The sequence below is a fragment of the Macrobrachium rosenbergii genome, chromosome 56 (assembly GCF_040412425.1).
Source record: "Macrobrachium rosenbergii isolate ZJJX-2024 chromosome 56, ASM4041242v1, whole genome shotgun sequence".
NCBI lineage: Eukaryota > Metazoa > Arthropoda > Malacostraca > Decapoda > Palaemonidae > Macrobrachium > Macrobrachium rosenbergii.
The window spans coordinates 305,820-377,908 of record NC_089796.1 but is presented as its reverse complement, the minus strand read 5'-3'; the positions used below and the strand labels follow the sequence as shown (position 1 = coordinate 377,908).

The window sequence follows — 72,089 nt, the reverse complement described above, 5'->3', positions numbered from 1 at the left end:
AAATAAACCAAAGAGAGAGAGAGAGAGAGAGAGAGAGAGAGAGAGAGAGAGAGAGAGAGAGAGAGAGAGAGAGAGAGAGAGAGACCTTCGGAAGCCTACAAAGACGACAGGGTGACATGCAGTATATCATTCTTCACAGCTGCCGTTTTAGATTTAAAATTCAAAAGACATTGGGGAACAAACATCTCCTTTTGCAGCACTGTAGTACTTATAAGAGAGCCAAGGAAAGAAATCACAAAAACACGAGAGAGAAAGAGAAAAAGATTAAGATACCTATTCATATGATTTCATATTGTTTTTAAGATCAGCCAGAATCAGTAACATCTTACAACAGTCTGGTTGCATTAATCAAAGAAGGACGACTCAAGAATCCAACTTGCAATGCTATTCATCAGGGGCAAGTTGAGGGGAGGTCAACGCGGCATAAAAATCAAACTTGCATTTAATTAAAAATGAAAAATTTAAAGATAAAATTGTAAGCAACAATTTACACAATTCAAAATGGGATTCAAAATTGCATTACTAATTCAATGTTACACTGATTTAGTTTAAAAACTTCAATAAAAATCAAACTTGCATTCAATTAAAAATACAAAATTTAAAGACAAAACTGTAAGCAACAATTTATAGAATTCAAAATGGGATTCAAAATTGCATTACTAATTCACTGTTACACTGTTTTACTTAAAAAACTTGAGCAAAATTTTCAAATCCATTTTTTAAAAACCTGACAGTTAACTTTAATAATTAACTAAACAAACAGTAATAGTCAAATTAATTATATATATAACTTCATGAAACTTATTTCTCAAACAAGGGGACACGAAAGGTAAAAAACAAATTGGAATTGGCATTACTGAAAGTCTTGCAACTGACAATATAAAATCCATCCCAGACTCATTCACAATGCAGAAATCTTATACGTACAGCATTTGCAACAATCAGTGAAATAAATCAAGGCAGAATGGTGTAACTTGACTATCAGTGTCAAGGTGTATCCAGGAAGAAGCCCCTGGAAGCCTCCCTCAGGAAGCCTTCACAAAAAGTGAAAAAATGACGATGCATAAGCAGCTCCCTTTATTAGCATGATGACATAACGTATGAAGCCAGAAAATACACTCAGTATGGGAGTTTGGGACAATGCAAGCAATGTCATTGACACAAGGAATGAAGGCCCTGGTCGTGAGTGATATACTGTATATTATTACTGCATGACTATAATTATAATTACGTATTATCATTATTATTACTGGGGAAACACATCCACAGTTATGTATCTGTACAAATACATTTCAGAAATGTAGCTAAACAAGAGAGCTTTCAAGAATCTGTACAAATTTTCAAAAGCTCTCTGTTTAGCTTTGTTTTGAAATATATTTGTATGGGTACATAACTATGGATTTGTTTCTCCATTCTAAGACTCATGATACTATGAGAATTTCTTAATTATTATTATTATTCAATATATGGTGAACAACCACATTAAAGAGTACGCAAGATAAGCTCCTTAAAAATTCGAGCATTTTAAAATGTATATTGTCAAAATCACACCAAAATTAGGCTTTTCAGAAACTCCTGTTTCCTCCTTTAAAGAGAATGGAATAAAGACAAGGCAATGTATGAAGTACTATTTATATATGGCAGACAAACTGTCTCATAGCATGTGTGACACCCTGACTCCTTCTTGGATTAGTAGACTTCCCCCCTTAAGGATTATCATCGGTGGCAGGAACAATTTTTTGTTGAGAGTGCACAGAGGCATGGGTCACTGCACAAAGTCTCTCGAGACAGACTTTCCAAAATGACGCACATTACCGCATCTCTTCCCCAAGCCCTGACAATCAATGGTTCGACGGGATGTCTACTTAGCCTAGGGGACGACATATGTGTGAGATGGTCTGCCCGGCATTTAAATAACACCCAATGCATTAGTTGTTTGAATTACCACCTCTTTTCAGAAGGGCTCTGGATTTTCCATACAGCTTGAGAGGTCTGCTGTAATTTTTACCAACACAACTTAACGGAAGACGACTCAGTGAGCATGCGAAAGCGGACGCAGCTGCAAGAACACACAACCATAGAATGGAATAGAATATACAATTTTGGCTGACAGCTAAGCACTGGGACCTAAGATGTCATTCAACACTGAAAGGAAAATTGAGAGTAAAAGGTTACAAAAGTGTAACAAGGAAAACCTTGCAGTTGAACCATGAAACAATTATTAGAAGAGGGTGGAAAGTATGATGGAATAATAAATGAATGAAGTTAGAGTAACAGGAATGAAAGGGGTTGCAGCTAAGGGCCAAACTGCCACAGCAAAGAACCCTAAGTAATGCCTACAGTGCACCGTGTGAGGTGCACTGACAGCACTATCCCCTATGGGGACACACAACCCAAGGCCTACCTGTTGGGATTTTGTTTTTTTTAGACAATTCACTAACAATAAAAGCACACAAAGAACAAGTACTCCATATGTGAATGTATAGGTTCAGCCTCATGTCGAAACAAACTTATCTTTTTCTCTAACACTACTACAGTACAGGCAGTTCCCTATTATCGGTGGGGGTTCCGTTCTGAGGGTGTGATGATAACCAAAAATCGGCGATTTTTGGGGCTTATCGGCACCGAAAAGCACCAATTTTCGGTTAGCGGCACCTCTGTCAGGTATGTATTGGTGCCAATAATTGGGTATTGGCGCCGATAAGCGGAAACTGGCAATTTTCAGCGCTGAAAATTGCAGATTTTCGTCGCTAGACAAGCGCCATAAAACCAGATCGCCGTTAACGGAGCCCACCGTTAACCAGGGACTGCCTGCATTACTATTATTATGAAAGGATTTGTTTTAGAGAGGTGACCTAAACTGAAAAGCTAAGGTGGGAAAAGACCATGGTACAAAAAGACTGGTAAAAACTACTACCCAGTGAGTATCATTATAACTGTTATTATTTCCGATCAAGAACATGACAGTATGGTCAATTCAACAGACGATTATCATCACTATTATTGTGGTAAGGCTTCATTAACCCAGAATATATTTTTCAGAATGAAGCTTCGTTACCCCAGAATATATTTTTCAGAATGAAGCTTCATTACCCCAGAATATATTTTTCAGAATGAAGCTTCGTTACCCCAGAATATATTTTTCAGAATGAAGATTCATTACCCCAGAATGTATTTTTCCAAATGAAAATTGTTGCAAAACATACTTAAATTTTGGAATGTCTTCAGAATATCAAACAGAATACGTCCAATAAATCTCTGATACTTTACCACTTCATACTTGGGGTTTTCAAGATTTTTTTTTTTGTTTTGCAAATCATGTGTCACATTTTATCTCAAGAACACGGCTTCCGTGGCACTCGGTATATTATTTCCAATCAAAAAGTGTTAAATGTATGTCTTAACTACACAAACATGAAAATTCACAGAGAGAGAGAGAGAGAGAGAGAGAGAGAGAGAGAGAGAGAGAGAGAGAGAGAGAGAGTGTACAGCTCTCCACTAAAAAGCTAGACATGAACAGACATTCACGAAAACCACAGGCAGTCCCCGGTTATCGGCAGCATCGGTTATCAGCGATCCGGTTTTACGGCACTGTCTAGCAACGACGATAACCAGATTTTAGACACTGATTCCCGGTTATCATCGCTGATAACCGATTATTGGCGCTGATAACTGATTATCGGCGCTGATCACCAGTTATCAGCGGTGCTGATCACAGGTTATCGGCACCGATAACCAGGAATCAGTGCTATTATTGCCGATTTTCGGTTAGCGGCGATTTTCGGTTATCATCACGCTGTCAGGAACGGAACCCCGCCGATAACCGGGGACTGCCTGTAGAGCCTAATTTTTCATATTATAGTCATTGTTACTTTTGCTAAAAGTTGATCACTTCTCTGAATACCAGAAGGAACATATTCAGAGCAAGGTGACTGAAGGAGACATGTTTTAATAGCTCAGAAGACTCCCTCCCTACTCTGACAGTTAAGATATGGTACTTCTAAACTTTATGAAGAACTCCTCGAACTCAAGGGTTCTTGTGCTTCATTCCTTTAGTACTTAAAACCCAGCAGACAGTAATTTGTGCCTTAAAGGCAACACAAGACAGATTTTTTTTCCCCATAGGAGAGCTAATGAATAGGTAAGAATCTCATTGATTGCATGTCCATACACGTATTATGCGATAGCTTTGGAATTTCCATGGTTTCATGCCAATTCTATATAAAAATTAATAATGCTGGCAGACAAAGAAATAAAACATCACGCATAGAAACTTCTTACAAGGACCCAACTTCCTCTCAGCCATGGCATCTTGACATCTCACCTAATATAATGATCTATATACCATTTACAATATGGGATGGCTACTGTTCCAGCTACTACTGGTTTATGCACTGTAGCAGCTGTTTTCGATCTAGTCTACCCATTGTCTACCTTATTACAGTCTCTTCAAATACTATTGTACTGGGGAAAAGCACAATTTCACTTAATATATAAGTTTTCCAAAGGTAATGTATTAAGACTAAATCCTGACAGCTCTGACAGGTTTCCATCCACATTCTATGCAGTCAATTCCAGTGATCAGAAGGTAATCCAACCACAGCATCATCCCAAGTGACTCACGATCAGAGCACCATAATGTCCCAAACTAATGACCTCAAAGGATAGTATAGCCATGACATTGATATGTTAACACCCTTTCAAGCCTCCCTTCCCTCTTTGTTGAATGATCACAAAGGTTTGGTGGCTGCTGAAGCCAAAATCTAAATATTGACATATGAACAGCTACCTATCTGGGATACAAGGCTCAGAGATTTATGGGTTACAACGACACAATCTCAGTGTGATAGTTCCTGGTTTGGTATTAAGGGATGGACAATAATTTTAACAATTGTATGTAAAACACGAATATTAATATAAGCTGGAGACTTCAGAAAACCACTACACTATCTGGGTGCCTTTTCTCTACCAAGTAAAACTGTGTCTACGCCTATTCATCCTTCTGCTCGTACATAACTTGAAATCAATACGTATGGTTCTTGAAAACTTATTACCTACAAAACTATCAGCAATCATTATCCGAGAAAGACACAATTCTTTGGATAAAGTGAAAGGAGAGCCTATGGCTGAAGACCAATGTTGGTAAGATTCTTATAAGTCAAACCATGGTGGCAGTAGGCCTGGTTCCAAAACTGTGGTCATAAAAATATATAATCTCAAATTGGGAAAATCACATAAAATTTAAAAACAAAAAAGTGAAAAATATCAGAAAGGAGGAAGATTTATTCGAGTATTTTGGAAACATGAGGCCCGAAACAGTTAAAGGAATTTCACTGTCATTATCTCACACATTTGTCATAAAAAAAGTAAATCTCAAAATGACAAATTCACAGAATAAAATCTAAGGTGGAAAAAGTGATATAAAAAAAGAGGAGAATGTATCCTCACTTAGGCCTATACCAGAAACATGATAACCGAAAGAGTTTAAAGGAACCTTGCTATCAATATTTTATACATTTTCACCAACCATCATTATTCAATACCAGAGACTCCCGTTCATAGCTCATTTTCTATGCACCACCATTCTCCTCCACAGAAAATGAGGCAGAAACCAAAAGATAATGGTTAACTTATTTAATCTCTCCTGATAAAGCACGTGTCGACTACTTATAATTAAGCTTGTTCCTTCAAACCCATGGGTTAAAAAGAACATCGAGTCCAGCTCCTAGACTGCCATAAGGCCCCCCTCCCCATTACTGTACAATGAATTGTGAGCTACAGCTTTTTGGATTAGATTTGTATCTAAAATACTCCTAAACAGAACACAGTGTAAGGGATTTTCATACAAAATGAATGCAATGTTTTCTTGAGTTGCTGGGTAAAAAAAAAATCACAGTCAAGCTCCTGGACTGCCATACGGCCGTCCCGCCCCCATTACAATGAACTGCGAGCTACAGTTTCTGGTATGATATTTGTATATAAAAATACATCTAAACAGAAGAAAGTCCCAAGTATTTCCTACATAGAGCAATGTTATTTTTTTCCTTGTGTTCCTAGGACGATTAGGAAAATAATCACACGTCTGGGTTTCAATGACGTTTTGCAGACGGGAGACTGACATTACGACAGAATAAAGAATACAGTATGACAAAATACAGAATACAAGATGAAAGAATATAGAATACAGTAAGAGAGTACAGTCTTGGCTGTGACGAGAAGGAAGAAGGTGAAATAAAAAGAGTACAAATACAGCTGTACTCATGAATTTGAAGAAAGGGCAAGGATTGATAGCAATGTTGGAAAGTAGAGGGATTATTGATCATACATTTCAAGAAGACCAATTTAAATAAGTGACAGCATAAGAAATATTTCATTAGGTTTCATTAAAAGTTATACTGAAAAATTAACATGAACAAACAATGAGGAAAATAAACTGAGAGACTCCTCAAGTGTTTAATAAAGAAGACGAAAATGATGACGATGACTCCACAAAAACTAGTTTTAAAAATATTATAACACTGTATTTCATAAATTTTCAAAGTTATTTTACCTTACTTTTAATTTCAGTTTAATTCTTCCACAATACTTTTTTCCCCAAAAAACTTGATAACTGAATAAAAGTGCAACATGTCCTTAATCAGCTCTATACTATGCATATGAAAGGAATGATAGGCCTAAGCAGGGTTAACAAAGAGTGCCAATTATCACCAAAAGACAGGGATTACAAAAAGAGGAAAATAACTTAAATGACAGAGGTAGGAACTGATGTGACACGATATAAGGTACCTAGAGGGAGATGCAGGGGGGTTCTGGAGAGTGAGCTCAATAGTCTGATGCGTCCCAACATGAAGGCGATATGTGTACAGGGAAACCGTGTCTTCTGGAATGGCTGGAGAGGTATTGTTATTGCCAGCAATGTTGTTGTTACTGGCGTGGGGCATGACGAGCGGACGTCTCAAGTTTGGGGGGAGAGTCCTCGTTCGCTTCATCTTGAAACTCATTTTCATGTAGTCGTAAGAGATTACTTTAAACTCACAGAATGTCTAGAATGTCCAAAATGATAGATAATGCAGCCCGCTATGTTTGTAAATAGACGGAAGTATTCACCCTTTCCAAGCGCCAAACAGAAACGTCCAAAATGCTATCCCTGTGATGCAGACTGAATTGGAACATTGTATTATGTTGACGCACAGAATGATGAAACCACCTTAGTGCACAGGTTCTTCGCGACTAAGCGTGCCTGCCTCTGACAGTCCCCACACGGGTGGCGGCTCGTGGGGGTAAGCACGTGTGTTGGCAATGGGTTGTTGACGGAGAAGAAAAGCCCTCAGTGACACTGGGTAGAGTCCAGGAACAGTTTAAAGACAAAAGATTTCAAGATTTCTGAAATCCACTCAAAATTTGTAAGGTCTCAGTTTAAAAAATAATAACGCAATATGAGTTGCTGGATTTTAAGGAATGTACGACACAGAATATCAGAGCAAAGTACCAGCATACAAAACAAGAGGAAGTTACCTAACAAAAGAATCATAAAATAGACATCAAAGGAAAATGTATTCAGATTAAAATCAATTGAAGAAGTTGTGACGCAGCTCAAACCTACAAAATGGCCCTTTTACTGATTGCTGCAGATTTAACTCATCAGATCTGATTAAAATAACTAAAGATTACCCCAAAAAGAAGTATGAAAAGAACAAAGTGGCAACACCCTAACCACAGACTGAATAATCCCTTAACCTAATAAGAGGGGCTCAGAGCAAGTGAAAATGCGGCAACGTGGCGGGAAGCCCCACAAGACAATTACCTTGAGGTAGTTCCAGTTCCCACAATAGGTTAATGTATCACTCTACACCTCTGCCTTAAAACTCAGCCACATTGTCCTAACACAACCCTCTTATGCAATGCACTGTGAAGATAAAGCTCTTGTTTCAAAGTTCCCTATAATGTATTAGATGCTTCAGGTCAAGTTTGATGACAATTTCTGACTTGTTAACCACTGAATTTTGTTGCATGTTATTCCTAAAGTAATCGTATTCTTTTCCAAATAAATACAAGTTACTAACAACCATGGAATTCACACAGTGTCAAGAATGATGCAACTCTACAAAAACAATGTTTACATATATGGTGATACTTGGAAACCTTCCCACAAATATAACATTTTCTGTGTAACTGACATATCTAATTCTCTTATATTTCTCTGTGTAAATTGATGGGATTTGTGTTACTACAAATCAAAACTTATTTGTGTAAACAACATTCATTTCTTTAACGCAAACTAATCAGTGGTTTTTGTCTTGAAACAAAACATATGAAATCACTGTTCTATAAAAAAAATCCACAGTTTTTTTACTTTCACAACTGACACATATGATGAGGGAAGGAGTTGATTGATTTTGAGTTTCATTAACCATTTCTTGTCTTAAAAAATAGTTTTAAAAGATACACTAAACTGCATAATGAAAAAACAAACTTTACCAGTATTGTTGCAAAAATGTTTATTGATAAGGTATCAGTAACAAAATTGGTTAATAGACACAACAATTATTACAACATTTTAAGGCTTTAAAACTGCGAAATGGCCCTAACTTTATTACCATCCAGTTTTTGTGAAACATCAATGCAACAAATTTAGCCAACCCAGGTAGAGTCTAACATACGAGTGTATGAAGTGAAAAACAAACTGACTGAAGTGCTAGTTTCTCCATGTGTTCCCTGTTGCCATAACCATAAAAAGATAAATAATATACTAACTATGACAGAAAGCAAATTAACAGTTTTTTGCTTTGCATGCTGAAAACCAATGAATAACTCGGGTCCTTACCTTTCCATATGATGATTTTAAGACCTTACATGCACTTAAGGATTAAATCAACACAGAAAAAAAGCTTTTGTAAGACCTTACGTGCAGTTGAGGATTAAGTCAAAACAGAACAAAGCTTTCAAAGTCTAATAAGCTGTCATTCATGACTTTTCATAACTACAACAATTGGTTTCAATTTTTCTTAACTATAACAACTGGTTTCCTGAAATTGTAAAAAATCCTCCTCACAAAGAATTATTGGAACAGTGCCCTCAGCTTTATTCTTTGCCTTACACCATGCACAAAGGACTACATTAAGAAAGAGAGTCACTGGATAAAGCAGTGACTAAACTCTCGCGAATACCTGCAGGAGGTGGAGGTGTGGGGTTCATACTTGACGACAGGGAGGATATCGTGGAGGCTATGGTGGCCTGCGAGGCCGTGGAGGTGTGGGTTGCCGTGGTGATGACGGCTGCGACAGCAGGCAGGCTGGCAAGCACCTCCTCATTCACTGCCTGTGCCAGCCCGCTTTCCACACCTGGCTCGTCTGAGTCTGCCATTCTCTCCTTACATGTTTATCTGGGAACAAAACAAGTGTGGTGTATTGGAAGGGGTTGTGATCTATCAAACTTTATGTATAACATCAAAAGGAATGGATACACAGAAAAATCACTACATTATGTAGTTTAACAAGGCAATTAAATTTAATACAGGCAGTCCCCAGTCGTCTGCAGGCTCGGTTATCAGTGATCTGGTTTTATGGGGGTTGTCTAGCAACGAAAATCAGCGATTTTCGGCGCCGATATGCACCATTTTCCTCTTATCGGCACCAATAATCAGGTATTGGCGCTGATACATATCTAAGAGAAGTGCCAATCTCCGGTTATTGACACTGATACCCGGTTATTGGCGATTTTCGCTGATCATCACGCTGTCGGAACAGAACCCCTGCCGATAACCAGGGACTGCCTGTACCTATAACCTGTCTCTATGGGCTGATTTCCCTTTCGAGCCTCCTTTCATTTATAGCCTGCTGACTGTGTCCTTCAGGGTTTTCAGCTGAAGATTTAAAGAAAGAAGGAAAGTAAAGTCCTATATGAGTACAGTACCTTAAAATCTGTATCTCTTTTTTTAAATCATCTGAAGACTTATAAAATGATAAATGTTTACAACTGGACACACTTATCAATCAGTATTTAAGACTAAACACAAAACTAGAACGGTAATGATCCTATTTAAATAAAATTTAAAAAATAACTAAAATAATTCAGTCAACTATGGACGCTGTGACCCTTCCCGGCATCCTAACCAAACAGTTGTATTGAAATTATCTAGCAATTTAACTAAAGAAGTACTCAATCACTCACACTGCTCTACCATTAACAAAGTTTCTACAGTTTGCAATGATTCTCTGTGACTTAACAACTTGATTTTTAATATTTCAATTCAATCTTGATGCAGAAACAAGGGTAGTCACAATTATTTCTGTCACTCTGGCTTTTATTGGTAAGATTATGACTGAAACCCCTATCCAAGGCTCTCATTTCTGATACTTTTTTTAAACATATCATCAATCAGTGTGAATTATCTTACCCTCTGTAATGGGGCAAAGATGATTTTTCGGGTTTACACAGGGAAAGTGTGGCTACCCATGCAGTTAGGCAAACCACTGCACCACAAGACAAAAAACAGTGTTACTGTCCATCTTAGGGCTGGTGAATCATTGTAGAAAATACAGTGTGTAGTAAAAACGTCAAAAGTGTCCGGACTCTAAATATGTTGCATAAAATTATACAAAGAGAAAGAAATATTGGTTTGACTACTGTCTTTGGTCTCCAAAAACTCTCACCACGATGTATATGGAAGGAAATTCACCCTAATAACTACAAAAAAAACTGCCTAGTTTGATCCTTGGCCCTAAAAGTACTCCAACAATGGCTACAAGAATTCAGGGGTGAGCTAAGCAATTACCTGCTTATGACTATGAAACAGAATATCAAAGATCAAGTTAAAATAGGTTTGTTATGTCATTAACAAAAGAACCTTTATAACAAACAACCATTAACTTGACACAAGAATTTATGGACACGTTAACAAACCAGGGTAAAACTGAAGACTACCACTGTGGTTCCCCTGGTTCGGTAAGTAGCAGTTTAAGAGTAATATGGGTGCCATGTTTAGTACCGGCCCCGCCCCTTGGAGATGAAATGTATAAACATAAAAGGCAGTAAACATCATCAACACTACAAGAACCTATTTAACAAATAACGGTAGAACTATATAGTAGCTCCGCGGCGGCGACTGCCTTCTAACGTAACTTTTTCTACAGTTTTTTGGTTGCTAATTATGAATTTACCTTTAATTTTTGGCGCTCAAGTGTAATTAACCTGAATTAACCAGTGCAGTCCATCCAACAAGACAGAGCACAGGTACGTCTGTTTCGGCCGGTTCATATCCCGTCCAGCAAGTGCAATAATTTGTTAATGTATGGGTACCCAACCTCCCCCGGGCCAGTACTAAACACGGCGAAGGGACATTCCATTTGGCTGACAACAAACAGATGCACCGCCAGTATCAGAACAACTAAAAGTGTAGAAAAAAACCAGCTGAAAAGGTAAAAACAGGCACGGAGCTAATACATAGAATTACCCAAATAACCATTAACTAGACACAGAATTTTATGGAAATGCTAATAAACCAGGCATGTCAGTTGCAAGTGCGAGCAAATGCCACAAACAGACTCATCATCACCAATGTAAATATTTAGCACACTGCAGCAAAATGCTGTCAAACTAAAGTGCACAAGTAATCAATATTCTTGCATTTTGAGACCAGCAGTGAAAATTTCACTATAATGCAGGAAATTTTCAGGGGCAATGTTGCAAAATGGCTTATGGAAGGATGTAGAATATATAGGGTTTAGGCCAAAGGCCAAGTGCTGGGACCTATGAGGTCATTCTGTGCAGAAACAGAAATTGACAGTAATAAGGTTTTAAAGGTGTAAGAGGAGGAAGAAAACCTCGCAAATGCACCATGAAACAAATGTTAAGAGAAGACGGAAGGTAAGATGGAAGAAAGAGCATATGAACGGAGGTACAGTAAAAGGAATGAAAGGGGTTGCAACTAACGGCCAAAAGGACGCTGCAAAGAACCTCAACTAATGACTACAGTGCACCGCATGAGGTGCGCTGACGGCACTACCCGCTTCCGGAGGCAAAATGGTTTGGCAGAAGGTATATGCCAGTATAACCTACCTAAAGTAGCCATGACTCGGTTACAGAAGAAGGATGTATGACTCATCCTATGCAAGGGCAAGGATTGATTTCCTAGAATATATAAACAGGGGGGGCATCGCTTAAGAAATAACGAGTCACAATCTTAAAAACTGTTTTGGAAAATATTTAAAATACACTAAAAGACATCGAACGCTTTCCTATCTTATTTCGTTTGTTGACATTTCCCGACAAAGCAAGACATGGCCTCAAGGTCCTAACAAATAAAGGCAAAACGGCACCGAAACGCGACATTATATGGTCTGGGTATAATTCACAAGCACTAGCCTTAATATTATGCTCTATTTAAGAGGTACGTACCTTCGCTGCAACGAAAATCACGCTATATTAACGATAGCTCCGTACGCCATCCACAAAATGTCATATCGACAAGTTTTGGTAATAAAGTGCCCGTCAGAAGAAGTGACGTCCGGAATGGTGTGTCTTCGAATACTCGGCTTTAAATTTAAACTATTATGGGTTATTACACTTATAACTGCGATCCACTTAATTTTTAATATTTAAATTTGTACTATATATATATATTCTTAGTATATTGAATAAATTTTCTATAAATAATACATTTTTAAATCGTCATCCGAAGATACATTACTAAATCTCAGCGCTATTATCTTCAGACGGGTTTCATTTAGTGGCTGACTGTATTGTAAACATTACACCCAAAGCTATTGTCTATGACGAGCTATGACCGTAGAATTTAATTGTATATTGTATTTGTCACTGTATAAAATTAATGGACCCGTGACGTGCCATTTATCCCATAACTATTTGTCAAATATAAAAACGCCATAGTTTATTATTTACTACGTAACTCATTACAGATATTGACGTGAAGATTTCTTTTGTTTTTATCTGCTGAAAGGAATATAATGTATATAAAAATACTGCATTGTTTCAAGGAAATAATTATCATAAAATTTCTTTTTTTTCTGCAACAAATATTTGTGACAGCCACGGGATATTAGACTTGGATGATTTTTCAGTCACTGAACAATGACCGTCTATGCCGTGTTCTTTAAATCTGATAGCGCATTGCTGTCAAAAGTCTGTTGTGTAATCGTGCAACTCTCTCTCTCTCTCTCTCTCTCTCTCTCTCTCTCTCTCTCTCTCTCTCTCTCTCTCTCTCTCTCTCTCTCTCTTTGTATATTCATGTTAAATTTATTGCTGTTCCCCCGTCCGCTTCCAACGCGTTGAGGCTTTACGGTAATAACCAGGAAGAGAGAGAGAGAGAGAGAGAGAGAGAGAGAGAGAGAGAGAGAGAGAGAGAGAGAGAGAGACGTTATTAAAGAGGTAAATTGGGCCTGACTGTTCTTCTGGGCCAACTTTCAGCACAGTCCCGAAAAAGCATCTCCATAGACATAATCTGAAGAAAGCTTGTAAGAAGGTACAGACTTTCAGATAACTGTTTTGAAAGTTACTACGAAGCCCTTCTTCCTTCTACACGCGTAATGATAATTGCTTTAAGTTCATGGAGGCCGTTTTTAACCTAATGACGGTTTTCTTTACAAAATATTATCATTGCGCCTCTCTAATTTAGGCAGACATTCCTGAAATGAATACAAGAACAGACAATATCTTCCTTTTTACAAAATGTATAGGCCTAACAATTTAGCCTGGAGGAATCTTGTTGGCTGGGCTTCTGACGTGACGTCATTGCTGTTTACACCGTTCATAGTGGACGTTATTCATCTATGACATGATTACCGTTACCACACACACACACACACACACACACACACACACACACACACACACACACACAGGAGTTCATTTTTATTATCGCTACCATCATCGCCTCCAAGCGCCGCGACGCTAAGGAACTCTGTGAAATTCCGTCACCCTTGAGTTTCCCGTACGTGATCTTCCGTAAATCTCTTCTTTGTGTGTGTGTGTGTGTGTTTGTGTGTGTGTATATATATATATATATATATATATATATATATATATATATATATATATATATATATATATATATATATATAAATTTGAAATGTTTCATCCAAAAACAGATATAGGTACATTAGACTCGCCGTATCTTTCTATCATAGGCCTAAGAAATTAAAACTAGCTATCTGGATTATCCAATATATTAAGTCTAACAAATCTTTAAACGTTTACAAAAAATACCAAATTGTACATATATATCTCCTGCTACGTTAAGGAACCGCGTAGAAGAGGCAGCAGCAGCTTCCCGTAACAAGCAAACCATAATCATTATAATAACGACAAAACGGACTCGCGGTATGTCCCCGGGATTCATAAACACCAGGTGGTATTGTACTCTACTTTCTCGATGCGCAGAAGAGCATCATTCCGTCATGTTCCGCGCGCGTTTCGTCCTGTTCCGTTAATATCGGCTTTGCTCGAGATCAAATTAACGTTTTCAACAGCATTTATTCATTTTCCAGAGAAGATTCATTAAATTATCTATTATTATTTGTTTGTCCGATACAAATTTTTCATGGAATTTTTACTTAAACACAAGATAATGAAAGACATTGAGATCATATCATCTCGTTCGGACGAGTTCATGGAATAAACCTGGCATTTAAATCTGGAATCGAGTCTTCAAGTTCGAGATGCGGTACGTTCGGATTCAGTATCCAGGAAGCATTGTTATTGTACGCGACCCGAGCTCGACGTTCGAACCACCACCTCAGTCTTAATCTACGAAGTGAGATTACTTTTATTTATTTTCTTTTGTTTTAAAGTTATTTAATTTATATTATAAGTAAGAAATAGTCCCATCATGCATAAGGTTTATAAATGTAATAGTTATTTACCAATGCTGTCAATGGAATCCTCAATGTAATCAATTATAATAATACTTTTGATAAGATTGGTGACATTTTTATCATCTTTGCAAAGTTAGATAAATTAAGCTTTACTTATTTTTGACAAATTGATCAGATAATTGCATTTTAGCTATTTTACCTGCTTATGAAAGTAAAATATATTGTAAATAAAGTTGGGGGCTAATAGTGAATCTTAAATGATATTACCATAACTGTGCGATGATCTTGCAACAAAGGAAATCGACTCCTTTGCATTTCTAAGTGTTTTTAGATGATCTAGAAAGGTTATTAATTTTTTCATATTACATACTAGCATTACACACACACACACACACACACACACACACACACATATATATATATATATATATATATATATATATATATATATATATATATATATATATATATATATATATATATATATATATACATATACATATATATATATATATATATATATATATATATATATATATATATATGTGTGTGTGTATATATATATATATATATATATATATATATATATATAGAGAGAGAGAGAGAGAGAGAGAGAGAGAGAGAGAGAGAGAGAGAGAGAGACGAATATATATAAAATATATACTGTATATAAAAACATTTTTGCTTATAACCTTAGGTCACAAATATAATTTGACACAGAATTCACTATACCTAAGGAATAACTTACACCCGAAATGGAATTATGATTAATAAGAAGGCTACATCTGGCCCGCTAGGAATCGAACCTGGGCATGCGGTTTAGAGACGATGACAAACAGTTTTTTAGAAACTAGAAGATTTCTGATTTTATGGACAAAATAAAGAAGATAGAGACATTTCGTATCTATGGAAAATGATGCCATTTAGGCCTATAGACCTTTGTAAATTTAACGGGAATTTTAAATTTTCAATATTTTTGCAAAGATAAATTTAACAAACCTCGTATTTCTTTAATTTGCACAAAATAAATTAGATTTTGATATCAAAGGATGATAATATGCAAGAGATAAAAAATACAAAAAAAATACGATAGGCCTAGAGATATCTGCTTCCTGCATGCAAGCATATAACTCACACTAATGTTGTTAAAGTAAAGATATTCTGAAATAGAATTGATTTAGAGTTTTAACTGATATAAAAGTATCATGAGACACAAGACTTGCGCTCCAGTTTATGTCTAAAGTCTAGGAAAAGTAATCTCCTGAAAGCTTAGCCATTCCTAAGAGGGAGAAGATGGGTGTGGTCGACCAATCTATACACCAAAGGAGTAAAAAAAAAAAAAAAAAGAGACTGCAGCTCTCTCTCTCTCTCTCTCTCTCTCTCTCTCTCTCTCTCTCTCTCTCTCTCTCTCTCTCTCTAAGTCACGTAATCTCGGAGAAGTCACAGAAAGTTAGACACCGCACAAGGGGAAAGGCGAGAGTATATGCCATGACGTCATAACGCCGCTAGTCTCATCATTCGTGCGTGATTGTGAAGGGTTGCATTGCATTGTGTAAATACACTTACACACACAGACACACACGCACACACACACGCAATCAGCTACCGAGTCATTTACACCTATCTTGTGCCTCGTTTTCACAAGACGGGAGGAAAACTAGGCTCATTGTCATCTATCCCCTTTTCAGCCGTTCCGTAAAAGGAGGAATTATGATAAACATCGCTGGACAACATCTTTGTGGTTCTCTGTGATCTTCCTGGGAGTGTTTTTATTTTCCTTCTTTCTTCTTCTTCTTCTTCTTCTTCTTCTTCTTCTTCTTCTTCTTCTTCTTCTTCTTCTTCTTCTTCTTCTTCATGATTAATGCGATTTCGTTACGAAGAATAATTTTGTGTCACATTTGATATCTGATAACAACTGAAGTGTAACCACAAGGACGATAAATGATATAAAACTAGTTTTTTATCTAAATAAAAGTTTTTTTTTTTTAGTTATTGACGTCATCCAAGGGAACACTGCTAATTTTTCTGCGCACTGTGCGCTTTTTTTTTTCAGCAATGCTTCGTTAAGTATTTTGGAACAAAAGGTGTATTTGCAAGGTTTTATGCGCAGATTACTAATGCGTTTTTCCTAAGCCCCCAAAAAGAAAATATTGCTATATATATTTTTGTCTTTTTTTCCAGCCACTAGAAATATGAAAGCTTCGTCGCAAACAACAATTTCGATCATTTTTTTAGGCCTTTGCGCAGTCCTCACGCATGCGCAGATCCACTTCCAGGGAAGATGCCCCAAGTTACCTGTCATCAAAGATTTTGACTTCGACAGAGTAAGTTAATTTATATTAGCTTCTTTCTTTTCAGATTTAGGAAATCAGGACAGATAATCAAGATTATTTTAGACAGTAACTACATTTATGGTAATAATTTTACATGATAAAATATAGACAATTCTTTAAATCATTCAAGAATTGATATTCTAGGGTGGTAAGCCTATACAAATGTTCGAGACACTTCATATATATATTTTTTTTTCTCAAGGCGCAGGAGAAATCTAGATACGTATTCTAAATCCTCCAATATATTCTCGTTAATGATTATTTATTTCCTTGTGGTAATTTAAACGCAATACACAATAACAGGAAATTAAAAATTAGCATATACAGGCCTATATGATTTCTGAACAAGACCCAAGACTTCTAGAGCACTTTAAATAATTACAAACTTTTATTTTAATTAGCAAACTCCAATACTAACCCCAAATGAACCTCTCCTGCTGCAGTACCTGGGCCGATGGTTCGATCAGGAGAAATACTTCGTGGCCTACCAGACCGTAGGCCGATGCTGGAGTGGGACTTACATCAAGAATAAGAACTCGGGAAAGATCTCCGTCAGGCTTGATTTCAGGGATGTTGTGTGAGTAGAGAATTGGAGAATAAATGAATAATTATCTTAATTAATAGTATAATATATATTGAAAGGATGGAAACTGGAATAACGCTAAAATATTAGATGACGATATGAACCAGTTTAAAGGGACCGCTGCGTCTCGTTCCTGGATTCTCTCAGGGGTTCTCCTGAAGGAGTCAAGATGAAGTGAGAGAATTGTACTGCTTAGTCAGAGGAGACCAAAGGGAGCGGATGAAAAGCTTTAAGCTGAACGCATTAAGTTGGTACTGAAGGATGGTTATTTAACCCGTTGCTACTAGCAAGCTGCCGCTAAGCTCTGAAGCAGGCTTAATTTAAGCTTGGCTAGTTCTTAAGACAGTTTCGTTAGACCTAGGGTTTAAGCTGAGGGCTTCCGCTTCTTTTGACATTGCTTTAGATTATTATAGTTATATTCTCTCTCTCTCTCTCTCTCTCTCTCTCTCTCTCTCTCTCTCTCTCTCTCTCTCTCTCTCTCTCTCTGCGAAGACAGTTTCGTTGGACTTAGGTTCCAGGCTGAGGGCTTCACCTTTCATTGACGTTGTTTTGGATTAACGTTATTCTGTGTGTGTGTGTGTGTGTGTGTGTGTGTGTGTGTGTGTGTGTAACGAGGAGGAGACGTCAAAATAAAAGCCCATATGGTCACGTCTGGCCATACGGAGCAAAATTACAATAACACAGTCAGCTATGGCGACTGCTGTTGACATCGCGTGACGCTTTCAAAATAAGAGAGCGTTTAGCGTAGTTTCTGTGAGTCTATTAACAATCTCTCCTTTTTCTCTCTCTCTCCCTAAATACCTTCTTCTTTGTTCCCTACAGATTGTTACTTACACGGATTAAATGGCTGGAGGGGAAAGTCGAAAGAGTGTAGATCTGAAAACGTATTCGGCGATTTCCTGCTTTAAAATACGATATAATGAAGCTATTTATTTTCCTCCCGATTGGAAACTTCTTTAAAATAGGAAATAATGAAGCTATTTCTTTGATTCTCGATTGGAAGCTCCTTTACAATAGGAAGTAATGAAGCCATTTCTTTTGCTCTCGATTGGAAACTCCTTTAAAATTGGAAATAATGAAGTTATATTTCTTTTACTCTCGATCGGAAACTCATTTAAGATTAAGAGTAATGAAGCCATTTCTTTTGCTCTTGATTGGAAACTCCTTTAGAATAGGAAATAACGAAGCTATTTCGTTGACATTTGATTGGAAACTCCTTTAAGATTAGAAACCATTCCTTCTACCCTTGATTCGAAACTCCTTTAAGATTTAGAAGCAACGAAGCTATTTCTTTTGCTCTTGATAGGAAATTCCTTTTAGATTAACAGCAAGAAAGCTGTTTCTTTTGCTCTTGATAGGGAATTCCTTCTAGATTAAGAGCAAGAAAGCTATTTCGTTTGCTCTTGACAGGAGACTACGTCCCTTTTCCCCATCGACGTCTCAGAGAGAACGCAAATGTATGATAACGGGACGGGACAGAGAAACCAAGAAGCCATGCAGGTGGTTCAGAGCATTCATCGTCAGGAGGGGACCACCAGCAGACGAAGTTGAGACTAGCTTATTATTATTATGATGATGATTAATAATCCGGTGCGCAGCTGTTGCGCAGGGATGAGATCGACAATATCCATTAATGTTCATATTACGTATACATTCTTCTTCTTCTTTCTTCTTTTTTCTTGTAACCTTTCCTACAACTCAGTGGCTTCGATGAAGAACGACTGAATATATGTAGGTCATACGATAAACATTAACATTTGCAGTACAATACATTTATTAATTGTTGTTGTCCAAACACGTGACTTTGATAAGTGACTGTGATTAGATAACTCAACATCCGTCGTTCCATTTTAAGTTGTACAGGCGTAATGAGTTTCTAGGCCTATTTAGAAGTTTGGCAACTCGATAATGATCATGTGACTTGGTGGTGTCTAGTTTCAGTAGACTCTTGGAGAGAGAGAGAGAGAGAGAGAGAGAGAGAGAGAGAGAGAGAGAGAGAGTCAGTAGGCATTGGCTGACATTTAAAAATATTAGTAACCTCCCTTCGCTGTTAAGATTAGGCTATGGCAAGTCAGTTACGACTGGAATAAAAAAAGAAAACCATAGGCCTATAATCGAGAAAATTATACATTCATTCATATTAGGGGGAAGGTTATTCAGTATAGAAGAGTCTTTAATGTTTTTTTTATTTATTTAAGAAGAGCTATTCACTTTAACTCCTACACGTTTCAGGCTGAACAGACCGAACGTCATCACGGTGGACGTGTTCAGGAAGAGGCCGTACGAGGAGCCGAGCAGACTGACGTACACGATTCCGAACGTGCCTTTGTTCGAGGACAACTACGAAGTCTTGGCGACCGACTACAAGAGCTGGACTATCGAGTACGCCTGCGCCGACAAGGGGCTCCTGGGGCATACTAGTAAGTAACAGGAAGGTGGTCATAAAAGTAGTAATAGCCTAGTACTAGCTACTCAGACACGCTTGTGCCATTAGAGGTTTCATAGGCGTTGTAGCTGTAGTAGTAGCAGTAGTAGTAGTAGTAGTTAGTACTAGTTCCTGCTTTTGAAAGAGTTCCGTAGTGATTATGCAGTATTAGTAGCGTGGTTCCTGCTTTTGGAAGAATTTCTTATTAGTTATAGTAGCAGTAAGTAGCAGTCCTGCCTTTGAAAATTTCATAGTAGTAGCAGTAGTACTAGCTCCTGCCTTTGAAAGAGTTTCATAATAGTTAGAGCATTAGTAAGTAATAGTATCTTTGGAAATGTTTCATAGCAGCAGTAATAGCAGACTAGTTCCTGCCTTTAAAACTTGCATAGCAGGTGTAGCAGCATTAGTAGTACTAGCGCCTGTCTTGAAGATTTCATAGTGGTAGTACTATTAGTAGTACTAGTCGGGATTTGCCATTGGAAGCAGCTCATATGAGCCAGCAATGCTTAGACCGATTCAGGGCTGTGACACTCAAGAGTTCACTGAGAGCAAGATGGTTCTAACCACCAGAGACCGCCCCCATGAACATCAACAGAGAAAGGGCGTGATAACAGGGAGAGCAACTTCCTCTCTCTCTCTCTCTCTCTCTCTCTCTCTCTCTCTCTCTCTCTCTCTCTCTCTCTCCTCCCATTTTTCCCCTTCTACGAGAAACGTTCAAGATTCCCGAACCGATAACGAATCATAAATCACGATTCCTTCTTCAGGAATCGCCTGGATCCTCACGAGGTCATCCCACCCGCCCTACGAGGTCATCCGCGAAGCCAAGGCTGCCCTGGTCCACCTGGGCATCGACCTGAAGTACCTGGAGAAGTCTGACACCTCCTGCTACAGGAATTACCTGGGGTAGAAGGGAGAGAGAATGAATTGGAAGAGAGGTGCTATAGACTACAGTTTATGAATGGATGCGTAAACGAGATAGTTCATGAATGAATGAGTTTACGAGTGATTGGTAGTAGAGTAAGGAAAATGTTAAGAATGGGTTTCAGTGTTATGTTGAATGTTTTGATTATATTTAATGGCACAGCGAGAATTGTGGGTGTTGAAAAAAATGTGTTTGATTGGATATTTTTTTCTTATATATTATATATATATATATATATATATATATATATAAGATAAAATATACGATATAAAAAGACAACACCGATGGAGTGAGTGCTGCCAGGCCTTTCGACTGTCGTCCTTTACTTAGCAGACTGTTGTCTGTTGTTTATTTCAGTTGTCTGCTAAGAAAAGGACGACACTCGAAAGGCCTCGCAGCACTCCGGTGTTTCTCTTTCCTTCGTGGATCTTGTCTTTATTTATATATTCATCATGTTTCATATTTTCGTGTTTCATATATATATATATATATATATATATATATATATATATATATATATATATATATATATATATATATATATGAATGATCTACTGTTAACATTTTGTCAAAATCATCCACTATCTTTGTTTATCTGTTATTTTTTTCAATTGTGCTTTGATATTTTTTTTTTTTTGTTATTATTATAAACTATTTTCAGTTCACTGGTAAACCGTTTATAATTTTCTGTTGTTGACAATAAAGTATCGACTCAAACATGCTTTTAATTTATCTCCCGTGGTCCTCATAGCCAAGAAAAATATGGCTGCCCTATGTACCTTGAACTGAATATAGAATTTAGGCCAAAGACCAAGCACTGGGAACCTATGAGGTCATTCAGCGCTGAAACGGAAATTGACAGTAAAAGGTTTGAAAGGTGTAACAGGAGGAAAACCTGTGTTGGGCTTGTTCCATATAAATAGGGTTCTTCATCTTCTGAATAATAATAATAATAATAATAATAATAATAATAATAATAATAATAATAATAATAATAATAATAATAATAATAATAATAATAATAATAATAATAATACCAGATAAACAATATAGTCCTCTGTGGTCAGGCGTCCATTCTCTGACAATCTCGTCTCACATTTTTTTCCTGATAAACTCTGACACAACAATAAGCAAAAAATTGCATTCACCATAAATACAATGACCAATAATGAAAAAAAAACCATTATAGTCCCCACTGATATTGCACTATCGTTTCCCTGCCATTATATTGACGTTCATTGTTATACTCGATAAGGGCGAAAGGAGAGTAATTGCGACGCCAGGTAGATCAGTCGATCACGTAATACAGGTAAAGGTAGTTAATTGTGTGGACAGGTGTGACGGTGGAGGACTTTCCTAGGTTTTTTTGTTGTTAAATCAGGGTTATACAGTGAATTGATTGTACAGGTAATTTATTGTATAGTGAGTTTATTGTCAAGTAAATTGATTGTACAGTGAACTGATTGTACAGTGAATTTATTATCAGGTAATTTATTGTATAGTGAGTTTATTGTAAAGTACATTTAATGCACGGTGAAATTATCGTACAGTGAAATTATTGTACAGTGATTTGATTATACAGTGAATTTATTGTACAGTAAATTTACTGTATAGTTAATTTATTATACAGTAAATTTATTGTACAGTGAATTTATTGTACAGTAAATTTATTATACAGTGAATTTATTATACAGGGAATTCATTGTACAGTGAATTTACTGTACAGTGAATTTATTGTACAGTAAATTTATTGTACAACGAATTTATTATACAGTAAATTTATTGCACAGTGAATTTACTATCCAGTAAATTTATTGCACAGTAAATTTATTATCCAGTAAATTTATTGTACAGTGAATTTATTATACAGTTAATTTGTTGTACAGTGAATTTATTATACAGTGAATTTATTGTAAAGTTAATTTATAATCCAGTAAATTTATTGTAAAGTGAATTTATTGTATGGTGAATTTATCATACAGTGAATTTATTGTACAGTGAATTTATTGTAAAGTAAATTCATTGTATAGTGAATTTATTATACAGTGAATTTATTGTACAGTGAATTTATTATAGGGTAAATTTATTGTACAGTTAATTTATTATCCAGTAAATTCATTGTACAGTTAATTTATTATACAGTAAATATATTGTACAGTGAGTTTATTCTACAGTAAATTTATTATACAGTGAATTTAAAACACATAAAATGTATTGCACAGTGAATTTATTATACAGTGAATTTTAATATACAGTAATTTATAACTGAAAGTTTCATAGAAATTAAGAGAAAGGTTCAGGTTATACACCTGAATGCTTATCAAAACTGTTTTGAATATCTGACTTGTCTCAGACACATTTCTACATCCAACCAGTCACTCTCCGACTGAAATAGTCTCACATGTGCCTTAGTTATATCATAAAGCTTTTCATAACTCATATCCTTTATACCATATTGCAAATCTCAGAGACTCTTCTACACCAAACCAGTCACTCACTCACCTACTTATTCTCACACAAGCTTTACACATATCATAAAGCTTTTAATCGCCCATGTATTCTGGACCATATTGCAAATCTCAGAGACTCTTCTACACCAAACCAGTCACTCCACCACCTTCTATACAATATTGAAAATCTGAGACAGTCTTCTACACCAAAACAGCCACTCTCCCACCCACATATTCTCACACATGCCATGCTCACACCATAAAGTCTGTTAGTATCTCATATCTTATATACTATATTGCAATGATGCAATAATGTGTACAAAAATTAATGAATGGTCCCTGCAACACCTATCAATTGCTCTCTCTTGCAGTTTGTGAAATGCAAGTTGTTTGAAATTAAGGAGAAAATGAGCAACTTCCTTCGTAAGTGGGAGATTCTCTCCGTGTTACTTTTGACTACAAGATTATTGGCACCTTCGGCTGGACATAACTCAGGTGAGACCGCTGACGAATAAGTTCTTCATAAAAATTTTTTTTTATTTATAAGTTAACTTGCATGAAGTTCACACAATTAAAATAATGACAGATGAAGTTCTAGACTAATAAACGATTATTTATTATGAAATTAATGCTTAAGATAAGAAGTTTCTTATATTTATATATATATATACACACATATATATATATATATATATATATATATATATATATATATATATATATATATATATATATATATATATATATATATATATATCCTCCCCCTCATAAAACCCTGACCCAAACACTTTCCATTCCATTCCCTTGACTCCCATTCTCTCTACAGAACCAAACCATCTCAAGATACTCTGAACCTAAATCCATCACACAACATGAAAGAAATACACAAAGAAATAGGCCTGTTTAAGCTCAAACCTCATCAGAATATCATATGATACAGATATATATACAGTATATATATGTATATACACATATATGTATATTAATATATTCATATATATATATATATATATATATATATATATATATATATATATATATATATATATATATATATATATATATATATCTATATATATATATAGATATATATATATATATATATATATATATATATATATATATATATATATATATATATATATATATATATATATATCTATATATATATGTATTCCACAAACTGCTATCTCATTAACCCTCACAATTTCCTGTTGTCATCGAAGCAACATACCAGAAATATCATTACCTCATTAAAAGCTTACTCGCAGAAGGAATGTTCAGTGAAAGCATTGTAGATAAGATTACCCACAATTTGAAATGGACTGATATCAGTTATCTACTATTTGTTGTCCAAAATCTGTAACATATGACATGCCTGATGAGATTTGAGCTTAAATAGGCTTATTTCTCTGTGTATTTCTTTTATGTTGTGTGACGGATTTAGGCTCAGAGTACCTTGCGACGGTTTGGCTCCATAGAGAGAATGGGAGTCAAGGGAATGGAAAGTGTTTGGGTCAGGGTGTTATGAGGGAGGATAGATAGATGTCAGTAGAGAGATGAGAGAGAGAGAGAGAGAGAGAGAGAGAGAACCATCCCATCAAGTGAAATCCACAGTCGTCATGTTGATATTGAGAGAGAGAGAGAGAGAGAGAGAGAGAGAGAGAGAGAGAGAGAGAGAGAGAGAGAAACTATGACAATAAGAGCAGCCATCTTGACATTGTTCCAATAATGTTTTCCAGAAGAGTCACCTCTCCAGCTTCTGAAATCCTTGGTGGCCTCCAGAGGAGCCAGTCATATAGGGCTAGAACCACCAATTACAAAAGCACCGAGATTCCAGAATAATGGCGTAGGCCATCCTCCAGGATTTCCTTACGGATTGAGAATGATCTGGAAGGAGTTTCCAGGAAAGATGAAGAGCAGACCTCAAGGAACCAGGGAAACTAGGACTGGAAGAAAGAATCCTAATTTTGTGGGAGGGAACCATGCCTAGTTATGTCTCTGAAGTGACAGCAAAGGTTAGCATAGGTCTAGAGAAAATGTTATGGAATAGAAATATTTTTCCTTTTTCTAGTACTTGGTACTTTCAAACTTATAATATTACTTAAAGTACTTAAAATGTGACTTAGAAATAGTATAGTTATACAAAAAATTTATGAAATGGAATTATTTTCCTTTATTGTAAGTGTTTTATACTTTTAAAGTTATAATACTATTTAAAATATAACTGAAAAAAAGTCTAGGTCTAGAAAGAGTAAGTAGTGTGTACTGTCAAAGTTATATTACTTAAAATGTCATAGAAAAATAATACAGATCTAGAACAAACGTTCTGAAATATAAATATTTTCCTTTTTAGCGAGTAGTTTATACTTTCAGAGTTATGATATTACTTAAAATATTATTGGAAAATATTCGTGGTTCATTTCATAGGTCAGTTGCACCTTACAAAATCGTTTATATCAAAAAAGATGTTATAAAAAACATAAGTGATCTTTTTCAAAGTAAAATTTCACTGGAAAAATTTATCTTGAAAATTAGAAAATAACTGTTTTCCATCCTCAAAAAATTTCAGTATATAGTCTAAACCTTCTACACTATTTATTAAATGTATAATATTACCAGTAGTTAGATTTAAAGCAAAAAAACATAAAAAATTATAAATTATTTAAAAAAAAGTCTCAATTCCCCCCCTAGTCCTATTCTCGTTTTCTTCCGATTGACAAAAAAAAACAAGGCGCCACCTGTTAGTCCTTTTAACTAGTCCTAAAAAGGAATTTAACATTTGATCCAAAACAGAATCAAAACGAGACTAAAATGGCGACTGTTCCTGTCAAATTGACGACGGAGAAACCTGGCGGAATAGACGGAGGCGTCATCTTGATCTTCGTTCTGTCTATAGAGGGGAGCCTGATCGTTGTAGGCCTGGGAGTTCTGTGGTTCGTCGTAGCCTACTACGCTCGTTACAGAAAAGGATTTCTGGATGATTTTAAGGTAATGATAAAACTAGAGAAGTTGGACGGCTAAGTAGGAAGAGCCTAGAAGGAACGAATGAAAAGTAAAAGTAAGAGAAAGTAAAATAGGCAAGCCCTTGGCTACAACGTGGGTCTAGGGCTCCACACTGAGCTTGTAACTCCTCTAGAACTTTATCACGCTCCTGGGCCGCCTCTGGGTAACGCCCCGTGCTGGTATAAGGCTTTCTTAACCCCTTCATGACCTTATCACGCCCCTGGGACGCCCCTGGGTGACGGCCCATGCTAGTATAAAGCTTCATTAACCCCTTTAGAACCTTATCACGCCCCTGGGCCGCCCCTGGGTGACGCTCCTAGGTGGTATAAAGCTTCCTTAACCTCTTTAGAACCTTATCATGCCCCTGGGCCGCCCCTGGGTGACGCCCTGGGTGGTATAAAGCTTTCTTAACCCTTTAGAACCTTATCATGCCCCTGGGCCTCCCCTGAGTGACGCCCCTTGCTGGTATAAGACTCCATTCATCTAAAATGAACAAGATATTGACTGTAATCGCTTACAAAGTGTCAAGGTGCTAAATCCACTCCATGATTAGATTGGATTACCTGATTAGGCAAGAGCTCTGGGTATGACGCATGTACCCACGGTCATATCCCAAATAAAAAGAATATATTTTTGTATCTATTTTTGTATCCACTCTCTTCAGGATTCAGCAGAATCATGGAACAGTTTTTTCCCTGAATTTCAGAAGTCACGTTGCAGAGTTTTTCTTCTGAATTTCAGTAGAGCCAAATTGCAGAGTTTTTGGACTTGAATTTCGGTAGAGCCAAAGTGCAGAGTATTTTTTTTGGGGGGGCTTTGAATTTCAGTAAAGGCAAAGTGCAGAGTTCTTTGGCTTTGAATTTCAGTAGAGTCAAATTGCAGAGTTTTTTGGGGGCCTCTGAATTTCAGGGTATTAATTTTTATTCACTGAAATCAGCCTATAGTACCAAAAACAGCCATTCTGAATAAGTTCCTACAAAGTAAGTTAGATTTAGGATTAACTTAACTTGATAAAGTGTTCAGTCCAGTTTCGTTCTAAAACGAAGTTTCGAAATCTGTTAAAATGAAGATCTTTCACGAATCGCTTTTTTTTAATGTTAGAATGAATCTCATTCACTAGTCGTTTTGATAAATCTGTTAAAATGAATCTGATTCATGAGTCGTTTTGATAAGTCTGTTAAAATGAATCTGATTCACGAATCGTTTTGATAAATCTGTTAAAATGAATCTGATTCACGAGTCGTTTTGATAAATCTATTAAAATAAATCTGATTCACGAATCGTTTTGATATATCTGTTAAAATGAATCTGATTCACAAGTCGTTTTGATAAATCTATTAAAATGAAGATCTTCTACGAATCGTTTTTTATAAATCTGTTAAAATGAATCTGATTCACGAGTCGTTTTGATAAATCTGTTAAAATGAATCTGATTCACGAATAGTCTTTGTAAATGAGTTAAAATGAGGCTGCTTCGTGAATCTTTTTCTTTGGAAAATCTGTACAAATGTAGGGTTTTCACGAATCTTTTTTTAGGGAATCTGCTAAACCGAAGCTTTGTTAGTCTATTAAATGGTGCTGTTTTGTGAATATTCTTTATAAATCCGTTAAAATGAAGTCTTTTTCATGAATCTTTTTGAGGAAATGTGCTAAAATGAATCTGTTCCAGACTGGCTACAAGAGAGGCGCAGACGAGGAGAACATCCGCATGGACCTCTTCGAGTACCCGCCCAACAGGAATTCCTCCAAGCCGGCTCAAGCTGTCCGCCATGGAGAGAAGAGGAAATAGTGAAAAGAATATATTAGGCCTAGTTTTTTTTCATCTAAAGTGTTATATTAGGCCTATGATTTTTTCCATCTTCTAAAGTGTTATACTAGGCCTATGTTTTTTCAATCTTCTAAAGTGTTATACTAGGCCTATGTTTTTTTCATCTTCTAAAGTGTTGTACTAGGCCTATGTTTTTTCAATCTTCCAAAGTGTTATATTAGGCCTATTGTTTCCCATGTTCTAAAGTGATGCCTGTTTCTGCTTTGTTTTGGAGATGCTGAGAAGTAATTAGGCCTATTGGTTGTAAATGAATGTTTATAAAAGTAAATTGAACAGAAGAGGAAACTGTGAAAAATAATATTAGGCCTATTTTTCCCACGTTCTAAAGTGATGCCTGTTTTTGCTTTGTTTTGGAGATGTTGAGAAATGATTAGGCCTATTAGTTGTAAATGAATGCTTGTAAAAGTAAATACACTTGAAACGAAAAAGAAACACTGGATAAACAAAGGAACCAGATTGGTTACCGGCACACACACACACACACACACACACACATGAACACACACAAAGCAGGTGATGAGACACTACGAAATATTGTAAAAATAATCATATTTATGTATGTGATTCTAAACCAAAGCCTATTTTGACAACTAAATGGCGTGAATCGTGACCTAGGCCTATTTTGACAAAATAGTGGATGAGCTTCTTTTAGAAGTCAAGAAATCTGTAAGAACAAAACTATAGGCCTATTATATATATATATATATATATATATATATATATATATATATATATATATATATATATATATATATATATATATATATATATATATATATATATATATATATCTTCTCCAATATCAAAATAATCATACTTATATAAATGTGAATCGAGACCTGCAGTAGGCCTATTTTGACAAAACAAAGGACAAGCTTCTTTTTAGAAGTAAACAGATGTGAAAAGACCAAAAAATATATATATATCTTCAATGTCAAAATAATCATATTTATATATATGTGAATCGAGACCTACAGTAGGCCTATTTTGACAAAATAATGGACAAGAGCGTCTTTCTAGAAGTAAACAGATGTGAATAGAATAAAGCTATAGGCCTATTATATCTCTTCTTCTCCTTCTTCTTCTTCTTCTTCTTCTTCTTCTTCTTCTTCTTTTTATTGTGGAGATTACGGTGCTTCTTCATAATCGGCTTTTTCCAACGACGTTTCGAACTAAATTAATACTGTTGAAATGGAATGGAATATAGAGTTTAGACCAAAAGCCAAGCGCTGGGATCTATGAGGTCATTCAGCGCTGAGAGGAAAATGGTTCGAAAAACCTCAAAGCCGTTTCACTAGAAATAATCGTTGGGAGGGGACGGAAAAAGATAATATTTACTACGAAATAAGTCTTATTAATATATAATCAATCAAAACAAACCTCTTAGTAATACTGGATTTCCCGTCGTGCAAATAAGGCGCCGTTGTTTGCACGGTAATTAGGCCAACATTGACGTATTTTGGGATGTTATCAGAGAACGTGGAAGGTGAGTCAGCGAGTGAATATTTCTGCCTGTTTTGGGAACTTAATGAATCACTGATATAAAGGTACTTGAGATTACAGTATATAGATGCATATATATATATATATATATATATATATATATATATATTTATTTATTTATTTATTTATATATATATATATATATATATATATATATATATTTATATTATATATATATATATATATATATATATATATATATATATATAATAACGCAACATACATTTATAGATTAAACTCTAAGCCTATAAGAAACTACAAACTAATTTGTCAAACTCTAATAAAACCAAGATTATTATTATTATTATTATTATTATTATTATTATTATTATTATTATTATTATTATTATTATTATTATGAAAAGAAGTTCTAAGTGATTTAATTATAGAATAGAGCTAGCTTTTCCGATGGTTTCGGTATAATGCTGTATGAGCCGCGGCTTATGAAACTTTAACCACTGCCCGGTGGTGGCCTATCCTATAGCGTTGCCAGAAGCACGATTATGGCTAACTTTAACCTTAAATAAAATAAAAACTACTGAGGCTAGAGAGCTGCAGTTTGGTATGTTTGATGACTGGAAGGTGGGTGATCAATATACCAATTTGCAGCCCTCTAGCCTCAGTAGTTTTCAAGATCCAAAGCCGGCACAATAGTTTTCTTTTACAGAAAACTGAAAAAACGAAAGGAAAAATGATAATTCCAGTTATTTTTCTATAGATATTTAGTCTCAAACATCCATCTATGGTACTTTCCCCCTTATAGACGGAGTGACTCACTTATCAATGTAATCACTTTGGGCATCAGGAACCACTGATTTTCCATAGATACCCCATAGGTCCAACCAGAGACAAATAGTACCATAATCTCTAGTCTAGTCCCATAGAGCTGCCGGAGGTAAGCGTACCATCTCTTCAGAGCCATCAGGAGGTCTATTTTTGGTTTATGATTTGTAATAGGCCTTAGTAGTCTAACTCCCTCGAAGCACGTGATTGATGTACATACTTTTCTTGCGCACTTATATTTTATGGAGATTTTACCATAGAATAATTGTGTCCCAAAGCGTCAACATTCCTGCTTGTACAATGGGTTTTATTGTGACGTAGTAAAATTCTCTCTCTCTCTCTCTCTCTCTCTCTCTCTCTCTCTCTCATGCACATAGGTCTATACTTCTTTGCTACGTACTGCATTATGCTCTCTCTCTCTCTCTCTCTCTCTCTCTCTCTCTCACGCACACATAGGCCTAAACTTTGCAAGAAGTCCTTTGGAAGAAGCCTTGAGACCTATTTGATTATTCTCTCTCTCTCTCTCTATATATATATATATATATATATATATATATATATATATATATATATATATATATATATATATATATATGTATATATGTGTGTGTGTGTGTGTGTGTGTGTATATATATATATATATATATATATATATATATATATATATATATATATACACACACACACACACACAAACACACACATCCACATAGCCTATAATTCTACATTAGCTCTCTCTCTCTCTCTCTCTCTCTCTCTCTCTCTCTCTCTCTCTCTCTCTCTCTCTCGTACGTGTGTGTGATTTGTGACGGATCTTACCTTATCACAAGTCACAGTTTAACGATTAAGTCACTGAAGAAGAAGAAGAAGAAGAAGAAGAAGAAGAAGAAGAAGAAGAAGAAGAAGAGAGAAGAGAGAGAGAGAGAGAGAGAGAGAGAGAGAGAGAGAGAGAGAGAGGCAAATCCTAAGCAAACTCTGGTTGCGTGACGTCATATTCTGTCCGGTAGACTTAACCTTATCGCACAAGCATTTATAAACGGAGATGTCGACTTCGACTGTCCATACGTAGCTGAAAACTCGACGAGGTGACATCGACGGTAAGAAGTCTTTAAACTTATTATACATTATCCTCTCTCTCTCTCTCTCTCTCACTTACACATAGGCCTATACTTCTCTTCTTTGCGAGGAGCCTTGAGTTTTATTTTATAAAAAATTCTCTCTCTCTCTCTTTCTCTCTCTCTCTCTCTCTCTCTCTCTCTCTCTCTCTCTCTCTCTGTGTGTGTGTGTGTGTGTGTGTGTATGGTTACAAAATTTAACTGATTTTAGATTTCCTACGGATTTATTTACTGTTTGTTAAACTGATCTGCTAGTCAATATAGGTCTAGTGTTGGTCACGTGACGTCCGGTGTAGCCTGCCATTCATTCTGGTTTAACTTTTCATGTAACTAGAGTTTAGGTAATAATAATAATAATAATAATAATAATAATAATAATAATAATAAAAATAATAATAATAATAATAATAATAATAATAATAATAATGTTGTCTTTATTTTCCTATCTGCAGATGAAAGCAATTCGAAGCCACCTCACTATAGGCCTAGTCTTCCTTCTGGTGTCTGGAGATGGATTCGTCGCGTCGACTGAAGACGAACAAGGTAAAATGGCGGATTTGTTTACCAATTCTTCTTCTCCCTCTTATTTTCCAATCTGTGGTCCTCCAAAGAGACTTTCCGTACGAGTAAAATCTTCCCTTTTATTTTTCTGTAAAAGAAAACTGTTGTGCCGGCTTTGTCTATCCATCTGCACTTTTTTCTGTCCACCCTCAAATCTTAAAAACTTCTGAGGCTAGAGGGCTGCAAATTGGTATGTTGATCATCCACCCTCCAGTCATCAAACATACCAAATTGCAGCCCTCTAGCCTCAGTAGTTTTTAATTCAGTTAAGGTTAAAGTTAGCCATAATCGTGCTTCTGGCAACGATATAGGACAAGCCACCACCGGCAGTGGTTAAAGTTTCATGGGCTGAGCTCTTACAGCAAGATAGAGCAATTTTCGGTGGCCTTGATTATACGCTGTAGCGGCTGTAGAGAAAACTTGTTTTGTTCAAGGCTGAAATTTATTCTTCAAATTTAGCAAATGGTTTTACTGATGCGCTAAAGAGTTTACCTTATTGATGAAAAGCCGATGTCAGGAATTTATATTAATTAGGAAATAAATACTGCATTCAGAGAGGGGAACTTACCCTTAGGAATCTTATCGCACACATTTCGCAAACAGGTTGAATACATGTCAGTGACTGTCGTTAGTGCTAACTGGTGCATCATGCAAACATCCAAAGTTTGCTGAAGATTCATTCTCCACATGTTGTCGTTGACTTATTTCTAACTTGTTTGTGACATTTATGTATAAGTTGCCACTTTGTACTTATGATGTGTTTAACTGCAGTGTGGACGCACCTTACAGTTACTTACAGTTCCTTGAAATGGGGCATTCAGCCCTCAAGATGGGAGGAAGAAGCAGTCGCTAAAAATTTTAGATGTTTACAGTCATCAAGTAGCTGTGTGCCAGCCAGGAGTGACTGCTCCTAAATTTGCATGAAACAGTTCACCAAACTCTTGGCGACTGCTTTGTTTATATAGGAGCTTAGCTTGGTAATATCAAGCAATCCAGACAGCCATGTCTTCTTTCTTTGTGCCAAATAACTGGCAGAGAAGTCTTAGGCAGCAAGAAAATATCTCTCTTCTTCTTGTCCTGAAGGTGGTACACTTCCCTAAGTAACCAGGCTAGAGTTTTAGACTGGTAACCTTTATCAAGGTGCATAGTCTGGGACATACCTCCTACATGTCAGCAACAAATATGTATGTTTCCGGGAAACTTATCTACCCATACAACCTTAAGGACAACAGGGAGAGAGATTTCTTGCTACCTAAGACTTCACTCCCAAGACTTCTCCTTCAGTTATCTGAGCAAAATTAAAGTAGACATGACAGTCTAAACTATTGGAAATTACCAGGACAAAACTCCCCTGGGAATAAAGCAACCACATTAGAGTTTGTTGAACTGTTTCCCACAAACTTACTGTAGAATCAGTCACTCCGGACTAGCACACAGCTTCTTGGCAACTGGTAAGCTCTGCCCATTCTGTAGCGACTGCTTCTTTTGCCCTTTTTGAGGGTTGGATGTTCCCCGTCAAGGAACTGTTAATGGTTAATGGATGTTTGCAACGACAGGCGCTGCCAAGACGACCACTCCAGATGTAACGACAACACCTGCCACTGTAACGACCACTCCAGAAGTAACAACAACACCTGCCACTGTAACGACCACTCCAGAAGTAACAACAACAACTGCTGCTGTAACGACCACTCCAGAAGTAACAACAACACCTGCCACCGTAACGACCACTCCAGAAGTAACAACAACACCTGCCACTGTAACGACCACTCCAGATGTAACAACAACACCTGCCACTGTAACGAACACTCCAGAAGTAACAACAACACCTGCCACTGTAACGACCACTCCAGATGTAACAACAACACCTGCCACTGTAACGACCACTCCAGAAGTAACAACAACACCTGCCACTGTAACGACCACTCCAGATGTAACAACAACACCTGCCACTGTAACGACCACTCCAGAAGTAACAACAACACCTGCCACTGTAACAACCACTCCAGAAGTAACAACACCTGCCACTGTAACGACCACTCCAGAAGTAACAACAACACCTGCCACTGTAACGACCACTCCAGAAGTAACAACAACACCTGCCTCTGTAACAACCACTCCGAAGTAACGACAACACCTGCCACTGTAACGACCACTCCAGAAGTAACAACACCTGCCACTGTAACAACCACTCCGGAAGTAACGACAACACCTGCCACTGTAACGACCACTCCAGAAGTAACAACAACACCTGCCACTGTAACGACCACTCCAGAAGTAACAACAACACCTGCCACTGTAACGAACACTCCAGAAGTAACAACAACACCTGCCACTGTAACAACCACTCCAGAAGTAACAACAACACCTGCCACTGTAACGACCACTCCGGAAGCAACGACAACACCTGCCACTGTAACGACCACTCCAGATGTAACAAAAACACCTGCCACTGTAACAACCACTCCAGAAGTAACATCAACGCCTGCCGCTGTAACAACCACTCCGGGAGTTACGACAACACCTGCCGCTGTGACGACCACTCCGGGAGTTACGACAACACCTGCAGTAACAATCACTCCAGTACCGGACATCCTAGAGGCGGTGAGGAAGGAATTTGACGCCATACAAGACTTACTCGAAGAACTGGGGACCTTCGTCAAAAATCATACAAAGTCCTTGACAACACTGACATCAGACACCACCACCCCAACCAATAATGGTGATGATGTGGATGATGAAAATGATGCCGATGATGATCAGGAGAAGGGAAAGAGTCTTCAAGCCCTTTGGAGAGCCCTTCAAGAGGTGACAGATGAAGGTAATAGTGACATCTGTGACCGAGAAAGCGACAAATACAAAGATCTGTGCGGAAGACTGACTAGTGCTCTTGACGACGTCGACGAAGTCAGCAAAGACTTCAAGAAGAGCGATGATACGACGGAGGAGCAGCTGGAGGATATCACCAGAGCTCAGACGAACCTGAGTTCAGTCTACGAAGAAATGCAGAGTGAGACTGACTTCGTCAGCCAGAGCATCAAACAGGACGAGTTCGAAAACCGTCTTAGCGAAGTCAAATCGGTGAGAAAAGAATTCTACTCTGAACTGTTCCCTTGCTTGAAAATGTCATATAATTTAGTGTATAATGTCATAAGGTTCTATAATGTCATAAGATTCTAACAACCAAGCCTATATCATTCAATTCTTTCTATTTTCACAGTCGACAGACTGAAGTCTGAGGAAAATAGAAAGAATTGAATGTTGTTAGAATTCTATGATATTGTAGATAAAATGATGACATTTTCTAGCTGTGAAGCAGGTTAGAATAATGCTGTCTCCCAGCTAAAAAAAAAAAAATGCCATAAAATATCATAAAAGTCTAACAGTTAATCCCATATCATTCAAATCTTTCTATATGCCTCAGTCTCTGCGTCATTCAATTTTTTCGTCTCTCGCAATCTCCAGTCCGTCGACGAAGCTCTAAAGGAAATTCAGAAAAGAATCGACGACAGATCCGGAGACGACAGCCAGACATTAGCCATAGTTTTGGGGGTCCTTGGAGGTGTCGTAGGCTTGGCAATCATCGTCTTCGGCGTCGTCCACATTCTCAAAAAGAAGAAGAAGAAGAAGGAGGCCCAGAAATCACCAGAGGTGGGTTTTAACAAATTATGTTCACTTTATTATTTATCCTTGTTTTACTCTGTACTTTGTTTTGAGCATAAATGTCGGTCTGTGTGATTCGAATCTGTCTGAAACATAATATTTCATAATCATCTTTTTCCCAGAAAGACTAAAAGACAGTAAATGTAAAAGTTGAAAGCAGGCAATACACAGACTGTAGACAACACACACCACTTAAACAGTGAATAGAATCGCATTCATCCTGAATTAAGAATGAATAACTGGTTGGAAAACTTCAGTAGGTCTAAAAGTCCATCATAAGATCAGATGACACGCCAGTCGGTCTAAAAGTACATATAACGTCTATTATGAGGCTGGAGGCTATACCAAATAGACCTGTGCGTGACATTGCTCTTCTTGAAGCAAGAACCTGGTTCCTAACCAGGAACCAGAACCAGTTTCTGGTTCATAAGAGCTCACTCCACAAACACAGTTGCGGGCGTACTGTTAAACTGTTTTGCTTTATAGCTTTTCTCTTACATACTGTTATTACATTGTTTAAGCTGACACTTAATTCCTTTGTTATTTGCAACTGTAATCGTCTTTAGCTTTGCTTTACATAATAGTTCTTCTTTCTTTTCTTCTTCAGGATCTTGGCGTCGTTGCTGGTCAAGATAACGAAGGGTTTTCGGACGCACCGTGAAGAAAGAAGTCTAAAAACAAAACCAAAGTTACTCTAACTTTAGGCCTACGTTGCAGACGCAAGTAGCGTGTTCCCACTTCTTGATTATTTTATCGTTATTTTTTTTTTTTTATTTGCGCGTTTTCCGTTAATACTGGTAAATATGAAAACCGAAATGGCCTTCGTGTCCAGCCAAGCTTCATTTTTATGGGCGTATTTACGGTTCCCTATAGGTCTATGTTCTGCTAAGTAAGGAAGTAAACATATTGGAATAATTTAAGTACGAATCCTTTCACTTGTATGTATGTGTGTGTGTGTGTGTGTGTGTTTGTGTGTGTGCGTGCGTGTGTGTGCTGTCCTGCAAATGGTGTTGAGACTAACTGCGGGTAGTTTAAATAATAAACAGTTTGAAAGGCGTTCTCGATAACTGCAAATATAATGAAATTAATTACAATGCAAACCACAGCAATAATAAACACTTTTGAAATGTATTTCCATTTCCACTCGCTAGAAAATGGTCCCTTCCAGTTTAAACCAGCAAAAGAAAAAAATATACTATTATCCGTTCAAATCTCTTCTTAGAATCTCTTCATGTTGTTTCCTGATACTGTAATCTGTTCTTCTATGTTGCGTCAGCGATAAGAGAATTACGTTGCATTTGCGAGTGATAAAATAAAATACAAAACAGCCAACGTGTTTTATACCCTGATAATAAACACAAGAGTGATAAATTCTTCTTGCTTTAGACGCAGAGCGGGAAATCTAGCACTATTTTGGTATCATTTTATAATCCAGAACCGAAGAAAACGAGAAGAAGAAGAAGAAGAAGAAGAAGAAGGCGTTGCATTTGATGTACGAGTGATGAAATAAAATAAAAAGCAGTCATTGTGTTTTATTACTTTGATGATCATAAACGCTTTATCACAGGGCAGGAAAACTAGTACTATTTTATAGCCCAGAGCAGAAGAAGAAGAAGAAGTGTTACAGATGCAATAAGGAGTTTCCAAGGCTCTGAGAACCAGGGGAATAGTGACGGTTTTCACTGACGTCATCAACGTCAGGCAAAAGAAACTGGTCTCAAACTAGACTTACAGTTTAAAAAAAAATGGATTAGCTGCAGTTATGCCAGTGGAACTTGATATCACTGATCCACCATCTAATTAAAGAAAAGATAAGGTGAGTGAATATTAGATCGAGTCAGAGTGTAATTCCTAGATCATCAGCTTATAGACTTATCTCGAGACTGGGAGCGACATGGCGCCTAATCGGAGGGAAATACTAAAGCTTAAGATAAGAATAAACATTTTAAAAGTATTGCATTCTAAGTACAAGATATCATTACGTGTCAAAAACCTTAGATCCGGTTTCTTAAACCTTTGATCTACCTACTGAATTACATTCTCTCTCTCTCTCTCTCTCTCTCTCTCTCTCTCTCTCTCTCTCTCTCTCTCTCTCTCTCTCTACGTTGACTGTCACTATTTTCCCAATATCTTGATGTATTCCACTTTACATCTCTGTATGATTTTTCGTCTCTCTCTCTCTCTCTCTCTCTCTCTCTCTCTCTCTCTCTCTCTCTCTCTCTCTCTCTCTCTCTCTCTCTCGTGTGTGTGTGTGTACGTTGACTATCAATATTTTCCCAACATCTTGCTGTGTTCTACTTTATATCTCTGTATGATTCTCTCTCTCTCTCTCTCTCTCTCTCTCTCTCTCTCTCTCTCTCTCTCTCTCTCTCTCTCTCTCTCTCTCTCTCTCTGAAACTACATGCGTTAGAAGTGTAGTCTTTCTAGTCTGATACATACTGAAGTTTGGAAGAAATCAAATAAACAATATGTACATGAAATCAACGTATGCAGTATCAGCAACAATTCATATTAACTGAGAGCAATACTAATATGTTTTTGCAGGCCTTCATAATGACGCAAGTATTGTTTTTTAATAGTATTTGTCAAATTATTAAGATAATTAGTTCGAATCTCTTTTGAAAAGGCTTAGCTTGATGACTTCTCTAGAGAATATTAATTACTTAAAAAAATATTTAATAAGACTATTTTTTACGTGGAACAAAATACTTGCAGGCCATCACAACATATCAATGAAGAATACAACATAAAATCTGTGAATACAAATTGAATCCGCAAAATATGAATCAAATTCCTCTCAATCGCATGTAATTAAATTACATGCGTTAAATGCGAATCAAATTCCTCGCAATTACTCATAATTGCCTGTTACGATTTTGTTGTCAATCCATTAGCAGACATTAATATTCTCGATCTCACTCCTGCATCTCGATGGTAGGATAATTTCAGTTCACTGAGAATATCTTTTGCGTATGTTGTTAAATATGACATAGTCTTTAAAAGTCTATTTAAAATTTTAAAAATTTCATAAGGAAAAAATCACGCAAAGTGAGGAAAAAATTAAATGGATCCTTATGAAAGACTGGAGATTTCTCTGTGGGTTTAAAGGCTCTTTATTACTGGAACAGATGGGGATGTTCATACTTCAAGTCCGAGAGTGGAAAACTTATGGCCTTTGGATAGTATCATAGAATGTTCGATTTTATAAATAGTTCATAATCCAAATAAAGTTAAACGTATTTTGTGTCAAAATTTTCGAAACATTAGGTGTATAGAATTTTTAAAAGCTGTTTGATGCCATTTAAAGATTACTAAACATTGATGAATTTTAATAATATGCCTATAAAATAAGCATCTGACGACTTAAGCCCCAATAGACGCATCCGAACGAACACCCTGACGTCCCTGGCTCCATCAGGGGGGTAATGAACGCAACCCCAACATAGCCATGTTGTTTTGATTGGTCCCGGCGTCGTCTTCCTCAGTGTGTCAAAAAGTCCCGTGACGAATATTCGTGTTTAAAGTGGTAAGGACCCATTTCCATCCTCGCCGAGGTCATAATTTGACCTCGAGGAGGCTGACCTCGGTCAAACAGGGCGACGTGACCTCGATTTAAGGTGTTTTGACGGTACTTTGAAGGGTGTCCGATCGGTGGATGGTGGGGTCTCGTAGGATTGCCTCCCCGTGTATCGATCCCGGAGGACTTCTGTAGGATTTGTTTAGGTTGCTGTTGATGCTGGGATGATGTTTTGTAGCTTTAGACGCGAAGGATTGGATGAACTTCTTTTACTTGCTGCGTGTCGTAACCGTTCTCGAGTGTAGGCGTGATCGGCTCGTCCATGTTTAAACTCGAAGGATTTCGTAGGATTTATTTAATTTATCCTGGATCTAGGATGATATTTGTAGCCTGAAAAATGAAGGATGGGATGAACTTCTTTTACCTGGTTTATGTCGTAACCAGTCTCGATTGTAGGCGTGATATTAGGATTGATTTAATTTATCCTGGATCTAGGATAATATTTGTAGCCTTAACATGAAGGATGGGATGAACTTCTTTTACCTACTTTGTCATAACCAGTATCGAGTGTAGGCGTGATAGGCGGCTCCTTGTTAAACCGAAGGGTTTCATAGGATTTATTTAATTTATCCTGGATCTAGGATGGCATTTGTAGCCTTAAACATGAAGGATAGGATGAACGTCTTTTACTTAACGTCGCAACCAGCGTCGAGTATAGTCCAAGTTGGCTCCTCCATTTCAGGCTAAACAAGAAGGATTTCGTAGGATTGATTTATCCTGGATCTAGGATGGTATTTGTAGCCTGAAACATAAAGGATAGGATGAATTTCTTGAAGCTACTTTATGTTGTAACCAGTCTCAAGTGTAGGCCAAGTAGGCCTCTCCATGTTTAACCGAAGGATTTCGTTGGATTTATTTAAGTTATTCTTGATGCTAGGATGACATTTGTAGCCACAACATAAAGGATAGGATGAAATTCTTTTACCTACTTTATGTCGTAACCATTCTCTAGTGTAGGCCTAGTTGGCTCCTCCATGTTAGGCTAGGCTAAACTGGAAGGATTTCGTAGGATTTGTTTAATTTATCCTGGATCTAGGATGACATTCGTAGTCTTAAAAATGAAGGATAGGATAAACTTTTACCGACTTTTATGTCGTAACCATCCTCGAGTGTAGCCGTAGGCTAGTTGGCTCCTCCACGTTAGCCTATGCTAAACCCAAAGGATTTTGTAGGATTTAATTTAATTTATTTAGGATCTAGGATGACATTTGTGACCTAAAACATGAAGGATAGGATGAGCTTTTGCGTTAAGTCTTCCTATGTTAGACGTCGGCAATAGTTACCCTAGGGTATAGCGTAGGCTTATAGGCTATGCATTGCAGTGACTACCATAAGCCTTATGTAATGTAATTTAACATAGTTTAACATTTTGGGACGTTGCAATAGGCTAGGTTGCCCTAGTTAGGATTCTTGTCAGTTAGGATTGCTAGGATAGGCCTGGCCTTGATTCGGCGTAAGCCTATAGGCTATGCATTGCAGCAGAAACCGTAGACTTATGTAATTTAAACATGATTTAACACCTTGGACGTCGCGATAGGTTCTCGTCAGCTAGGGCAGTAGGCTAGGGTAGTCTAGCTCATAGCTTGACGGCGACACGGAGTGTTCCTTTGAGAATTTGGCTGATTTTTAGTTTTCTGAAAAGAAAATTATTGTGCGGCTTTGTCTGTCCATCGGCACTTTTTTTGTCCACACTTTTTTCTGTCTGCCCTCAGATCTTAGAAATTGCTGAGGCTAGAGGGCTGCAAATTGGTATGTTGATCATCCACCCTCCAGTCATCAAACATACCAAATTGCAGCCCTCCAGCCTCGGTAGTTTTTTTTATTTTATGTATAAGGTTAAAGTTAGCCATAATGGTGCTTTGGCAACGATATAGGCCAGGCCACCACTGGGCCTTGGCTAAAATTACACGGGCCACGGCTCTTACATCATTATAACGAGACCACCGAGCGATTGACTTATTTTCAGTGGCCTTGATTATACCATGTACAGAAAACTCGATTGCATCGCAGGAACCCTGACGTTTCAAGTGTTTTTTCATGGCACTGCCGACCTTTATTTTTGGGGTAAAATTAAAGAGTACAGGTCCTAGGCTACTGCACCTGGTTCCTTGGGAATGGTACTAATCACAGCATTGTACAGTAGCAGCTCCTTGGGGATGAATGTTAGAAGATAAACAAAAGTCAGCCAATACAAACAAACAAAAGGCAGTAAATATTCTGGTCGTCAGCTGGCAGGAACCAGGCCGTGGTAGGATTCTTGGGGTAGTATGCAGAGTACGGAGACGGCACGGAACCCCAAGTTAGGTTAGGAAGGTAAGGTCTGGTCGGGTTGGGTCAGGACATGTCATTCCAAGGAAGGTAAGGATATCTTACACCTACCTATCTCCCTACTCTGCATCCGCTCCAAATTCTTCAGTTCTGCCCTAAAAATACGGGTCGCCCACCGAGATATTTACTGTCTTTGTGGATGTTTTTGCTTATGAAAGCCATTTGATACCCATATTCTTAAATTGCTAAGGTTAACTGTACAATGTTCAAAAATATCCTTGGATGGTGGTGTCTCCTCTAAACTTGTAAAGTTGCTGTAGTCCCAAGCTTAATGCCTGAATTATATGGCCTCCAGTTTGTGGAATGGAGGGGGGCGGAGCTGGTTTTCAAAAGTAGCTGTCTGTACAAAAGAAAGATGCGGGAATCTGCTATCATCAATCAAACCAACAATATGAACTTGTCAGGAGGACATTGGAAATCGGACGACATCGACGCTTTAATCCTCAGACCCCTTCTGAAGAAGGTGTCCCAGAGAGCACAACCTCCAGAATGGTTACCAAACGGGAGTTAATGAGGCCAAAAACCACTAGGGAATTAGTTATTCTCCTCCTTCTTAGGAAACGGTCACCTGCATACCATCGGAGACTTAATGCTACACCTATATATGCTTTGTATATATACCCTTGTAACATTTCATCTGTCCATATTCTATCAGTGAACAGGGGCACAGAAACAAGTGCCCGAAATATATGGTTGCAACGTTTAAATAGTGTTTTATGGGCCTTTTTATATTCATATTACACTGTGGTATTACAGGAAAGACATTCATAGCCTATATGTATATATATATGTGTATATATTTATATATATATAAAATTATATATATATATATGAATTTTCTAATTGAAAGATTTTAACAGTACTCAAATATTTACCATGTACATGAGATATATATTTATATATATAAACATTTGAATTTTCTAATTGAAAGATCTTTGTTCAAATATTCACCATGTACATGAGTAAGTATGAAAGTCAGTTATGTTGAAATGTCTGTTACCCTTTTTTTATTTTAAAAGTTTGATTCATTTATAATATAGATATGTAATTTTCTTGTTATAATGATAGATAAATAATCTGTTATTACCATAATAATCTGTTATAACCATAATTATAGATTTAGTAGGACGATACTTCTGATTTTTTATTTAATTATTTTTTTTTTTAGACTACTGTTTTATTTCCTTTGTACACTACTTTCAAGACTAGAATGTTTTATTTGTCGCTGCCGTCACTTACTACGTCCTCACTTGCAGGCAATTCCAAAGGGATGGTGATGACTCGTGGACGTGGAAGAGGCATGAGGGGGGGCATGATGCGTCCCATGGGACCCGGGGGCCCACACTTTGTACCAAAGATGAAGCAGTTTGTGCCCCGTTTGCCATTCGACATGGTGCTCTGTGAGTCTGCCTTTCCGAAAGTCAAGCCAGCGCCCGATGAGTCAGCTTTTACACAGGTGTGTGTCGTTGCGACATAAGATTCCGTACGATCCGTTGCTGATCTTTAGACAGTTACTCTCCTTGGTATGTTTGTTTACAGTAGAGTCAATTCAAGAATTTGTAGAGACTTGTGAGTTGAAGAGGGTCAGTTGATGGGGTTCTCTATTCGCTTACTTGAGGTCTGTTCGCTTAATTGAAGTCTGTTCACTTTTGTGCTACTATTTTTTTTAATGGCAAATGTCAGGGTGAAGAACAGCCAAAGCTATTTCCAATTCTTATTTTGAAAGTCATGTTTTAGGTGCTATTATGAAAAAAGAATTGAAATTAGCATAATTACAAGTAACCTTGAATGGTTTTTAGTGCTGGTTTGGCATTTGCTAGGTGTCCTTGTCTACTGGTGAGTGAAGTATATGTGTCTATATTTCTTAGTATTTCCTAAATATACAAATGGAATATGAAGAAAAATATCAGGAAGGTGAATGGATTATTTCTGTGGCATGAAATCAGTTTACCATACATTATGAATAGTGGGGGTTATGGAATGACTAGAGCCTGTTCAAGTTGGGTAGAAACGAATGTATTCTAATTGAAACCAACGACGTTGCAAATACAGCACCATGAACTGAGACTGATAAGATATTCTAGTACTTTTAATGGGTTTTTATAAAATCAAAGTAGCAAGCATTCAAAGCTACCTTCCTTGGTATGGAATGCCCGTATATGAAAAGGTAAAAGTGGAGCAAAGTAATGGGTATTAAAGCTTTAAAATAGTAAAAGTAAGGATTAAACACTTTAGTAATAGGGAAAAAATAGGGTATAGTGGGTTAAAGATAGTACAGTAATAGGGAAAAAAGGGATTTAGTGGGCTAAAAGAGAAACAACCCTCACATTTAAATGTATTTACAAGATGGAAACCCAATATTTTAATGTATTTACAAGATGTAAACCTCACATTCAGATTTAAATATATTTACAAAATTTCCCTTAGGTTCATGCAGCGTTCCTTCAGCCCCCAGCTGCAACCCCTTTCGTTCCTTTTACTCCACCTCTATTCATATTTTCTTTCTTCCATCTTACTTCCCACCATCTTCTAGCAATTGTTTCATAATGCAACTGCAAGGTCTTCCTCCTGTTACACCTTTTAAACCTTCGGCCTAAATCGTATACTCTATCTATTTGCAAGATGTAAACCTCGTATTTAAATGTATTTACAAGATTTATTTTTATTTTTTTTTTTTTAATTTCCAGGCCCTCCTGAAGAGAAATGCAGACTTGTCGCCCACTCCTGCAGAGCAGGCGGCAGTCCTCAATCTAGTCACAAAAATACAGGGGGTCATGGACAACCTCATCGTGGACCCGGGGAATTTTGACGCTTGCGTAAGTGTCGTAAGTGTATCGATGCTTGGTTGTTTCCTGTAGTTAGTCGATGTTAGTGTCATTTTGAGTGCCCTTTTTTTCATTAAGTATGATTTGCAACGTAATATTTTGTTAAAAGGAATTGTATAGTTTGTTTAAAATTGATTAATTTGTACTTAGCACCAACGTTTTTAAAGCAAAGGGGAGTTTTTTGTACAAAGTATAAACCATTCCATGGTACAGTGATTTAAGAAGAGCTGCAAAGTATTTGCAATGGTTGTCTCAACGTAAGCGGAACCATGACTTGATTACAATCATTTTAATTTCAGCGTAGTAAATAAATCTTTCTTAGGATAGTTGAAATTCTCTTCATTAGAGCAACTACAGATAAGAAGCAGTTGACTGAAAGATTTGTTGTAAGAATATATCAATGCTCTGTGTACAGAAAATTGTACCAAGAATGATTCATGATAAATCATTCAAACCTTGTCTGCAACCATTACGTATGTAGGCAAATGTGATACTACAGGGACCTCCCTTTTATTGACAAAAGTAGGGGTACCCTGTCGTGGGTCGTTAACTACATTTTCCGTAATATATAAAGCCGGGACCTTTTATAATTTATCATCGTGATTTTATAGCCGTTGTTTTGGAATGAGGAGGGACTGGTTTTGTGTTGTACTGTAGTTGCTATAATGCCTTGTTTTAATCGTGTGTAAACTAATTGAAATGTCAAAATTTATCCTTGTTGATGTTAGTATCATGTATGTGTTGTGCTTTATTGCTTATGAAGTGTACAGTAGTATATTAGCAGTAATGTTGAATGTAGATTTTTTGTTACCAGGAGAAACGTCTAGTGGTATAGGCTGCTTTAATAGCAATAGACTTGTTCAGTGATAGTAATACACATTGTGTCGTATCCGGAATTTATTTTCAGCTTTTTAAGCCTGCGTAGTTATTGCAGCTGACTGGATTAATGTAGCCTTCTAAGTGGCGTTGTTGTATTTCTTATACAGACGTAAAAAAATTTATTGTATGTATTTGAAAATATAACTGTACCTTGGTTGTCATAATTAATCGTATTTGTACAAATAACTTTGTGAGATTTTTGCCTGGTTTTAAGCTAGATTTTTTTTTATTTATTTTTATGAAGTTTGTGATGGTATATGATTGAGATTAGGGTTTGAAATGAATCCTCCCATATATTCTCTATTCCTTTCCAGCAAATAGAAGAAGTACGCCAAGTAGGGTCGTACAAGAAGGGCACAATGATGACAGGTCATAACGTGGCTGACATCGTGGTCATTCTCAAAACGCTCCCCACCAAAGAAGCCGTTGAAGCGTTAGGAAAGAAGGTGTGCGATGACCTCAGAACGCAGGAACCACACGAAGGTTGGTGTTTATGTGATGGTGTAGTATTAACTTATCAGACGAGTAGTTTTCATAGCATTTAATTTTAACATGAATGTCAGATGCTTTAGGCAATATAGCCAGTATGAAGTTTTCCTTGACTATAAGTAATTTGGGATAGTGTAATTATTTGTTTGAGAAACACACCTAATTGTTTAGAGTAAAATTGAAAGTTTTGCTGTCAGTTTTTGTTTGACAAACATTCCAAATTATATAGAGAAAACTGATTAGGTCTGTTCTCAGTTTTGTGTCTGATAAACATATCAAATTATTTAGGGTTAAATGGATTAGTTCTGCTGTCATTTTTTGTGTTTGAGAAACACCAAATCATTTAGAGTAAAATTGATAAGTCACATTTTCCCAAAGCTCATAGTCTTTTGTTGTTGAAGGTGATATCAAAGAATATATACAGTATCCTTATCTGTATTGAGAGATATGTGTTGATTGGCTTTTTTTTTTTTTTCTCCTGTGTTGTCTGAACTGTTAACAAACTTTTCAAGGCCATGTATATGAATTTGATTGCTCGTAGAACTTGAAAATGGATGAGTTTGGATGATTGCATCTTTACTTTTACCATTTGTGTCTGTGACTTTGTAACATTCTTTTAAATTATTGCCATGAGTTTAACGAGACACCCAAGTCACATATTTGGACTAATGGAACTTGTCCAAAGAATTCACTCTTAAGAGGCAAAAACTGGGGCTAGGTAAAGACGTTTGGACAGCCCAGTTGGAAGAGACTAAAGGAAACAGACGAGAAGTGAAAGATAGATAGCAGTGCAGTGTAAGTTGAAGGTGTGCTTTAAAGAATGGATTTTACCGTCAGCAGTGCTCCACGCAAGTGGCATCCTGCTAGGTAGCATCTTTTCTGATCTCTTTTGATTTTAGTAAATTCCAGGCCTTTTGAAATAATGAATCTGATACCAGACTGAAGCAGGTTAAACCCACTCTCAGATTCAGCGTTCCAAAAAGAGCACCGCCTGTGGGTAATTTTTTTTTTTTTATTATTAGTTACATTGTTTCATCCTTAGATATTTCAAGTATCACAGTACAGTTGGAAAATTCCCCTTTGGTGGTAATTTTCACTGAGAAATATTCTCTGATCACTGCATTTTCATATCATTTTCATGACTAAATATACTTTTTGTGATGAAGCTATTAAAATACTTGGGTATAAGTAGTTTTAGAATTTTTTTTTGTTTGAAGCATCAAAATAGGCAATTCTAAGCATTTATAGAGGGGTTTTAAGTATTCATGGATTTTAGCTACACGGGGGCTTGTGGTACACAATCCCCAGCGAATACCGGGGGTCGAACTGTATTCAATTTCTGATTGCAGATAATATAATATAGGTCAACAAGTAGGTGGTTTTGTTTGATTGTCCAAACTTCAGCCAGTTGTGTACGTAGTCTTGAAAATAAAGTCCAGTAATTATAGTATATAGAATTACACTGTGTTGGAGTTGCCAAACAGTCTTTGTTAATGTTGAAGAATATAATTAACTTTTGAGCCTTCTGTTTCTCCTAGTTCTTATTCTGACAATGCTTCCTGATGAACCTGAAAATGGAATACAATAATTATATAGAATTAAGCTGTGTTGAAAGTGTCAAACATTCTTTGTTAATCTGAAAGAATAACATTAACTTCTGGTCCTTCTTTTCCTCTCAGTTCTTGTTCTGACGATGCTTCCTGACGACCGAGGTTTTGAGATCAGCAACAGCGAGGCGACGGTAAGAGTTTTGGTCACAACGATCCACCAGAACCTGCGCAAATTAGACCCAGAGCTTCACCTTGACCAAAAAATTCTTCAGTCACACCTAGCTGCTATCAGACACAGGTTAGGAAATTGTTCTATCTTAATATTAATTTGAGATTTAAAAAAAAAATTTTTTTCTCAACAGATAATAAAACTTCCTTAAAGGCAACACTACAGTAGTGGCCTACATAAACAGAGGGTGGGGGGCCCCGCTACACTCACTGACGGTACTCTTGCACCAGTGGGTGATAGATCACTTAGTAGACCTCTCAGCCAGGTAAACCCTAGGCAAGAGGAATGTAGTGGCTGACAAGCTAAGTCATCAGGGTCAGGTCTTAAGGACAGAATGGTCTCTGCATCAGGAGATAACAGACAGGCTCTTCCAACTATGGAGAAGGCCCATGATAGACCTGTTCATTACAAGGTTCAACAAGAAACTAGAGGTCTATTGTTCGGTGGTTCCAGACTCCTTCACTGTGGTGGAGGACACCCTTCAACATCCTTGGGACAGTCTGGAAGTTTACGCCTTTCCCCCCCTTTTGCCTAATCGGTAGGATCCCTATTTCTTCATGGCATCTCCTGCGAGCAAGAGGCTTTTCTCTCAGAGCAGCAACAGAGATTCCTGGCTATCTCTGTACCGGGGAAAATGGGCCTTATACTGTGATTGGTGTCGTCGATGGGGTTTCTCTCCACTCAGAACTTCTGTTCAGCAGGTAGCTGCTTCCTTATTTTTCTCCATAGGGAGAAATGCCTTTCTGCGTCTGCCATCAAAGGCTACAGAGCTGCTTTGGGTGTGGTCCTACGTTTGAAAGATGTAAACCTGTCTTCTTCATGGGAAATCTCAATGCTGCTCAAAAGTTTTGAGTAGTCTTGTTCTAGCCACCTAATTGGGACCTGACTTTGGTGCTAAGCAGTCTCACTTGTGCCCCATATGAACTTTTGCAACGATCATCAGGCAGGAACTTGACCCTCAAGATGGTCTTCTTACTGATCTTGGCTTCATCAAAGAGAGTTAGTGAACTTCATGGTCTCTTTTTTAGTGTTAAACTCACAATCCAGATGAATTGCCTTTATGTCCTGACAGAGTACTGCGTAGTTACCTTAATAGGACCTGGGTGTTGAAGACTTTTTGTTAGCACAGGCCAGAACAAGAAAGAAGTGTCCAAGAATACCATCTCCTTTTGGCTCCATGAGGTAATCAGACATGCTCATAGTTCTTCTTCAGCCTCTGATGCTGACACGGTACATGCAAGAGCACATGACGTCAGGAGTTTGGGTCCCTCCTTGACATTCAAAAAGAACTTGTCTGTTCGTAGGGTTTTGGAGGCTGGTACTTGGCTTCATCAAACCACCACCACATCCTTCTTTCTGGGGGATGTTGCCCACAAGTCCTTGGACACTTTTTTTCTTGGGTCCAGTAGTGGCTGCTCAACAAGTTGTGTAGCTCATCCAGTGCCCCTGGCAGAACAGTTTGTATCTTACCTAAGATGATGGTTTGAAAGTGAGAATGAATGAGATGACTGGTCTCGAGTACAGTCCTTCCTTTCTCTGACAAGGGGCGAGAGAGGAACGATAACAAACGTAATTTGTGGCTAACTTAGTTTTGTTGTCTGAACAGGTATAGCTCTAGCTTCCACTTATACAATGTCTCTTCACATTGTGTATTAGCCCAGTTGTCTGACTGTTTGATAAACTATTTATATAACAGATCAAAGGCTTATGTCTCCTTCCTTTGCCTTCCCTTAGCCGGAAGTGAGACCAGGTTTGCCGAGCCCTCAGTCGGTTCATAGCTTGCTTTCCTCCCACCAAAAGTAATTCTATACTTACGTTAAGACCCAGGTTTTTTCTGCATATGAACAAATGACAAATTTTTTATTATTTTGTATTTTTCATAGCTAACAAACCTGGGATCTTAACAGGTTTGTTAGCTGTGAAAAATACAAATTACTTAAAAATTTGTCATCAGTAAATAAATAGATAAAAATATAAATAACTGAGTAAAATACAAGGTGAATTGTTTCAGGTTAATAATGCATTGATCTTTGGTTGAACTTTTGAGGTTCTAATTGCAAAGTGCCAATCATCTGGTTACTGAATGAAAGCTTTGGACATAACTTTCATAACTTTCCATTCACATAAGATTTGTAAATCTTATGGAAATTTAACTGTGACATTGGAGTTATAAGTATATGATAAACTGTATTTTTTTTTTCCCCTCTGTAGTCGGTGGTTTGAAGAAAATGCACATCATTCAACTATAAAAGTCCTCATCCGTTTACTAAGAGATCTGCGTAGCCGTTTCGAAGGTTTTGATCCCTTGTCTCCATGGATGCTCGATCTTTTAGTAAGTACATTATTTGCTCTAAAAATTTTATGTAACTGCATTAGTCAAATATTTGCAATTGCTATTAACCAAGTCACAATCTTAAGTCATATTAGCATAGAGGACATTTCAGTCACCCTTTTTCAGCAAAACATTTCCAGCCATGTACATTTTATTGCTATTTTACTGTTGTTAATAAGTACACTCATTCGTAAGAAAAACGGATTTCCAGCCGTATGTATTTTGTTACTGGTGTACATTTGTTCTGTAAATACACTCAGTCTTACAGACAGTGCCAACAAGACCACAAATTTTCCTTGTAGGGTTCCACAGAATATGGGTCAATAGTGGTTTAACTACTTGATAATTCAGTGTCCATATTTTGAAGAGGAAAACATAGCTAAGAGAATTATAGTAACATAGATGATAATGACAAATAAAATATGTATAGTAAAGTGTATTATCAGAATAAGCGAACTATAATTCTGTGATTTATTTATTTTAAATTTAATCTTGCGTACCATAACTTCCTCAAAAATAATTCTGCTGGTCTTGTGCGATATCAACATGGTTTTGTGCCCTGTTGATGAGGTTTAAGGTAATTTATAACTAAAAACAAGAAATTTATAAAAAGAATAAACAAATTCATAAAGGTAATTGTAAGAGGCTAATACACTAGGAATGAAATAAAAATCTAAGGAATGAGGTAAAATGTACATGCTCCATTGAAATTACTGTACTACCTTTAGTTGTAGTAGTTTCCTTGATTGATGAATGTATTCTTCCAAACTTGGTACAAATAACCAGCTATGGTGAAAAAGGGTAGTTTTGCGAGACCACTAAGTTAAAACACTCAACTTTCACTGGGATGGCGTGAAAGATTTGTTATTTTGAAATATACAGTAGAACCTTGGTTCTCGACGCTAATTCGTTCCAGAAGAAGTGTCGAGATTCGATTTTGTTGAATTCTGAGTTAATTTCTCCCATAAGAAATAACTGAAAATGGATTAATCCATTCCTGACCACCAGTCATTACCCCAACCTTGCCTTTTTATACAAAACTTTACACAAATCACAATTAAATAGGTTCAGAGTTGAATAACTTACCGTATCAGAAGCACTTTTTACATTTTTAAATGCATACTGTATCAAAAAAGTTGGCCTATGACCAATGTGGCTGTATTACCATAGGCTAGGCTAAGTAGCCTTATAGGCACTACCAGAATGTACTGTAACAGGTACACATGAAAACTGTTGTTAATAATGATAACATTGAAAAACAAGCCATATCACATGAAATTAATAATACAGTATTTATAAACCGAATTACTGTATGTTTGTTATAAAATTAAGAAAAATTTCCGAAATTACGTCGGAACTCGGCAGCCTGTGGCAGATATAAACAAACCAGAACGCCGCCCTGGTGGTGTATCGTGGTACTAATTACGTAAACATTCTGAATGTTTATGTAATTAGTACCGCGATACACCACCAGGCGGCGCTCTGGTTTGTTTATATGTGCCACAGGCTGCTGAGTTCCGACGTAATTTCGGAAATTTTTCTTAATTTTATGATAACAGACATACAGTAATTCGGTTTATAAATACTGTATTATTAATTTCATGTGATAATATGGCTTGTTTTTCAACAGCAGCAGCAGCATGTGTGGGCTTTAAATGCTTTTAAATAAGCATGGGAAGAACGCCACCAACAACGCCAACTAGCGGCAGCCGCCCGAAACTTTTATCTACAAGCATCATATGATTCATCGGGTCGGATTCCGGTTTGTTGTTTGAACTCCGACGCAAAATTTACTCAACATTTCGTGTTGAAATCCGATTATTTCGAGTTCTAGTACAGTCGAGGACCGGGGTTCTACTGTATATCATTTATTGACGATTTGATGATCGAAAAATAAAGAATTTAAATTTTCATTTGTTCCATATATGATTTCAGAATGTTGCACGTACAATTTAAAAAAATATATATTTTCAATAAACATGATGTTTTCAGGCCCATTACGCCATAATGAACAACCCAAGCAGACAGGCTTTGCCGATCAACTCGGCCTTCAGACGTTGTCTACAGCTCCTTGCAGCCGGGCTTTTCTTACCAGGATCTGCAGGTGAGTTCTGAACCTGAGCCCAACGACGGTTCTTTTTGCTTGCTTAGGTGGTTGTTACGAAATTACACTGGTTACGAGTACATTGATAGTGTTAGTGTGATTGAATGTCAGTGAATTTTTGTTGTCTTTTCGGTATCTAGTATAGTTCTGTAAGTGATTGCCGGTGTCAACAGATTTGCACGAGGAACTTAGCAGTCATGTTTGTGTGTGATCTACTAGAATATGTCTGGGTTGTGGATGTTAGGCTGTGGAATATTAAATCACCTGTTTTCAAGTGTCCAATTATTTTATGTTCATTCACAGTTTCAGTCCCAAATAGCAGTTAATGAAATATTAAACCTCATTTTTTCCTATTCTTGTTTGCACTTTGATTAGTTTTGTGGAAAATTGATTATTATATCTATATTCCTTAAATTTCTTCATGCATGTCAGTTTTAATTGCTGTGGACAGGTTGACATTATATTTCAGTGAACAGTTAGTAATTCATAAGAAAAATTTGGTGTTTTGGTTAGTTGTGTTGTGTGTTTCTTGAAATTGATAGCAACTTTAGATGGGGATAACTAGAATTATCTTAACTACAAATACAGTACTTTAAAACTGCTAAAATTATTACATCACACATACTCCATGTGAAACAGACCCAGTTGCACCCACTTGAAAGACTGTGTTCCTGATTTGCCTTCATCTTCCTAAGAGGCTTGTCCTCTGTGCTGGGCAAAAACCTTAACATTTCACCTCCAGCATATGAATCCTTCCATCCTTCTCCCTCTTGTTTGTTCCTCCTCTCAAAATTCCCAAATTGTTTTGGCATTGAAAGACTGTTTTCTATTGGCATTGTCAGGCTATGTCACGTGCTTATTTAGTACTTCAGTGGTCTGGTTAAACTAAGATATACTTAACTTAGTAATTTCTCTGGAGGATCTCTCTCAGCTCTAGAGCAGTGCTCAGGAGGTTTGAACATTCGTCTCAAAATACTTACGCTGAGATTTTGCTGATACGGCATGATGTTAACCGTAAATCTCGGTGGTTTTTCATTGAGACTTCGTTTTGTGGCAATGTATGTTCTGCTGGTTAGAAGGAATTTGTCATATTCGTCCTCCTTTTCATGACTTCATCCCCATTCTTTTGGCACACTTTTAGACATGTGTTTCCTTGATTAAGCACCTTTACACCTCTTGTGCTCGGTGAGTGTGCTGTCTAGGGCTGTCTTCCATTGCAGAAACTACTTTTGAAGACATGATTTTAGAGTATGTAGCTGGTTCCATGTCCATTGCTCACAGAAAGTTGAACTAATGGCATCACCTCATTTATTCTGTTTAAGGCCTCATTTGGTTCACCCTCCCTCATATTCATTCACTTTTAAAAGGATGCTGGCACAGAGGAGTTAGAGCACTGACTTACAGTCCAGGGGAGCCAGTTTATATTTGGGCAGTTGGACTTTCTTTTCCCAGGTTTCCAGTTGGGTGAGACTGGGTCCCTTTTGCATGGAGTGAGGCTATTTTATTATGAGTGGGTTTGTAAGAGAGCATCTAGTCTCGTAACATTGTTTTCATTAGCTATGGGTAGCACTAGGAAGGATGTTGCAGTAATGAGTGTTGCATAACCACTGTGCAACATTGAGTCATAAAAAGGGCTCTTTTACAACAACTATGGACTTTTTTTGTGTAGCTACATTGAATGACCATACCTCTGTCATAGACATGTGGTATACAGTGAATGTTAGGAAGTGTGTAAATGTTTCTAAGTGTTCAGAAATGTATTGTAAGCATGAGTAACCTACCAGTGAATGGACCAAATGAGCTAATATAGATAGAAGTCATCCAATATATAACTTGATCAAATCATGATGGATAAAATGAAGATATTGTTACAGTAATTAGGTGTTGTGTTTCTTTAACATATAGCTGAGTTATTTTCTCCTAAAGAAAGCATAGTATTGTGTATACTGTTTATAATCTTATATCATCAAATTTTCATCATTTGGATCTTGTTTGTCAGATATTTTGGTTGTAAGAGTAACCACCATTTTTGGAAGTAAATTATTATTAATTTTACATGTTTTAATTTATTATGAGGGGATACCAACCCAATCATAGGCATATTTTCACTAGGTATCAGCGACCCGTGCGAGGGGGGAAACATTCGCGTCCACACGGCGATGACGCTAGAGCAGCAGGACCTCGTTTGTCTCACAGCCCAGACACTGCTGAGAGTCCTGTCTCATGGGGGCTACAAACAGATTTTGGGCCTGGAAGGAAATTCTAGTAAGTTTGTTTTTAATTTTTCATTTGTTTTGGGAGTAACGTCTAAATTGACAACAAGAAAAAAATACTGCATGTGAAATTTAAACGACTTGAATTGATGTTTTAGCAGTTACTTGAAATTTCTTTCGTATTTGGAAAGATTTTTTGATTCATGTAATTTTTGCCATGATTAATTAATAGTCTAACAAGCACATGTGCACAACTTCTGGACCCACGTCATTGGTTTGGGAAGTCAGAGGGGGAAAAGTCCAGATCTGACACTTTATAACACAGTTTTTTGTTACTCCGTTTTTTCTAGTGTTGTCCTTTATTGTTACTCTGTTTTTTCTATTCTTGTCCTGCAATGACGGCCTTTTTTTGTTGTTGAAGGACTCATGGCATTGTATATGATTTTAAATAGTTAGAACAAGGAAGGTGAGGTTAGAGGACATACTCCCTCTCCCATAGTTAGAACAAGGAAGGTGAGGTTAGAGGACATACTCCCTCTCCCATAGAATTCAAGTAACTGATGCGATTTAACAAGGTGAAATTCTTGTCAAGTTTGGTCCAGTCTTCGAAAATTGACAGCCATTAGAGCAGTCAGGGTATTGCGTTTGTCTCATCGTTAGATTTGTGAAGAATATCAATTTACTAGCTAAAATCTAACTTTTTATACTGAAAATTTACCCTTTGGGCTAACCATGTGAGAGTTGTGAACTTCAACGTAGGGTCTAGTTAAACTTCCTAATGATACTATATTATACAGTAAACCCCTGGGGGTATGCGTACCACGCCCCCCAGCGAATAGCTAAAATCCGCGAATACTTAAAACCCTTCTAAAAACACTCAGAACTGTATATTTTGATAGTTCAGATACAAAAGAAACCTCTAAAAATGTTTATACCCGAGTATTTTATTAGTTTTATCACAAAAAGTGTGTTTTGTCATGAAAATGATATGAAAATACAGTAATTAGTGAAAAATACCGCGAATGGGCGAATTTTCCACAATAATGTGGATGTACATTCCGCAGAGAAATCCGCGAATAGGCGAGTCCGCAAATTGTGAGACCGCGAATAACGGGGTTTACTGTACTGTACCAGTTATCGAGAAGAGAATTGTAATTTCACACCCTTTTTTTTTTTTCCAGGTATAGCGAGTGAAATGTCCGTGTGGGACGGCGTTGTCGTGTCGGCGCTGGAAAAAGCCTACGAAAAGCCTCCTGAACGACCCCTACAAGACGACGACGCCAACGACATGGACGCAGATGATGATCCGATGGAAACTGCAGATAATTAATGAAAGTAGGCTGAATGGTCATGACCTTTATAATTTCCTTTATAACAGGGATTTTTTCCTGCTCCAATTAGATTAAAATGAAATCATTGCAAAGGTATTATATCGCGAGTTGAGTGAATGAGTGTTGAGGGTCCTGCGACAGAAGGTGCATCTTCAATTATAGCCACTGTGCTGGAATGTTAGACGTTGTCTATTAAGATGAGAAGTCACTGCCATCTTTGGTATATAAATCAGAAATGAGAATTTTAAAAACTTTTTTGTATAAAATGTGAAATGCAGTTTGTGAGGCTGTTAGGACAACCTATCTCTGGGAAGGCCAGCTTCCACATTTGTCAGGTAATGAGTGATTGATTACCATTCTCGTAAAATGTAGTTTGGAAGTAGCTTTTGCAGTCTTGAAATTCATCGTGGCGTAACCATTCAGAAGTTTTCTTTACTGGTTTTTTGTAATGTTCTGTAATTCTGTATTGTAGTAATTTGTAAACAGAATTGTTTCTGTTTTATGGAAAGATAGTAGTGAATTTCTTTTGTTATTCACCAAGTAGTGGTAAGACATCTTGTTTCGAGTACAACAAAATGGGCTTGATGAGGTGAACTACCAACAATACGAGAGGAATTGTTAAACGAGACTATTTTTAATCAAATTAAATATAGCCATCTCACATTTACAGTACTGATCTTTGATGTTTTCTTTAAACGAGAATTCATGTGTAGGAGAGTAAATTTTATTGTGTATATTGGTAGTTCAGCATCGACCACTGTTTTTAAAGCTTGTCTTGCTACTCACTTGGTCATAAATAAAATGTTCAAAAATTTCAACAAGTTGAATTTAATTGCTAAATATTTTCCTGTTGGTGAAAAAGTTGTTGGTTGCTTTTACAACATAGATTAAAAAAAATGTTTAACTTAAATTCTTTCCAGCATCAGTCTTATTTTATTTATTTCATATTTTGCAAGTAAATTTTTATTAAAATACAGTATGTCTTGTTTTTATCCTCTCGTAACTGAAGCCAGAACTTGAGGGAGAAGAAATGAGAAATGGTCACTGTGTTGCATGTTGAAGGTAATGATAAGCCAAGGAAAAGTCTGTTTGGAAGTAGGAAACTTGAGCCAGCTCTGTGCCACATTTTGTAAGATGCAAGACATTTTAATGGTAAGCAAGAAGCTCCTTTGTAAATTCTTCTGACTATTGCCGATGTGTCAGGTTAAATTTTATCTGTTTATGATTGTTGCTCATTTTGGTTTAAAGGGGAAACTGGCATAACATGAAACTTAACAAGGAGGCGATGGCTACGACATTCTATAAAAGCAGTTTAACCAGGCCACTGAGTCTGGGACCAGCCCACAGGGTTTGCACTCGAGTGAGATGTGATTAAGAGAAGCTGGACAGCTAAGTGGAAAGATAGGGAATGGAATGGATGAAAATATAAAACAATGGAACTGGATACCAAAGGATTTCTGCAAAGAACTTGTAAGCCGGAGAGGGTATTTATTCTTGTATATACCACCTGCAGGAAGAGAAGTGAAAGGAATGGAGGTATTGAAGCTACGATAAATCATTGCTTAAATAATCTTGTAGAATGGTAGTAAATATCTTGGCATCAAATGTTTTTTTGGATTAGTTTTCTTGGGTCTTGAGTGGCTTTAGTGTTTAGTGGTTTTGCATATGTATCTTTATTATTTTTTACTTATAAGTTGTGAGACTTTTAGTTTCTTGTCCAGTGTGAAATATTCTCCATCACAAATTTGCCTATTTTTGTACATTTAGTATTTGCTGTATTCGTATTCATTCCATAAATTGTGTGAATTCAGTATCAAAATATCTTGGATTCTTACTTATGTGGGCATTAAGCCAAATGAAGATGCTGGTAAAACAGCCATTTTTATTGTTAGATAGTTATACCAGACATTCCTGCAGTTAATGATTAGCTCAAATAAACCTCCACCAGTCAGTGAGTGGTAGGTTTTGCAGAATGATAAAACTGACAACAACCTAAAACCAGTCAATCTACTGTTGGACTTACGTTCTTCGTTCAAGAAAAAATGCCTCCTTGACATTGATGTATGTACGTTCCTTGAATTGGTTACACTTGTTTGACCCTTGGGTATTCAGTAAACAACCCATATGACCCAGTCCAATCCTCCCTGACTCCTAGCTCCCTTGTCATTGGTTGGGGGCTTTAGAAGGTCACTTCTTAGCTGGGACTGTTAACTTGGCCCCATTGGTTGCTCTGAACTAAGTTGGCCTGACTGCCAGTTCTTAGGTACTCTTTTCATTTTGTCAGCTGTTAGGGTTGACCATTAGTTGCCAGAAAAAGCAGGTAGTGTGTCCTCGACTTAAGGCGATTCGATCTTACGGTGCTTTTCCAGCGCTGTTAATGCCATTTTACAGCGCCGTAACTTGATGTTGCAATCAAGTTGCGGCGCCACAAGTGCCATTAACAGCGCTAACGGCAAGAATAGGCATCAAGTTAACAGCTCTTACAGCACTGTAATTTGATGCAACATCAAGCTACAATGCCATAACTCAAGTTATGGCGCCATTAATGGCGAAAAATTGACTTACGGCGGGGCGCTGGAACAGATCCCCCACCATAAGTCGAGGACACACTGTATTTGAATATGGATTAGATACTTCTTAACACATGAATGAAGGTGAAACTGAACAAGTTACCTCCTTACCCACAAGATTCAAGTAGCTGACATGGTCAGGCTGGGCGAAAGAATTTTGCCAAACCTTGCCCTCAGTGAAGGACCCAAGTTTGACAGCCTTGACCTTTAATTTTACATCAGGAAAAACCTTTTAAGAGGAAAAGTGAAAGGCGAGGGATATCCTGTCGATAGTTTATTGTTCAGTGGGGGTGGTGACTACCTGTCTATCACAGCTTTTAAACTAATGTTCTGCCACCACCACCCTGGACTTTTTGACATAACTCCCGTTCCTTTCCCAATCACCCAACACACTCGTTTACAACTTGTTTACAACAAGTACAGCACTTTCCATTACAATCCTTCTCCCCAGTTATGAAGTGATAATGTATAACATCTAGAATCAAACAGAACTAAGACATGAGCATTGCCGATAAAAATTTAACTCTTTTTCACTTCGTAAATAACTTTTGTTTTTTGAAGTGAAGAGAAGAAACAACAGCTGCTATGTCATCATAGCTTTTTTTATTTACGCTACACTGTTCGAACGTCCTTTTCATTGCTGAGCACATCTTTCACCCCCCGCAAAATAAGTGGATTCCTTTCACATTCATTTCTCTTTTACATCTAAAGCTAAGAATATACATAGTATACAGCATGTGTATATATACATATATACATGCATGCACAAGCCAGACGCAGGGCTGTCGACCTACAGCGCACAGTAGGACAGAGCATGACCCCAGGGCTGAACTCATCGGTCTACTAAACCACCACCGAAGAACTATATATAAATATATATGTGTAATATATATTGTATATAATAATATCTACACAGTTCCACAGCTACCATATACAAGATGGAAAAAAAAAAAAACAATGCATGACAGTTATTTTATACATATTAAAAACAGCCTATTAACTGTTAAAAATTAATGTCTATCACATGCATTACATTTCTGCAATACAAAAGGAAATTCCCATGCAGTGACACATTGTGATGAAGCTGTAAGAATTATGCTCAACATTTAAAAGTTATAACAGGTTTTAATTCCTTATAAAATGCATCTTATGTACAAACTAAAGCGGTTGCTCATGAAAAACCTCCTCAAGTTATATCAAAATCTAGGACCACATATAATAGTAGAAAGTATTCATATCAAGAGTTAAACTTGTACATTGACGTTGACTAAAATGATTATTGACAAACTTGTACATTAACATCGATCAAAATGAAGCCATTACTAAAAAGCTCAAAACTGTATATATATAATACAACCGAAAATCAAGTACACGTACAGTACATTTTCCCTGAACAAAATGAAGAATCGTTAAACTGTTTGAAATTAAAAAAAGGCAAAAAATATTTTGAAATCAAATTACATTGCAGGAAGGACAAGTGTGTACATGAGAATCAAATGCGAACAGCGGTAAAACATTTACTCTTTTGGAGAAACAAGTCCACAGTTATGTATGGATACAAATATATTTTAAAAATAAACCTATACAGGGAGCTTCCAGGAATCTCTTCGATTCCCCTTTTCAACGAGACTGAAATGGGGAATCGAACAGATTCCCGAAAGCTCTCTGTTTAGTTTCATTTTTAAGAATCTTTGTATCCATATGTAACTGTGGATTTGTTTCGCCATTTCATGACTCGTCCTACTATGAGTATTTTTTAATTTACTCTTTTTTTGAGATTCCACTGAGTTACAAATCAACTGTGAAAGGAAATTTTCATGAAAAAGCAACAAAGAGGCTGTCTACAAAGATTACAAAAACTCATTGATATTGTCTTCTAGTTTTTACATTTCAAACCTTTACAATTAACATTACTAAACAGGGCAGACATGAGTGACTCGGCAAATTCCCCTTTTAATTGCTTTTTTATTTGTTTATTTTTTTTTTTTTTTGGCTGCCGAGCGACTAGACGGTAACAAAGCAAGTGGTATTATGGAACTACTTTTAACTTTATTTACAGCTTATAACTAATGGCTTGATAATGTACATGTATGTTAAGAATTATATATATTATATATATATATATATAAACTTCCAGAAAGGTATCTGATGAGTGAAATCTCGATATCAGAAAATATAGCACGGAGAAGTCTTCTCGTAGTTGGTTGAATGAATTTTTCCTGAAACGTTCTGAAATGTATGGCTGTGACAGCGTGCAAAATATTACGAACATAAAACGTCATATGAAAGGTTTTTATTTTTATACAGCCATACATTCCATCAGCAATTTAATTTCAATATTTCATTCTGTGAAGCAAGAGAACCTCTTTTAAGCCAATTTCCTGCATCCCCCACATATCCTTCCATTCTGGACACATTTCTCGGCCTCTTACAAGGAATGTAACAACAAATCTGTCGTCACTGTAAGCGTCACATATTCTCAAGTAGGGTCATTCTTTTCCAGATATATTCGTCAACAAACGATCGATCACTTACAAAAAAACCGTAATGAACAGCTTGCATTTTACAGAAAAATGGTTCAAGTCAAATAAGTGTTGCCAACAACCAAAGTACGTTGTAGTAATTCAAAGCTTTCTTGTTCTTCACAAGGTACTACCATTTTTTTTTTTTTTTTGCTGTACCTGTAGAACTGCATAAATGAATGATATAGTACACAGTAGTTTAAAAAAAAAAAAAAAAAAAAAAAAAAAAGGGAATTACAAAAAATCACAGTATGTAGTAGTAAGCATACAGACAACTAAATAATTATCAAGAATATTTCACAAAAATTGATAACTCCTTTTGTTCACGAGTTCATTTTACAATTTATGAAGAAAATGCTATCTTTGTCAAGGGTAAGGAGTCTATTATCAGTATATACTGTACTTGAGAGCTGAATGACAGTATACATATACAGTAATAATGTTTAATGACAAAAACCACCTCAAAAGAGCCTAGTTTGAAATGTGCACATCCAAAATAAATTATTAAGCACATCATAGCAAGTACGTTTGTACGTGAGTGTATAAAGATCACGTGATGTAGCCATGGATATAAAAATAAAGAGAATTCGAGGGCCTGTGAAATGCTTTTGTAACACGACATGAAAGTATCCTATGCCCAGTCTTCCTGCAAACAGTTCATCTGAAGTACTTCATAAAAGGGCCCAAGTTACCAGCCGTATTCAGAGGGAGTACGCACACACACTGTACAAAATTCATATATCTAAATATATATACAAAAGTTCACATAGCAAAAATACAGTTCCCTTGGCTAAGGACTAGAATGCCACTTTTTTTTTTAATTACAATTCTAAGATGGATGACTTGACTCCACGTGATGACATCGAAGCAGAAAAATGATTAATAAAAGGTATACAATGAAATGGCTCCTGAGTTAAACTGTAGCAAGTGGAAGTCCTCCTGAGAAAATTCAAAACGATACATACTGCCCTCCCACATGAGAACACCTGCAGCTTGTAACTCGCGGCTCTTTTACAAGGTCTCAGAGAAAAAATGGAGAGAATTAATGGCCCTTAAATGAAGAATTATACATAATGGTTATTGCACTTTGTTAATAATATTAGTTTGTCATAAAAGTTTAAACAGTAAATGAATTTTATATAGCATGAAGATTACCCATAAAATAAGACACCATAACACTAGATACATTTACACACTATTCATAAAATAACACCATACCACTAGAAACATTTACACACTGCTTACTTCATCCCTTTGATACCACGAACAGTCAAGGGAGAACAGTCACTTACTGCACTGTTGAAAGAACAACTGAACTACATGCTTGAAAGGGGATACATACAGTATACCAGACAATTTTGTAATGCTAAATCCAGTCATACAACAGGGTTAGAGTGGGAAATGAGAAAAATGGGTCGTGAGTTTCAGTTTACTAACGCAGGGTCAAAAAACTGAACATTCGAAACAATGAGAACAAAAAATAAACATTGTTTGAAAGCCTATTCTCGTATGCTCTGCTTGTATGTATTTTAAGGTAACAGTTTGCATGCATATGGAATGGAATCTTCATCTTAAAATTATTTTTCTTGTAAATTACATTTTCCTAGATACACAAACTTTTGTCTTATAAAGGAGTATCTTGAAAGAGCAAGCTGGCTATGTCATTGTTAAGAGGGTAGTTATAGGAAAGTGTGGTGAGTGGGTTGGGGGCCTTGAATACAATCCACTCGCATGGATGAAGCCTTAAACTTTTTCCTTTGGCTGCCAAGGCAAATGAGAGGTTTGGTTAAAGACAGGGCATTTACTTATAAGGTGATGGTTTGCATATATAGGAAATATGCAAACCCTTATCTAATGTAGGAGGTACTGTCCAACTCCAGTCTTGAAGACCTTACAATGATCCTGAGAATGCAGAACAATTGCTAGCAGCTCAGTCACCATACAGAAATATCAGCTTCCCAGTTAATAACATATTGCAAGCAGGAGAAGGAAGATGTCGAGTCCTGTAACCTCCTACACAGCCTGACATCTACTGATGCAGAGGGTGGAAGGGCCTCAGGAGTAGTTACTGTCAATCTCCCCAATAAAAATAATAATAACAATAGATTAACCCCACTCTCTTTTAGGGAAAGCACTGGAACTTTAGGTTTGGGACAGGATGCTCCGTTACGCACCCCACCTGCACCACATCAGGGGAGTGCAAGTGACAGCCATGGGCTGTCTGCAATATAGGAGAGAGGCAGCAGGAAAAACTACACACATTGCACGCCCTCCATGTTATGTTGGGTAAGGAGTTTACCCTCCAAAAGGAGCTTGAGCAGCTACACAATGCACTGAACATCCCCCGTAAGTCCCAAGGCGACGACATCTAAAGACTTGTGGGTGATATCCCTCCACTAGGAGGAGGAAGAGGTAGTCTAGGGTCTCCAGACACTTTTCCCTGAGCAACCAAAAAGGTTTCCTCCTGAACGATGGGGATAAATAAGTTCCTTTGACTTCATGCAGTTTTCCCACTTGCTTACTTCACAAAGCCAGGACACAAACAGGTGTCAACCTTCAGGCATGAGGTGTCAAGTCGTAATCTGGTAACACCAGGAAACCTCCACTGACCCAGTAGCATCTCATCTTTATTACCATCAACAAGGTCTTAAAGGAATGGAATGGTCAGACATTGACAGGTTCTGAGTTTTTGTCAAGATCTCAGGAATGAACTAGAATAGAGATCACTCCACCCATCCTTTTTGCAGGAAAACAGTCTTGATGGTAGAGACTATCCAAAGCTTCTTTCACTGGCCTGCACAACACCTGAGGTTAACTACAGAGACTAAAAGAACCCACTCCACAGGCCTGAATTAACAGGGTGGACGACCCACTCAAAGCTCTTCATTAATATGGAGACTTCTCTAGGATGAAACATCAATGTCCTTCACCCTGAACACTTGGGAAAGTGGTGTACTGTGGCCCTAACTGCTGAGACTGGGAGGAGCTTGTGTCAGTGAAGGAAGAAAAAGATGTCCACGATATATTGAAGAATGCCGCTGACCAGAGAATATCCCTCCTAAAGCACCAAGACTTGAGAACAATGGTTAAAACTGTCACTGCTGCTATATCTCTCAGCATGCACAAGTACTATTTGCTGATGGGACTGGAGATCCAACTTCACCCAGTTCAGCACAATCCCCAGGTCTGCATGGATCATACGTCTCTGAGTTTCAGCCATGAACTGGGTCTCCAACACGCCCTTCTTGAGAGAGAGCTATTTTCCATGACCTCCAGGGCTTGTTTTTAAAGTATCGCCCTTACCTCAGCTGACAAAACCAGAGAACAAGGGCAACCCTGGATGGTAAGCCAGAAAAGATTGGCTCAAAATTCAGGGATGAATGGCAGTCCTGGAAAGGTAGTCTGTACCTATTCTGTAGGACTGAGACCATCCAGGGCTGCACCCCATCCTTGTCACATGTTGACATGACAATCACATCTTAGCTTGATGGTAGCTGGAGACGACTGCCAGCCACATCAACGTCCTCCTCTTGATTTTTGGGGGAGGTGGGAAAAAGCTAAGAAAGCTCTCTTTCCATTGTGGCAATTGAAGAAGGTTACTTAAATCTTGGTCATGCTTTTCTATAAATACCTGTTAACAGTCAAACCAAACTGCAGTGAGCTTCAAAGATAATCCTGTATAAGATGAAAGTATTTTAGCTCCTAGGAGTAAAATATAAGATTGGAGCAGAGTTGATGTTGATTGTCTTGCTCCCCCTATGAACAAAAAATATCTGATAACTGTAGTGCTTTGTATTATCCGTCTGTTCCGTATTCATGGATTTAACACATGGTACAGTTTAAGAAAAGTTATGCAGTAAGCAGAGATTGAGGAAAGCTGTATGCTTACAGACAAAAAATCTCAAGTTTTTTTGCAAAAGTTTGGAGAGCATGTTCATTATTTGGCAATTTTTTCTTACATCTGTTATGGGGAAGCAGAAAAAGAATTGAGAATTTTGGGCAGAGCATTTTCACAGCAGCAGCTATTATGGTTATTTTGAAATGTCTAAAACTGAGTACTTAATTGTAACTAAACTAAATAAATCACAGGTCCACAGTCACATTAACTTTTTGGAGTCGAATGCGAGTCAAGTCCTCAACAGTTACTGCGCCTTCCTCTGAAGGATCAGCAGGAACATAAAACACTCAAGCACTTCATAAAATAATACCCAACTAAAATAATAATACCCAACTAAAATTTTTAACACCATACTTAATGAAAATACGTACAAACACAAAGTCATGATAAATGGCTTGGCAATTTCTGGTTATATCTTCATTAGAACAGAATGAGAATGAAAAAAGCTTTCACCAAAAATGGCACTAAATGCATCAACTGATGTGACCCTGAGCTCACTGGCAAGCGCTTGTGGAAGAATACAAATTTATTTCTTTGATTTTCTTGCGTTTATCGTCTATAACTGGCAAACCTTACTCAACTATATACACTGCATGCAGTTGCATTTTCCCTTCTATCAATAGCAACTGACTACTATTAAACCTGTAAAAGCTATGGCATTCAACCCAGCGATGGGGTTTAGTACATACTTTCGTATGTATTACCTTTTATTAATTCTTCGTATGAAAAAGTCTGTAGAAAAATAGAATCCTATGAAATCGGTAATGAAAGGAGAGGAAAAATGAGTTCTAGCAGCACTGAAACGAACTATAGCATCGTGGTCCGAGGTAGTCGGTGGCCAGCTTCCCTTCGAAGTTGCTGTGACATATGCTAGTCAGCATTTGTACGTTGGAGTGCCATTTACAACATAATGTTCTGTATCTATGTTTCTTCTAAATTAGCACTTAAGTGTAACCTTCAAACATGAATCACCTTCAGTAAGAAAGATGCCGATTTCCACGGACTTTCACTGTCAAGTTATTTGCTTTACAAATAAAATGAATGGGAAAAAGAAGTCCACAGTTGTGTAACTTGACAGATATACTTAAAAATAAAACTCTACAGACAGCTTTCGAGAACTGGTGCAATTCTCCTCCACGTCAGATCGAAAAGGAGAATCGTAGTCCAGAAAGATATCCGTAGTTTTATTTTTAAATATAATTGTACAGTTATTTAATTGTGGATTTCTTTTCCCATTTTTAGGCTCATACCAGTATATGAGTATTTCTTAATCAAATGAGTGTCTAACCAAGGCTACTATTACACTTGGCATTGCACACTTCCCATAATTTTTGTAGGACGCGTTTATAAAATAGTGGTGTACAGTATTAGAAGTGTAACTTAAATTATGAACAAGCTGTAGGGCAAAAAGCCTCTCTGGACAATTGTCTTACCTTTCCATGACTTACAGAGTTAACATGGGACAACTACTGTACTTGGGTTATTTTGGCATGTGTGCCAAAACCATATATGTTCAGGATTTGCTACCATCAGCATTACACTATGAAAATCCTCAACAGATTATTGAAAATCTTATTAAACAGCTACAAAAGTCTGGCTGTGGTCTTTTGGGCTTTTGAGAATCCAGTGGATTTGGAAGAAAATTGACAGTTAATCTTATAGAAAGAGGGAGAATGAATTGTAAAATTCCTTGTTTTTCAAACTACATAAAAATATTATGCCCCGAATTATTTCCACATTTATCTAAACTTGCAAAGTATCTTTACATGATTACAAAATTAAGTATCAGGATTACAGTACATAGAAGCTCTGAAAATGTAAATATACTGTTTTAAGTACAGTACATTTTAAGTAACAGCAATAAGTACACACGATCAGCTAACAGCAGTATCAAGTGAAAAGTCCTACTGCAAAGTAATGTGAAAAAAAGCCATGTAAGTATCAACATAAATTCTTTCCAAATATTAACCTGGTGTATTCATCACAGTACAAAGTAGTAATTTCCACTTTTTAGATGTCAGCCGGTATGCTCATTATTACAGGGGTAAAGGTTTGGCAAATATAAAACTGTAAGATTTATATTAAAGATAAACACTGTAAATAAGAGCAAGCAAGCTTGACCAGACGACAGAAATTTTATTTGTTTCACCACAAACCTATTCTTGTACTGCATGCATGATTGATTGGTTTGGGTGAATGAAAAATCTGGGTTTTTTTAGAATTAGAATTTTTTTTTACTGCACTGATAAGCTATATTCAAATGTCACTTTCGCTGACTGATAAAATGAGGAACTCCAAAAAATGTGTTCATCAACTGGTACTGTTGACCTGCATTATCTGCATACGAGGACTGGGCCAAATGAGTGTGACCAATTCGAAGATTGTATAATTACTTAAACATAGAACTTTTGTTTTGTAGAATGTCAAAATCCAGCGATAGGTTTACTTTAATTCATTTCCGTTAGCCTCATTACTCTATGAAAACTGTAATTGATTTAAGTACTGTTCATGGATTTTGGAGATGTTGAGTGTCACTTGACAGGACTGGTTTATTTATAAGGTCCTAGCTGTTGCCGCTTCGTAATGCTTATGGGCAGCTTTATTTCCTTGTAGGCCCACATGGGCAGGGATCCGACATACTTCAGACATTAAAATTTACCCAAACAAAATTTCTTTTGCATATAAAAACTACAATCTCAAAAGGTACATCTAATCACAACTCACAACAGGCTGGGAGGTGCACCCACTGGCATATTAAGAGGACTGCTTTTTTACAAGGGAGGACTGTAAGAAATAAATGATGAAATTTAGGCTGTAAAGACAAGCAGTGGGCACTTGCAGCCACTCAGCAATGTAGAGAGAGTATTTAGGAGTCCATCCCATTAAGTAAGGTTTTGGCTGACAAATGGTCACACATGAACCTCACTTCGCTCACATTTCTAATCATTCTGTATGTTAAATTTATTGAATAATAGGCTAGTACTACGATGCACTTTGTTTTACGAGATTAGACTGATTACACCTGAAGCACTCCAAGATCAACACAAAATACTGTAATCTTCATTTTCAAAAAGTGATGCAAGTAATGGAAACCTTTGTAAACAATATATTCCCATCAGGAACTACCAAGTGGGAGCAGTCTAAGGTAGTCAGTCATTTTCAACATACAGTAAAATGTAGAGCTCCAAATCATATTCCTTATGTTACTCTTGGCAGACACATACCCGATTTCGGACGATGAGACAATTTCACGGAGAAATGACGTGCTACCCATAGGGCATAGTTGGGTTAGATATTTTGTGCCATTAACACTTTTCGCATTTCACAATATTAAATGCTTCCAGCTTGAACGGTAATTATGGTAGATATTAATAAATTCAAATGCGTCTTTAGTATCTCTGCTAATATTAGCTGAAGAGTTGTAACTTGAGCATGCTTTATGACAATGTTTTGTTTCTGTAAATAGTCTAAATAATTTTTGCCTTTTTATTTTACAGACAAGTAAAAGTCAGAAGTCTCATCATAAGAGAGAAGCAGGAGCTACAAAAGCAATTGTTATGATCATTTAATTCATCATCATTCTTGTTTTTCCCCCATTATTTTCCCTGAAGGATTAGGTTTAAAATGAGTTCATGCCACTTTCTCCTGTCCTGTGCACTTATCACCTGAATCCTCATCCACATTATCTTATCTGTCCTTTCTCCATGATTTTTAAGCCTTGTAAGAGGTCGTTGTCCTATTAATTCCGTATCCGCTACCCTTCTCGTCACGTGTATAAGCAGTCTTAACATTCGAGGTCTTCGTCTACCTTCCCAGATCTGGACACATAACCTCTGGAAACGTTCCACTTTGTGACCTGGCATCCACTATGCACTTCACATTTGAACAGTAACATTTTAGTCACACCCCCAAACATAATTCAGTGCTCATATTTCTGCTAAACAGACTATTACATGCTTTCTGACTGCATCCAAGTTTAAGTTTAGTTCACCACCATCTTTGCATGCATCAGTGCTATCGCTCATCTTTTTGCCAATCCTCTTAGTAGCAGCTTCGCAACCTAGCTGACAGAATGCTGTATCTTCGCCGAAGTCGGTGCTTCCATTTCTGTATTTCTCTTGTACTACATTTGGCATTGAGAATCTTCATGTGTATTTTGGAATCTTAAATCCTACAACAGCATCTGTTCCATTCAAGGCACAGTATTGGACTTTCCCCCCCTCACACATCGTCTGTAGCACTTGCTTCCATTTCTTGACTTACTTTTTCCTTTGCTTATTCGTCAGTCGTCAGAAGCATGGCTTTTCCTACACTGAGTTTCAGTCCTCTTCTTCTCGTAATCTCTCCTTGTATTAAAATATTTCCCAGAACTTCCTTACATTACTAGTAAGTATTAGTTTTAAAGTCTGTTGATATACTACATAAAAACATCTTCTCCACGTCTTTTGACAGTAGCTTAATGAGTCTACCCAGTAGCATCTTACATTCATCATGCCAGTCAAACTGCTTTCCTTGGTAATCTGTCCAAAACCACTTTAGAATTCACCTGTGCCTTTTTCCATACTACCTCTGGAGATGTCTTGTTATAAATATAAAGACTGCCTTTGTTGATTTCTCTGTCCAAGAGGCGCCAGGTGACAGTTTTCTTTTTGTACTTTTTGTTCTTGTTTTTCATTCTCTCTTTACTTTCTTTGTATCTTCAGCAAAATCATTCATCTTTATTTTCCACACTGTAGTGTATCATCCCCTCCACCTTCATAGATTATTGTTGCAACACTGCTCACTTTTCTGGTCCCACGTCCTCATTCATAGTTTCCATGTAATCTGGTCAGCTTGTCAGTGACTACTATGAATTACCGTTTTATTTAATAGTTTGCATTCATTTTTTGATTGAATAGTTTACCCAAAACTAAGCCCTAAATCTGTACTTGCAAATAACATACAAAGAGAATACAAGCTTATACAGCTGGGGAAATTGCTAACTTATTAGCACAAAAGGTTACAAACAGTATGCATTTAGAGATTTTAAATATGTTCACATTATTATTATTACTGGCATACAAAGAATAAATCCAGAAGACAAAATCCTTATGGTATAGGTTTTATATCCATTATTACAGTACAATTCTTGAGATTTTGAAGGTTACTGCTCCTTCATCTGAAGAAATGTAAGTGAAGATTATTCTTATGATGCTTTTTTTTATATTTTTTCCCCTTACAAATCACAAAGGCATCCATTCTTGTTTACACTTAAAACAGCACTGTAAAATTTTCCATTTGGTCAAGATAAGATTTGGATTACCATGTAAGCGATGCTAGTTTACCACAGAACGAGCATCATATTAGCTCCTCTAACAGCAACAGAGGCTAGTTTCTACTGAGATATTGTATTGATCCTGTCCAAGCTTCTATACTAATCATAGTTGTTCATATAGGGATACGAACCTATGCTTCCGTAAGTTGAGTATTCCAGCACATCTTGTGCTTTGGTTGTGTTGTAACTAAAAAACAAAAGCCTACTGGGTAGGCCCAGGTATCACCCTGAACTCTACTGGCCTAGTTCATAATCCTAACCTCAACCCACTGAAAAAATCCTTTACATTATTGTCTTAAATTCAAACAGAAATGGATGCCTAGTGAAGAGGTATGTTACCATATACTTTCAGTTACAAACCAGCTTCCCCGTTCATCATAATCGTTCACATTTTTACAATGCTTTCCTCTCTCTGTCTCTGTATGGGGCAAGACATGAACCAGTCCTCTTCATTTTCTTCCAGCTGGTGCACTTCTGCACAATTTTCAGGTATTTCGAGTAGTCTTCGTTCTTGTTTTTTCCATAACAACTACTTTTCTGAATAACTACTAAATTCCCTTTCTCATCACAAGCTCAAAAATTTCAGTCTTTGTGATCTCGGGTCTCAGAAACTTTGATATTTGTGGACCCCTTTCCTGCTGAAAGGTGCACTTATTCAGTCAAGATCCTTTGATCTGAATTGGTAATGGTCTCATTATCATTACTATTATTACTGTTATAAGGTATTGTAAACAGACCACAGAATCAAAATGCAGTTCTTAATAAACTGTCTTTCTTCAAAAAATTAATGAATGAATAAGTAAGTAATGATGATTCGGACAAAATCTCCATAACTAATTTGTCCCAAAATGTGATAGTTACTTTTGGCTGAAGTTTTGACACTTACACAAAGTATATTTAACTGCACATGACAGGCTTCCCTGCCTCAAATATACTGTGTGAGTGTCACAAACTCTACAGGTTACTTGGAAATATCAGCCCTTCTTACTTTTAACTTTCAGTGTGTGAAATTTGATGTCTCCTTTTGTATTTCCTAGATCATTCCTTTTAAAATGTCTCTCTATTGTCACTCAAGAGACATCGAACAACATATGATACTCTTGTAACAAAGCTACATTAATTTTGGACAACCAAACCATCAGTTTCTCAAAAAATTGTCTCCCTGTCCTAACATCCAATTAGAATTTGTGCTTTGGTTATGATCTACAAAATTTCATGAAGTATTTCATAACGAATATCCTATGCATTCGAATTTCAGGTACCTAACCCACTGACAAAACCATAGAGGAAGATAAAACATCTGTATGGAATTTTGACATAGGTGGATCTACTTATTCCCCCCATCATCAGCTCCGAGAGTAAGAAGATCGTTTAGAAGAAAAGACGAAAACAGCTACAGAGCAACTGACGTGGAAATGGTGACAATATTACAAACACATAGTACAGTGTAAAGGGAGAGTTATGCCCTGAAAGTATATACTGTACATATACACAGTAGTACATAATAGTATTTCACACCTAGAAAAACAAACACAGATGCTTTGTATGGAAAAATCCTAACACATTTATTTTCAAAGGTGAAGAGAAATAAGACGTGAACACCCACGTAATATGTCATGGCCTTGGTAGAAATATGCAGTGCAGGACAGTTATATCAGTGTACTGTGATAACACAGTACGCAAGTGCAACGGCTGATAATCATAACAAAAAAGTGAACACTTTGCTTTTAAAGTTTACATGAAGGGGCATTTTAAAAAAGGTATATGAGAGCTAATATTGTCACTACAACTCCAAGCAAATAATGATGGTATTAACTGCTCCCACTGAGATATTATCTTCTGCTACATGACTATTCTGGTTGGTGGTATTTAGACAAAATGCAACATGGTTGGAGGTGGTGGTGGCACTATGCTACATCTATATA

General features: G+C 37.0%; 4 protein-coding genes and 1 long non-coding RNA gene across 11 annotated transcripts in view; 4 read left to right on the top strand and 1 right to left on the bottom strand.

The window, feature by feature from the left end:
- The window catches only part of fry (Protein furry), a 73,256-nt gene extending 60,753 nt beyond the window's left edge, over positions 1 to 12,503 (bottom strand). The window contains 2 exon segments of the mRNA XM_067101169.1: positions 9,168 to 9,382; positions 12,397 to 12,503. Coding sequence (XP_066957270.1) covers positions 9,168 to 9,363 — 196 coding nt within the window. The 5' untranslated portion in view covers positions 9,364 to 9,382; positions 12,397 to 12,503.
- A 1,392-nt stretch (positions 12,504 to 13,895) lies between these two features.
- Positions 13,896 to 21,296, top strand: LOC136836561 (apolipoprotein D-like). 2 transcript variants are annotated; one of them, XM_067101002.1, is made up of 5 exons: positions 13,896 to 13,948; positions 17,013 to 17,155; positions 17,608 to 17,741; positions 19,980 to 20,167; positions 20,937 to 21,296. In XM_067101002.1, exons 2-5 carry the CDS (start codon positions 17,024 to 17,026, stop codon positions 21,077 to 21,079), a joined length of 597 nt encoding a protein of 198 aa, XP_066957103.1. In that variant the 5' UTR covers positions 13,896 to 13,948; positions 17,013 to 17,023; the 3' UTR covers positions 21,080 to 21,296. The 2 variants fall into 2 exon arrangements, with proteins under 2 accessions (XP_066957103.1, XP_066957104.1); XM_067101003.1 differs by lacking the exon at positions 13,896 to 13,948 and adding an exon at positions 14,624 to 14,770.
- Positions 21,297 to 22,283: 987 nt separating this feature from the next.
- Positions 22,284 to 28,982, top strand: LOC136836562 (uncharacterized). 3 transcript variants are annotated; one of them, XR_010852429.1, is made up of 5 exons: positions 22,284 to 22,403; positions 23,916 to 24,039; positions 25,287 to 25,562; positions 26,341 to 26,535; positions 28,220 to 28,982. It is a non-coding gene; the product is annotated as an uncharacterized lncRNA (long non-coding RNA). The 3 variants fall into 3 exon arrangements; XR_010852430.1 differs by having other exon boundaries at positions 22,385 to 22,409; XR_010852428.1 differs by having other exon boundaries at positions 22,392 to 22,501.
- A 3,607-nt stretch (positions 28,983 to 32,589) lies between these two features.
- LOC136836363 (ras guanine nucleotide exchange factor E-like) lies at positions 32,590 to 37,526 on the top strand. The gene is made up of 4 exons (XM_067100552.1): positions 32,590 to 33,423; positions 33,625 to 35,421; positions 35,806 to 35,991; positions 36,611 to 37,526. Exons 2-4 carry the CDS (start codon positions 33,877 to 33,879, stop codon positions 36,662 to 36,664), a joined length of 1,785 nt encoding a protein of 594 aa, XP_066956653.1. The 5' UTR covers positions 32,590 to 33,423; positions 33,625 to 33,876; the 3' UTR covers positions 36,665 to 37,526.
- A 1,866-nt stretch (positions 37,527 to 39,392) lies between these two features.
- LOC136836361 (interleukin enhancer-binding factor 2 homolog) lies at positions 39,393 to 56,836 on the top strand. Of its 4 annotated transcripts, none has more exons than XM_067100550.1 (9): positions 39,393 to 39,529; positions 43,165 to 43,364; positions 44,596 to 44,724; positions 45,927 to 46,095; positions 47,781 to 47,949; positions 50,092 to 50,212; positions 52,205 to 52,316; positions 54,414 to 54,581; positions 55,711 to 56,836. In XM_067100550.1, exons 2-9 carry the CDS (start codon positions 43,179 to 43,181, stop codon positions 55,857 to 55,859), a joined length of 1,203 nt encoding a protein of 400 aa, XP_066956651.1. In that variant the 5' UTR covers positions 39,393 to 39,529; positions 43,165 to 43,178; the 3' UTR covers positions 55,860 to 56,836. The 4 variants fall into 4 exon arrangements, with proteins under 4 accessions (XP_066956651.1, XP_066956650.1, XP_066956649.1 ...); XM_067100549.1 differs by having other exon boundaries at positions 39,398 to 39,529; positions 54,429 to 54,581; XM_067100548.1 differs by having other exon boundaries at positions 39,398 to 39,529; positions 44,596 to 44,733; positions 54,429 to 54,581.
- The last annotated feature ends 15,253 nt before the right edge of the window (positions 56,837 to 72,089 follow it).

What these genes read in the sequence shown, in the direction of transcription:
- LOC136836561 (XM_067101002.1), top strand. Translation starts at nt 17,024, where the DNA reads ATGAAAGCTTCGTCGCAAACAACAATTTCGATCATTTTTTTAGGCCTT. An exon ending in CTTGATTTCAGGGATGTTGT is followed by an intron (nt 17,742 to 19,979) that starts GTGAGTAGAGAA and finishes TACACGTTTCAG; the next exon opens with GCTGAACAGACCGAACGTCA. An exon ending in GGGGCTCCTGGGGCATACTA is followed by an intron (nt 20,168 to 20,936) that starts GTAAGTAACAGG and finishes TTCCTTCTTCAG; the next exon opens with GAATCGCCTGGATCCTCACG.
- LOC136836363 (XM_067100552.1), top strand. Translation starts at nt 33,877, where the DNA reads ATGGATGTTTGCAACGACAGGCGCTGCCAAGACGACCACTCCAGATGT. An exon ending in GTCTTAGCGAAGTCAAATCG is followed by an intron (nt 35,422 to 35,805) that starts GTGAGAAAAGAA and finishes CGCAATCTCCAG; the next exon opens with TCCGTCGACGAAGCTCTAAA. An exon ending in AGGCCCAGAAATCACCAGAG is followed by an intron (nt 35,992 to 36,610) that starts GTGGGTTTTAAC and finishes TTTCTTCTTCAG; the next exon opens with GATCTTGGCGTCGTTGCTGG.
- LOC136836361 (XM_067100547.1), top strand. Translation starts at nt 43,179, where the DNA reads ATGGTGATGACTCGTGGACGTGGAAGAGGCATGAGGGGGGGCATGATG. An exon ending in CTAGCTGCTATCAGACACAG is followed by an intron (nt 47,950 to 50,091) that starts GTTAGGAAATTG and finishes TCCCCTCTGTAG; the next exon opens with TCGGTGGTTTGAAGAAAATG. An exon ending in TTTCTTACCAGGATCTGCAG is followed by an intron (nt 52,317 to 54,413) that starts GTGAGTTCTGAA and finishes ACCCAATCATAG; the next exon opens with GCATATTTTCACTAGGTATC.